This window comes from Sminthopsis crassicaudata, chromosome 3, assembly GCF_048593235.1.
Source record: "Sminthopsis crassicaudata isolate SCR6 chromosome 3, ASM4859323v1, whole genome shotgun sequence".
Lineage (NCBI taxonomy): Eukaryota > Metazoa > Chordata > Mammalia > Dasyuromorphia > Dasyuridae > Sminthopsis > Sminthopsis crassicaudata.
In genome coordinates, this window is record NC_133619.1 from 227,213,592 (window position 1) to 227,281,670 (window position 68,079).

General features: G+C 43.9%; 6 protein-coding genes across 19 annotated transcripts; 3 read left to right on the plus strand and 3 right to left on the minus strand.

The window, feature by feature from the left end:
- The first annotated feature begins 6,565 nt into the window (after positions 1–6,565).
- EMILIN1 (elastin microfibril interfacer 1) lies at positions 6,566–16,875 on the plus strand. Its single transcript, XM_074300151.1, has 8 exons — positions 6,566–6,866; positions 8,233–8,358; positions 8,893–9,107; positions 10,066–11,979; positions 14,042–14,158; positions 15,689–15,706; positions 15,895–16,032; positions 16,249–16,875. Exons 1-8 carry the CDS (start codon positions 6,700–6,702, stop codon positions 16,584–16,586), a joined length of 3,033 nt encoding a protein of 1,010 aa, XP_074156252.1. The 5' UTR covers positions 6,566–6,699; the 3' UTR covers positions 16,587–16,875.
- Positions 16,876–17,168: 293 nt separating this feature from the next.
- On the plus strand, positions 17,169–25,487 carry KHK (ketohexokinase). Of its 3 annotated transcripts, none has more exons than XM_074300157.1 (8): positions 17,177–17,592; positions 18,230–18,346; positions 20,776–20,910; positions 22,404–22,476; positions 23,103–23,249; positions 24,644–24,732; positions 24,926–25,083; positions 25,195–25,487. In XM_074300157.1, the coding sequence occupies exons 1-8, from the start codon at positions 17,501–17,503 to the stop codon at positions 25,278–25,280; spliced, it is 897 nt and encodes a 298-aa protein (XP_074156258.1). In that variant the 5' UTR covers positions 17,177–17,500; the 3' UTR covers positions 25,281–25,487. The 3 variants fall into 3 exon arrangements, with proteins under 3 accessions (XP_074156259.1, XP_074156258.1, XP_074156257.1); XM_074300156.1 differs by lacking the exon at positions 20,776–20,910 and adding an exon at positions 21,089–21,223; XM_074300158.1 differs by lacking the exon at positions 20,776–20,910 and having other exon boundaries at positions 17,169–17,592.
- Positions 25,488–26,729: 1,242 nt separating this feature from the next.
- CGREF1 (cell growth regulator with EF-hand domain 1) lies at positions 26,730–38,254 on the minus strand. 3 transcript variants are annotated; one of them, XM_074300153.1, is made up of 6 exons: positions 38,027–38,254; positions 29,681–29,762; positions 28,808–28,873; positions 28,617–28,687; positions 28,373–28,497; positions 26,730–28,184 (listed from the first exon to the last, which is right to left on the minus strand). In XM_074300153.1, exons 2-6 carry the CDS (start codon positions 29,749–29,751, stop codon positions 27,564–27,566), a joined length of 954 nt encoding a protein of 317 aa, XP_074156254.1. In that variant the 5' UTR covers positions 29,752–29,762; positions 38,027–38,254; the 3' UTR covers positions 26,730–27,563. The 3 variants fall into 3 exon arrangements, with proteins under 3 accessions (XP_074156254.1, XP_074156256.1, XP_074156253.1); XM_074300155.1 differs by lacking the exon at positions 38,027–38,254 and adding an exon at positions 36,564–36,905; XM_074300152.1 differs by lacking the exon at positions 38,027–38,254 and adding an exon at positions 31,786–31,941.
- Positions 38,255–38,373: 119 nt separating this feature from the next.
- Positions 38,374–46,024, plus strand: ABHD1 (abhydrolase domain containing 1). Of its 3 annotated transcripts, none has more exons than XR_012487957.1 (8): positions 38,374–38,534; positions 42,812–42,972; positions 43,612–43,794; positions 44,049–44,094; positions 44,306–44,418; positions 44,722–44,895; positions 45,088–45,387; positions 45,744–46,024. XR_012487957.1 is itself a non-coding variant. In XM_074300164.1 (8 exons), the coding sequence occupies exons 1-8, from the start codon at positions 38,421–38,423 to the stop codon at positions 45,411–45,413; spliced, it is 1,032 nt and encodes a 343-aa protein (XP_074156265.1). In that variant the 5' UTR covers positions 38,374–38,420. The 3 variants fall into 3 exon arrangements, 1 of the variants encoding a protein (XP_074156265.1); XR_012487958.1 differs by having other exon boundaries at positions 45,222–45,387; XM_074300164.1 differs by lacking the exon at positions 45,744–46,024 and having other exon boundaries at positions 45,088–45,136; positions 45,222–45,413.
- On the minus strand, positions 44,935–50,498 carry PREB (prolactin regulatory element binding). 5 transcript variants are annotated; one of them, XR_012487956.1, is made up of 10 exons: positions 50,204–50,498; positions 49,409–49,601; positions 48,970–49,196; positions 48,683–48,763; positions 48,446–48,570; positions 48,074–48,247; positions 47,875–47,947; positions 47,494–47,653; positions 46,988–47,306; positions 45,828–45,963 (listed from the first exon to the last, which is right to left on the minus strand). XR_012487956.1 is itself a non-coding variant. In XM_074300159.1 (9 exons), exons 1-9 carry the CDS (start codon positions 50,336–50,338, stop codon positions 45,752–45,754), a joined length of 1,380 nt encoding a protein of 459 aa, XP_074156260.1. In that variant the 5' UTR covers positions 50,339–50,498; the 3' UTR covers positions 44,935–45,751. The 5 variants fall into 5 exon arrangements, 4 of the variants coding, with proteins under 4 accessions (XP_074156260.1, XP_074156261.1, XP_074156262.1 ...); XM_074300159.1 differs by lacking the exon at positions 46,988–47,306 and having other exon boundaries at positions 44,935–45,963; XM_074300160.1 differs by having other exon boundaries at positions 44,935–47,306.
- Positions 50,499–53,483: 2,985 nt separating this feature from the next.
- Positions 53,484–56,143, minus strand: PRR30 (proline rich 30). 4 transcript variants are annotated; one of them, XM_074300166.1, is made up of 4 exons: positions 55,969–56,143; positions 55,703–55,757; positions 55,430–55,573; positions 53,484–55,237 (listed from the first exon to the last, which is right to left on the minus strand). In XM_074300166.1, the coding sequence occupies exon 4, from the start codon at positions 55,225–55,227 to the stop codon at positions 53,728–53,730; it is 1,500 nt and encodes a 499-aa protein (XP_074156267.1). In that variant the 5' UTR covers positions 55,228–55,237; positions 55,430–55,573; positions 55,703–55,757; positions 55,969–56,143; the 3' UTR covers positions 53,484–53,727. The 4 variants fall into 4 exon arrangements, with proteins under 4 accessions (XP_074156267.1, XP_074156266.1, XP_074156268.1 ...); XM_074300165.1 differs by having other exon boundaries at positions 55,430–55,487; positions 55,969–56,139; XM_074300167.1 differs by having other exon boundaries at positions 55,430–55,487; positions 55,873–56,011.
- Positions 56,144–68,079: the final 11,936 nt, after the last annotated feature.

Sequence of the window (68,079 nt, forward strand, 5' to 3'; positions counted from 1 at the left end):
CCCGACTCAAAATTACCTAGTTTTGCCTTCTCATTTTACAGGGGGAGGGAACAAGGTGGGGACAGAGGAACAAAGAAAGGCAGAAATTTGCCCAAGGTCATAAGGCTAATAAGTGATGAAGCCAGAATTCTAACTCCCATCTTCCCCCAGTTTAGTATGTTGGGACATATCAGGGGAAGAGACATGGCCCTCATCCTCAGATTTGAAAGGAGCCAAGTACCTTTGGTTCAATAGTTCCTTATTCAAGGTCACACAGGTAATAAGTAACAAAGTTAGGATCAGGTTTGAGTCTTCTGACTGTGGACTGAGCATTTTTTTCCACTTGAATGCCCATATTGCCACTTACCTAACTGTGGAACTTTGAATAAGTTGTTTGCTTCACTTTGGTGGGCCTTAGCTTCCTCATCAGTAATAACAGATAAAATACTTATTTAATAAGTATTATAAAAAGGGATTGATCTGGAAACTCTTGATCAACTGACTTTCTTATAAACTAATGTTAGGATTACAAGGTGAGAACTCACGTTTTCACCTGAGTTCTCACCTTGTAATCCTAACAGGCTAGTTGATGGAATAATAGCTAACATTTACATAGTGCTTACTATACTTGTGGCACAATGCTAAGCACTTCATAATCATGGTCTAATTTGATCCTGACAATAATCCTGGAAGCTGAGATAATCTGAAGATTGCAAGAGATTTGCAAGAGTCACTCAGCTAGAAAGAGTCTGAAGCCACATTTGAATTCATATCTTCCTTATTGTATGCCTGTCCCTTTGCCACTACACCACACAAAACATACAACAAGATGTTATGGTCTTAAATGAAATATAAAGAAATATTTAGCTTGTTATCCTTTTCATTCATCAAACTTTATGGAATTAGAAAGCAGCCATAAGAATAGCAAAGATTATTTAAAAAAAAAAAAAAAACAAAGAAAAAAGTGACATGCTAGAAAGATTGTGGGAAAATAGGCACATTAATGCACTATTGGTGGGTCTGTGGAGAAGTATGACAATTCTAGAAAACAATTTGGAATTATACCCAAAAGGTTATTAAATACTGTATACCCTTTGATCCAGCTATATAAATGCTGCTAGATCTAAGGTCAAAGATATGAAATAAAGAGGAAAAAGTTGTATATGTACAAAAATATTTATAGAAATTCTTTTTGTAGTAGCAAAAAACTGGAAACTAAGGGGTAATAACTGAACAAATTATGATTTATAAATATAATAGAATCCTGTTATGCTGTAAGAAATAAAGGACAAGATTATTTCAAAGCAATATCGAAAATTTTACATGAACTGTTGCAGAACATTGAGTAGAACCAGAAAAATTTATAGTATAACATCAATATAAAAATGAACAATTATTAAGACTTAGACTGATGAAAAAACACTAGCAGAACCAGTATAATTTCTACAATAACAATACTGTACAAATAAACAACTCTGAAAGTTTAGAACTCTGATCAACAAATGATTATCTATGATTGCAGAAATCCAGTGATGAAGCATGCTTCACAAAGACTTGATGGCTTTGGGGTCTAGAACAAAACATATACATATGTGTGCATGTAAACACATCTATACCTATATACACATATATGTGTGTGACACATAATATACATATATCATATGACCATTGAGGGAATTTGTTTTGCTTGATCATACATAGCTGTTATGAGAAATCAGTTTTTCTTTTTCCTCAAATTAGGGGGAGGGGAATGGATGCTAGGAGAAACAGATATCTGCTAATTAAAGGAATAAATTTTAATTTAAAAAAATGTTAAAGGAACTAGAGGGCAGCTAGATGTCACCTAGCAGAAGGCTTAACTATGTTCCTAAAATCTTTCAGGGACTGGCCTGAGGAGGGACATACCATTTAAATAAGAGAGATTCCTATTTGATGTGGCATTTATTTTTTGTTTTGTTTTGTTTTGTTTTTGTGGGGAGAAATAGAGGAAGGAGAAGGAAGGCAAATTATAATAATGAATACATCATAGTTAAGAGACAATAGATTATAAAGGAAAAAATCCTAAAGTTAGAATCAAAGGTTAGAAGCTTCTTCCTGAAATAAAGGGTCATCTTTTACAAACAATGGTATCCTTCGATTGTTGAAACACTGTGAGGATACCACAGAATTGAAGTTTTAACCTATATTAAATTGCTTGATGTCTAAGGGAGGGGAGGAGGAGGAAGGGAGGGAGAAAAATTTGGAACACAAAGTTTTACAGAGGTGAATGTTGAAAACTATCTTTTCATGTATTTAGAAAAATAAAAAGCTATTTTAAAAAGTACATCTAAGAAAAAAAAAAAGAATTAAAGTTAAGGATTATCTAAAAAGCAATAGAGGTGTATGATGGGTGCAAGTAGGCTTTGACATTTTACAAAGAATCCCCCAAAGTAGCACAATAGATGTTATCAAGAAAAAATGTGAACAAAAAAGATAGGCTGGTAATATGGTAAGAGAGAGGGAAAGTGATGTTCTCCCTTGTTTCCTCAAGATGTCAAGAGAAAGCATATTAGGTAGATACTCTGATGAATTATGGGGAGATATGAATAAGAGTCATGTCAGAGGAGTTTGGTATGGGGGAAAGTTGGGGGTGACCTAGATTGTTAAAGAGCCAAGTCAATGAGATCACATTGGAGGACATATGATCACAAATAAGCATTACTAAGGTACTACTTCAGTGGAGGATATACTTATTATGTCATTGTTATGATTATTATTATTTACCCTGACACTTGTACTACAAGTTGCACATGAGGAAAGGAGAGAGTTAGGAAGAATGGGAAGGAAGAATATGATCAGCACTGCACAAAGACTCTTGCTATGAAATCCCACCCAAGCCGGATTGTTACCTAGGCTCACATGGTCCCAGTAAGTCTCATTCAAACTGTATATCTTTTTTCCCCTTACCATAAACATCTGAAAAAAGGTCACCATGAAATTCTCTCTATTTTCTACTAACTGCCCTGGTCCTGAGAAATCTGTAAGTATCAATTAGTAAGGCCTGATTATCCCATAGCATGTATGGTAACTCCCATCTCCATGTCTGATGTTCTAAAAAGTCTTAGTGTAGTTTTAAGCTTTAAAAACTTCACAAATAAACTTTTAAACAAAATCATTCAAAAGTTTAAGTGTTTAAATATTCTTTGAAGTTACTTAGTTTTGTACATTTTAAATAATACAATTTTAATTTAATAAAATGGGCACCTGATTATTATGCAGTAGGTGCAACAGTTTCCAGATGATACTTTCTCAGACCAGTGGATTTGGTTTAAGGTTATTATCTCAGTTACCTGATCCATCAGCTCCAACAGAATTTTTCTTAGGAGGTCTTATCAAAACTGTTATCTCAGGTATAGATGATCTTAAACTTAAGAATCCTTTCAGGCACTGAGCAACTGCTGATGAAAATTTTAAAAAGTTTAGAAATCATCCAGAGAAAAATGTAGCAAAAAATGGTGAATTTTAATAAGAAACATCAATATTTTGAAAATGTATGTGATCAGCTTTTCAAAGACAGGTTTTTTGCTAAGTTTTTAAAAGCATTTATACTTCTAAAGTTATTAAAGCTTAAAACTGCACTAAGACTTATGTGACACTTTGCTATATCTCAGAATTTTATAGCTGGGACCTCAGCAGTCATTAAAACTAATCTGTACTCAAAAAGGAATCACCACCATAACAGATCCATCCTCTGCTTGCAAACCTCCAACAAGAGAGAATCCTCTAGTTCCCAAAACACCCTTTTCTGCTTTTGTTCAGCTATGTCAACTCTGTGTGACCTCATTTGGAGTTTTGACAAAAATATTTGAGTAGGTTGCCTATTCCTTCTCCAGCTCATTTTTACAGATGAGGAAACTGAGGCAAAAAGGATTAAATGACTTGCTCAGGATCACAAGGCTAGGGACTATGACCAGACATAACCTCAGAAAGGTGAGTCTTCCTGACTCTAGGCCTTAAACTTTACTCACTCTGTCACCTAGTTCCCTCATTTCCACTTTTATATATGTGTATATATCAACAAAACTAAAGGAAGCACATACACAAAATCAGGAGAATAATTTTAGCTAATACATTTTGGTTAAGAGTTTCTTGTTAAATTGTATAATTTCATTTGAGTTGGTTTTCTATTTGATCAAGATATAGTAAATTTGGCTGATAGTTTGCTTATTTTATGATCAATTTGTAAGCTTCTTGATGATTTTTTGTGTAAATGTTGCATTTATATTGATATTTAAGAAAAAAAATAATTTTGCTTTTGAATAAGAAAATATGAAAGAAAAACAATTTTAGTAACACCAAGTTTATTTCATTTACTTGGAAAATTTCATTCTTTCACTGGGAATCTGTAACAATTGCATGCTCTAGTAGCTCTCTGCACTCTGTGGGCCCTTCACTGTTGCAGACTCCAAGGAGTTTATACAAAAGGAAAATAACAAGGTACTACTACTATTCTATCCACAATCTCTCCCTTTTTCATATAGTTTAGGGACCCCTCCTGAGCCAACTGCCAGTGGAATCTCAGCACTCTCTTTTCCCTTCCCCCAACTGACCAACTGCCATTACGAAGGACCTTTCAATGCTACCTTCTGTCTTCCTCCCTTCTTGACTCTCAAAAGAATTTCAGGTAAGGCTACTAGATCCTTCTTTCAAACTCCTAGCCCCATTAATCCCATCCATCTGATTTGCATATTATTGCCATCAGTGATCTTGTCAACCACCCAATGCCCCACTACTTGAAATTCATTACTCTCTGCCTCTTAGGAGAGTGTCTCTTATCTTACTTTAAGGATCTCTTCCACCTTCAGTGAGCTTCTCCAACAAACCCATGCTGGTAATATCCCACAATCTAATCTATAGGGTATCCCATTACCTACAGTGAGGATATTCAAAATCCTACTATGAGAGTGTTCCACAACCTACTATGAAGATTTAGAGATATTTGGTATCACCTACTTCTAACCCATTATCTCTCACTTTACCCAGCTTGTCTCTCAAGATTCATTTCTATACTTCCAACTTCCTATTGGACAATTTTATGCAGACACTGGCCATCATCTCAAACTTGATCCAAACTCAAATCATCTTGCCATTCCAAACCACCTTCTCTGGACTACACTTCTCGCCTAGAAACACAGAATCTTAAAAACTGAAAGGGACCTTGGAAATCATTTATTTGGTTCAATCTCTCCTTCCCTTGGGGAAACTTCCAACCATCCTTGATCCTAAATGTGCATCTTCCTTACTTTGAAGAAATAAGCTAGAAACTGGCTTTGAGAGCTGACTGTTAAATTTTCAGTGGGAGCATTTATACTTAAGAAACTGTTACAAATCAAGGCTTGATTTATTTTTTGTTGATAATTTAGACATGAGAAACTGATTCGAGGAAATGTGAATGATGAAGATTAAACATAAAAATATATGGCAAATTTTTTGAGAGCTGGTGATTAAATACTTAAAGGCACATCCTTGCCTCCTCTTTAAGAATCTTTAGTTTCCTTCAAAACTTAGCTCATATGGCACCTCTTTTAAGAAATCTTTCCTGATGCCCTTAATTTTAGTTCTTTTCCCCTCTTCCTGAAATTTTATTTATATGTATATATGTACACACATATGTTTACCTAGTCATATCTATACACATGTGAGCATATATATCTACATAAGCTTATGTACATATCTGTGCATGTCTCATGTGTATACATATATACACACAAATATACATAAAATATGTATGTTTGTTTTCAAAATGAAAACACAAACTCTGTAAGGATAGCTTCTTCCTTCTTTCCGGATTCCCTCTTTTTCTTAGCCATGTCTTAGCCAAGACATAAGTTGTTGGGAATCCTTTTCCCACCTCTTACAGGTATCCTGTCCCCAACCCCCAATCACCCCTAGTCCCACAGTCAATCCCCAGAATAGCTCTTGCTCCTGCCACTGTGGCTCGGACTCCCCATCTGAGTGGCTAGCCCCAGGTTTCTCCCGCCCCAGCTCTGGCCCTGGCTCCATATGGCCCTGTCTGAGAGGCTGGCCCCCTGCCCGGCGGCAACTCCACATTTCTCTGTTTCCCCCCCCTTTTTTTTCTCCTTCCCGGCGTTAACAAGAAGCAGATGTGGAGCTGCTGGAAGGGGAGGGGGGGTGGTAGGCTGGACCTCCAGCCAGACACTGGGGGGAGGGGAGAGAGAGAGGCAGGCGGCCAGGGCCCGCCCCACACAGCCACCCTCACTCAGAGCCGCCACAGGGGCACAGCCTCATCATCCCAGAAGAGTCACTGGGCAAGTAATGGGGCAAGGAAGGTGGCAAGAAAATCCTGAAGAGTGGGGAGCCAGGAGAGGGCTGTGAGGGGGCCAGGGAGAGAGGCTTGAGGAGATAGACCCACATAGGTAAAGGAGGACTGGGGGACTAGGTGCAAAAAGAAAAGACTCCTAAAGAGAGGAGAGCGGAAAGGAGAGAGGGAGGAAGAGAGAGAGGAGTGGGGGAAGGATCAGGAGGGGGCGTGAGGCTCTGAACAACGCTTCTGGCAGGCAGGAAGCTGGGGTGGGGAAGGGGGACAGGGGTTCTCTATCCTTCTGGGTGGAGGTAGCTCTTTCCTGAGGAGCGTCAGGATCCCCCTGGGACTGAGGCAGAAGCAGCCTGCTGGGCTGGGATGTGCAGCTGAGGCCGGGCACCGAGTGGAGCCTCCCCAGCATGGCCCCCACATCACTCTGGAGCTGTTGCCTCTGCTGTCTGCTGGCTGGGGCAGCCTGGGCTGCCAGCTACCCATCCCGGGGCTACAGTCTCTACACTGGGGCCCGTTCCCTCAGTCCTGGGGGGCCACAGGCTCAAAGTGCCCACCGCCCAGCTAGTCGCCACAGGTAAGAGGCTCCATTGACCCCCAGATGGAACCACTCCGCAAGTACTTTTCCCCCCAACTTTCCTACCACCTCTACCACCTTTTCCCCAGAGGAAAGAAACTGAGACTTGAGCGGGGTGAGGGGTGGGTCAAATACTAGATATCCAGACCACCCCATGCATTCATTGACCTTCACCCAGTCTTGCCTGCCTTGCCTATAAAGTTTTGGGTTTAGAAAGAAACCTGATGTTTTTCATGACTGCAAATGTCTCTATCAAATTACTTCCTTCTCAAAAAGTGGGGAGGGGAGGGAGGAAGGGAATCTGGAACTAAAAAATCAAAAGTTTTAAACTGTTTTTACATGTAATTGGAAAAAAATATTTTTAAAAAAGGTTCACATTAGAAATAAACCTGACTAAATTGGTTAAAGCCAATCCAAAAGGGATGTTCCCCAATACTATACTAAGGGTTTCTACTCTGGGACCATATCAGGCTTGGCTGTTTCCAGGGGCCTATTCTGCTGGGGCATTATTCTCACTTGCTAGTCTCTGGTTCCCCCAGCCCACCCACAGGCTCTGGGCAACAGGGGGTATATATACTCTGAAAAGACTACTCAGGGCATGAAGTAGGACAGGAGGCCAGGATAGCCCCTGAATTCCTTTCTACTCTTTTGTTCTTTTTCAGTGACTCAATTACCCCCAACTCTTAATCTGTTACTGACCCCACTCTCCTTGCTACCCTTTGCTCTCCTCCTGACCCTGACTCCATCCTTCACAGATCAGAGGCCCTATATGGATGGGGGTCAGGAATGTGGGACTACTGAAAGCTGGAAAGTGTGTGTGTGTGTGTGTGTGTGTGTGTGTGTGTGTGTGTGTGTGTGTCTGGGGGAGGGGGCAGGAGGGGCCAGGGAGTGGGAAGGGAGTGGTGAGTAAGTACTAGTGAATGCACCCATTATCCTTATCAGTCCTGAGCTGTGACTAGCAGAAAAAAGGGAAAAGCCTTATCCTTTTCCCAGAAGGTCCTAAGGCAACATCCGGTAGGAGAGAATCACACATGTAAACAAACTCATATAGAGAAGCATAGAAAATATATATATACTCCAGCACTAATAGTTCTTATGAGGTGATTTAAACATTCAAAATTAGTTCCATTTATACGCAAACACACATGGCAACACCTATGGATATACACAAGCAAATGAATGCACCCCCAGCCCTCTCTGTGCTCCTATGTTGTGGTCATCCAGAGTCACTGACTTTTCCTCCTTGGGCCTTCCTCATTCTTGCTCTAGGAGGCAGAGGGAAAGAGGCCTGTGGATGAAGCCCTGCCTCTGCCTTTCTCCTGGGGTCCTCGTCCTCGTGCTCAGGCCCTGATGTTTATGCTTACAGGAACTGGTGTGCCTACGTGGTCACTCGGACAGTGAGCTGCGTGCTGGAAGACGGGGTGGAGACCTTTGTCAAACCCGACTACCAAGCCTGTGGTTGGGGCCAGCCCCAGTGTCCCCGAACTATCACGTGAGTTGTCTGGGCCAGGAAAATGGGGGGGAGGGAGGAAATCCAGACCAAGATGGCGAAACCAGGAGACTGGACTCAAGGCCAAAGAAGTGATAAGGGACGGAGCCTAGAGGTGGAGGTCAGAGCCATTGAGAGTCCATGGTGAGCTGGAAATAGAGGCTGGAGAGACAGAGCAGAGAACCACTCAGGGACATCTTGCTGCCCCCTTGTGCTGCTTTCTGTTTTGTGAGACCAGATCTGGGCCCAAACTAGGGCATGGGGAAAACTCAGGGAGGGCGAGTAAGGCTCCCAGGCTCCCCTCTCGCTGGTAGCCTGGAACTAGCTGGAGTCTATGCCAAACCTCCCCACAGCCTGGTGATTTTTAAGAAAATAAGAAGCAATCAACAGCAAATGTCACTGAGCCAAATTCTGTGCCGGGTACTCCTCTATACAGAAGATGTATAAAGCTGAATCAGAAAAGCAGGCACTCACATGCACAGATGACTAACTGTCCCAGACGGTGTTTCCATCTGTCCCAATTTCTCTCTCCCTTAGGTACCGCAGCTTCCTCCGCCCTCGATACAGAGTAGCCTATAAAACAGTAACGGACATGGAATGGCGCTGCTGTCAGGGTTTTGGGGGCGAGGACTGTAGTGAGGGGCCAACCCCAGCCCTGGGCACCACGACTCCCCATCCTCGGCCTCATCTAGCCCGTCCCAATCTCTCGGGGTCCAGTGCTGGCAGTTACCTGAGTGGGCTTGGAGGAGAAGGTGGGTACCAGGAATAAATAGAGAAAAGAGATGGAGAAACTCTGTCTGGATAATGTGGGGGGCCAGGTTACTTGAGGCAGGGTCATGACTCCTGAAAAAAAAAAAAGAGTAAAATAAGCCTGATGGTCAATGAGCTTCCCAAAAAACTGTGTATCCCACCCTCCAATCCCCAAAGCAAACAGCTATATGCCTTTGTGTGCACTATGTATGCTAGTTAGGGAGGGAAAGAGAATGCCCTTTAGGAGGCAATCCAGCAGATGAATGTTCTCATTGGCCTCTTGCTAAGGAATAAGCACTTAACCAGGGCCCTGACATAACTAACCCTTAAAATGAGAATGGCTCTCCTACAGAGAGTCCATGGAAAGATATGATAACTTCCTAACTTTAGTGAGCTGGAAATTCTTAAGTCCTTTTACGCATCTGACAGACTACAAGGTACAATGTAGTCTTTACAGAACTTAGGTCCCATGAAATAACATGTCTACATTTTGAATATCTCCATATGCATGATGGTCCTCTCAGCTTTATTTCCTTTTTTCTTAATACTTACGATTGAGTACCAACTTTCTGATGTACATCCTATCTAATGAACACAAATTACTAAACTTTCCATGAAATGCTTGCCTTTGTTTTTCTATTTCTGGAAGATGGGGAGAAAAAGATGTTCAGTCATGCCCAACTTTTCATTACCCTATATGGGGTTTTCTTGGTAAAGATATTGGAATGGTTTCTTATCTCCTTCTCTGATGGATTAGGCCAGGATCACACAGGTAGTGTCTTGAGACTGGATTTGAACTCCGGTCTTGCTGACTTCTTAAGCCCAAGGCTCTATTCACTAAGGCACCTAATGCTTTGATGAGTTATCTATATTCATGTGGACAAAAGCAGAACCTAAAACAATCATTGATTTTCATTTTCCAGATGGTTTAGTTACAAATGCTGCTTTACTCTTTCCTAGGTCCTGGGGACTCTGAGAAATTAAAGCAACTGGAGGAGAAAGTACAAAGCATGTCAAAGGAGCTGCAAGGGCTCCAAAGCACCCTGCAGGGCCTGAGTGGACGCCTGACTGAGGATATCCAAAAGGCTGTAGAGAAGGCATTTAATGGAAGACACCCACCTGCTGATGCGGCTGCCCAACCCGGGGTGCAAGAGACCCTCAATGAGATTCAGCACAGGCTGCAGCTTTTAGATAATCGCATCTCCACCCATGATAGGGAATTGGGTTTATCCCACAACAGAGGTGGTGCTCTGGGCCCTGACCTGGTCAACCCATCGCCAGCAGAGAAGCTTTTTCAGGAGATGGAACAGAGGCTGCAGGAATCCTGCTCCAGTTGCATGGATGGACTGGATGACTTCCGCCGGCAATACCAGGAGGACCAGGAACGCCTCCATGAGTTGGAGAAACTCCTTAGTTCCGTAGAACAACAACAAAGGGAAGCTAGGGAGGAGCTGCACCAGCGGCTGGCAGGGGGTTGGGAGCTTCCTCCCGGCTGCTGTGCTCCTGAGCTTGGCCAGAGGCTGGGGGATGTGGAGCGTCAGCTGGATGTGGTGGCCGGCTCTGTGCATGTGCTGAGTGGTCGGAGAGGGGGAGAGCTCGAGGGTGCAGCTGGGCAGGGAGGCCACCCCCCTGGCTATACCAGTCTGGCCACTCGTCTCTCATGGCTGGAAAATCAGTTCAATTCTACCTTGGGCCCAACTGAGAGGATGGAAGGTGGCCACACTGTCCTAGGAGGTGTGGGTCACTGGCTTCAGGGAGCCAAGGGACAGCTCACTAGGCTAGAACAAAGACTGACCAATTTGAGCCAGGAACTAGACTCTCGGCTCCATGTACTAGAGGAGCGGGTAGAAGGGGCAGTGCAGGCCTGTGGGCAGCTCTGCACAGTTTACCCAGGGACCCAAGATTCACAAATCAGTGCCATCCTCAGTGACTTGGAGCGGAGGATCTTGGACAATGAGGGTCAACTGAGGCTGGTAGGTTCCAGTTTACACAAGATGGGAGTGGCTGGAGAGGCTTTACAGGCAGCCCTAGATGGACTGGAAGGGGAACTGGGGAGGATGAAAGATCACCTGGGTATGCAAGGTGAAGGGCCTGGGGACTTTCTACTTCAGTTGAACCAAACAAGTGGGAGAGTGACCCAGTTGGAGGAGAGGATGCAGCAGGCTAGGGGAGGGAATTGCCTGGGTTGCAATGAACTCCAGGAAGAGTTAAACCGGTTAAGAGAAGGAGTAGAGCACTGTTCCTGCCCTTTATTGCCCCCAGGAGATCCTGGGAGCAGTGCAGGAGTGGGGGGGCCTGGGCGGGGACCACTGGATGGGTTTAGTGTTTTTGGGGGCAGTTCTGGTGCAGCCCTTCGGGCAATGCAAGGAGAACTCTCAGAGGTTATCCTCACCTTCAGTTCCCTCAATGACTCAGTGAGGGAGTTACAGACAGCAGTGGAGGGCCAGGGGGCAGACCTGGCTGACTTGGGAGTCACCAAGGATAGAATCATCTCTGAGATCAATCGACTGCAACAGGAGGCCACGGAGCATGCCACAGAGAGTGAAGAACGGCTGCGCATTCTAGAAGAAGGGCAAACCCAAGTGGGACAATGCCCAAACCTTGAGGGACGCCTGACTCGGATTGAAGGCATATGTGAGCGACTAGACACAGTGGCAGGAGGACTTCGAGGGCTTCGAGAGGGGCTTTCAAATCATGTGGCTGGACTCTGGGCTGGCTTACGAGAAACCAACAGCACTAGCCAAAACCAAGCTGCCCTGCTGGAGAAACTGCTGGGTGGTCAAGCTGGCCTGGGCCGAAGGCTAGGAGCCCTCAACAGCTCTCTGCTTCTCCTGGAAGAACAGCTGCAACAGCTCAGCCAAAATGACCTCTCTGGTAAGAACCCTTTGGGAGAGGGAAGGGGTGGAGGGGGAGAGGATGTGACTGTTTGGGAGGTCTCATTTTCCTGAGGTTCCTGGTATCTATCTCACCTCTCCTATCTTGCCAACACTTCTAGATCTGGTTGCCACCTTTCAAAAGCACTGTGCCAGGGTGTCAGCCTCTATTCTTTGTTCTTTGGTCATTCAATTTGGTCTGACCAATATTTATTGTTCCACCTTAACAAAAAATTCCCTTTCCCCAAGGCATTTACCTTCTAGTGAGAGAAAAAAAATGACCTGTACACAAATAAGCAAATACAAAAAAAAAAAAAAAAAAAAGTAATTCTCAGGGGATCAAGAAAGGTAGAAAGGAAGTGGCACCTGAACAGACTTGAAGGAAAGGTTTCTAAGAGGTGGAGTTGAGGGGAAGCTACATTCCAAAGAAGTATGTGGACAGCTTGTGCTTTTGCAGGCAAGAGAGAAAACACCATTTATAATAAACAGCAAGGAGTTCAATTTAGCTGGATCTTAAAGTGGGAAGAACAGCAACAGCAAGGTGAAAGCAGCCAAAGAGATAAGGAGTGGATTGTCAGGTTTTGAATGCCAAACAGAGGAATATGTATCTTGTTCTAGAGATAAGAACTGTCCTAGAGACATCTGGAGACAATTGAAGAAACCAATTTTGGAGATTTATCAGGTTGCTATTGAGAGAGAGGTGGTAGATTGGAACAATGTGGCTGTGTGAAGATGAGAAAAGGGGGCAGATATGAGATTGTGGTGGTAGAATTGATAAAATTTGGCAAGTGATTAAACATGGCAGATAAAAGAAAGTAGAGACAAGCATGGTCTTGAGGCTGAAAAGCTGGGTATCTGGAAGGATGATGGTACCTTCCATAGAAACACAGATTTTTGGAAAAGTAATGAACTCATGAGGAAATAAGAGTTTCACTTTGGACATGTTGAGTTTGAGACATCTACAGGACATGTAGTTGAATGTGTTCAGCAAGAAGTTGATTTGGCATTGGCGTTCAGGAAAGAGGTTGAAGGCCAGATACTTAAATTTCTAAGTCATCAACACAGAAAAGATCATTGAATCCAGGGGACCTGGTGCAATCACCAAGAGAGCAGAGACAGAAGAAAAAGGGATCTAGCACTGAATCTTCTGGTATCTATACCCCATGCAAAAGAAAAGGGATATAAATTAAGCTCCAGCAAAGAAGATTAAAAAAAAAAAAAAAAAAAGGAGTGATCAGTCAAGAGAACTAGGAAAGAATTGCATCATAAAAACTCGGGAGAGAGGATCCAAGAAAAAAAAGATGTTCAGAGTAAAATACTATAGAGAAATGGAGATAGATGACAACTGAGTAGAGCCTACCAGGGTTAGCAATTCAGAAATCAATGGCAATCTTGGAGCACTTTCATACAAGTACAGATGGAGGGACAGGGAAGATAACCAAAATCAGGGATATTGAAGAGTGAAAGAGAAAGTAATGGGATTAAGATTATTTTCTTTAGGAATTTAGCCATAAAAGGGAGACAAGATAGAGGAGAATACCACAAAAGTATGGCAAAGTTTTTTTTAAACATGAAGGAAATCTGGACATGTGTGTGGTCAGCAATTGAGCTGATAAACCAAAATTGAAGATTATAACAATAAGGATAATAAAATGGACTAAGAAGTGACTAGATGGAATGGAATCAAGGATACAAGCAGGGAGTTGGGGAATGGGGTTTGGAGGAGAAGTTAATAACCTCAAACCATGACTTGTATCTGATCTAGTGATAAAAGGAGAATAATAGTTGTAAAGATAAGCCGTCAAACAGCCAGTCCACATGCCAGTGAAAACTGGCTCATGGCATCTTTGGTCTGTGGACTAAATTGATATGTAGGTTAACTCAGGTAGAGATCCCCATCACACACTTCTCACCCATTTCCTAAAAAATTCCTCAATCTGCGTAGGCTATGCCTGTTTGGTCTTCCCCCTTGGCTGTCACTTCTCAGCTCTTGTCTCTCTAGCTCTCACTGCCTTTTGCAACTCCTCCCACTGCTGCACTTCACACTAGCTTCATTCTTACAGGGCCAGCAGGGGAGATTGGGCCACCAGGCCCTGCTGGAAGGCAGGGCCCTCCAGGTCCTGTGGGACCTCCCGGACCACCTGGCAAAGATGGTAAAGAAGGACCCATCGGACCACCAGGTGTGTGAAATTCATTCAAAACTGATTTGACCTAGATAACTCACCAAGCTAAGTTTTTCTAGTTTATTGCTATATAACAGAAAAGAGAACTCGGTGACAATTTCTGTGCATTCAAACATTTGGCTCCAAAAGACAAAATAAGAAAAATGGGTGGAAATCACAGGAAGTAGATTTGGGCTCAATAAGAGGAAAAATGTCTAATTAGAGTTTTCCCAAAGTGAAATAAGCAGCCTCAAATGATATTGGTCCTTTCTATTCTACATGAATCACATGGGTACCTCCTTTGTACACACATTTTAACAGGTGAGCTTAATAAAGATTTGTTGATGAGGGTTTTTTGGACATCAAAATGGGTTGAATGTTCCATTTGTCAGGATCCTGTTGAAGGGATTCAAGCTTCATGTATGTGCCCCAACATTCCATAAGATAGATCACAGCGCCACTGAAAGACCACTACATTGGGACTTATGACTGGGGTTCATATCTCCTCTCTGCTACTTAGCTGTGTGATACTGAACAAGTCACTTAATTGCTTTGAGCTTCACAGAGTCACCAGCTTTGGGAAGGATCGAAGCAGCCATCTAGTCCAACCTAGACACAAAAGGAATCACTACTATAATTTACCCAAAAGATGTCATCCAATCTCTGCTTGAAGATCTCTGCTGAAAAGGGAAACGTCTCTCATCATTAGAAAGTTTTTTCCTGATATCAGCTTAAGTTTGCCTTCTTGCTACTTGAAGCCATTGTTTCAGGTTTTGCCCTCTGGATTTCAACAGAACAAGCTTAATTCCTGCTCCAAATATTAATTCTTCAGACCCTTGAAGAAAGCTATCTTGTCCCCCACTAAGTTTTGCCTTCTTCCTTCACCTGATATCCCTGCCATTTTCCTCCTCTAAAACAACAGAGTTAGATTTAGTCCCTTCCAGCTGTACATCTGTGATCTCTTCAATTTGGACATTCTTTGAGCCAATTAAATAACAAGTAAATTCGTGCTGTTTTTATACAAAACTTCCCTGATAGTACTATATGAAACAAGGACCGTGGATTCTTGAAAGCTCTACCAGAGGAACAAAGCTAAACAACTGAAGTTGAGACAATTTGATTGTTTTGGTGCAGGACTAACTGTGTTTGTGGTTCAAGAATCAACCAAGAGACTCTTCATTATGTTGGGCAAATTGTCAATTACTTACACTCTTGAACACCATCTACAATGTTATCCAATCCATAGGCATTTATTAAGCACTTTGAACCATTTAAGTTAAAAACGAGACAGACACAAAAATAAAAGCGCATCCTTTTCTTCTAGGAGAGGGCATTTATGAGTCACAGGTTGCAGCCTGGGTGAGGAGAGGGAGCACCCACACTGAGAAAAGTCACAGGCCCTTGGAAATGTTAAGTGTGACTGAGCCAGGAGGAAACTTCAAGAGTTAAAAGAGGACTAGGAGTTGTGCATGAGTAGGAGTTTTGCTCCCCTGAATATGAACTTAAACTGTGCTGTCCCTAACCGGGGTATCTCTCTCTCTCCTACAGGCCTCCCGGGCGAACAGGGTATGTATGCTTTTGGGAAGCAGCTTCTCCTTGGTCGGGAACAAATCACGTGGGGGGGGGGGTTAAAAGAGAATGGGCATCCGACGGAGTAGAAGGGAGAAGAACTGAACCGGAGGAGCAGAAGAGACTTGATTTCTGGGTGTGAGATCGGTAGCTTGGCCCTGATGCCCACTTTTCCCTCCCCCCAGGTTTGGAAGGAGCGGCAGCAGTTCCTACACCTCGAGTATCTTTCTCTGCCGCGCTGAGCTCACCGCGCACGGAGCCAGGCACTGTTGCCTTTGACAAGGTCCTACTCAACGACGGAGGCTGCTATGACCCGGAGACAGGTATAAGGAGGACGGGAGGAGAGAAGGGGGAGGGGAGGGGGGAAGGGAAGAAGGAGGGGGGAAGGGGAGGAGGTGTTTGTTAATTTCAGTCGGGAACCCGAGCAAAACGCTGACCCCGCGTTCGCCCCGAAGTCCTCATCTCTTCCTCAGCGCTGTTTTCGTGCCCCATTCGTGACCCTTGGCTGACGCGCCCTTCTCTCCCTGCCCCCTGACCAGGCATATTCACGGCGCCCCAGGCCGGTCGCTATCTGCTGAGCGCCGTGCTCACCGGGCACCGTCACGAGAAGGTGGAGGCCGTGCTGTCCCGCTCCAACCAGGGCATAGCCCGCATCGACTCGGGCGGCTACGAGCCCGAGGGGCTCGAGAATAAGCCCGTGGTGGAGAGTCAGCCCAGCCCCGGCGCCCTGGGGGTCTTCAGCCTGATCCTGCCTCTGCAGGCGGGAGACACGGTCTGCATAGACCTGGTGAGGGGGCAGCTGGCGCACTCGGAGGAGCCGCTGACGCTCTTCAGCGGAGCCCTCCTTTACGAGGACCAGGACTCTGAAATTGACTAAGGACACCCCAAGCTGGCTTAACCGCGGCCCGGCCGCAGGGGGGCTGCCTCAGGGGGCGGGGGGCTCTGCTCCCGCCTGGTACCCCACCCTCTGCGCCTGCCGCAGGAACATCTCCCACACTGACTGGCCAGCACAACCTCGGGCGTCCGTGACCTTTTGGACATACCCCCGCCTCTCCAGGACCCAGGGCCTCTGTCCTTAGGCAGGGCCGAGCACCCCTCCCCTCTCTCATCCCTTCTCCACAGTACTAAACTATTCAGGAATAAAGTGTTTTTGTTTTTTTTTTTAATGAGTCTAGCCCTGACTCACGTGCAAGGCGAGGCGCGGGGTCAGTGGAGGGAGGTGCAGGGGGAAGGGCGCTGTCCGTGCTGTGGGATGCAGGGGGCCCCGGGGACAGCGGGGTTAGGCCACCGGGACGCTTGCTGTCCGGAGTCCTGATCCTTGCCGAGGTCCGGTGTCCGGAGAAAAGCTCCCCAGGGCTGTCGGTGAGGTCGGGGATGCCCGCCAGGGGGCGCGCCCGATCTAGGGGAAGGGACCGTTCTCTGTCACGTGGGTTGCGGAAGCGGGTGTTTGTTTTCTCACGTGGGGTCAGTGTCCTGCTGTGATTGGAGGCGGCCGGGAGGGCGCGGGTCAGGATTTAGCCCTAGGGACTTGTCTCTGCAGCGGGCTGCAGATTTAGCACTTGGCCCGAGGGCATTCGCCTCAAGCTTGTCTCCCCCCCCCTCCCCCCGGCGAGAGAACCGGGCCGAAGCCGCGGGCTTCCGGGAGCAGGGCTGAGGCCAGAGAGACTTGGCGGAGGTGGTGCCTCGGGAAGAAAGGGGCGGGGTGGGGGGGGAGCTCCTGGGGGCGGAGCCGGAAAAACCCCGGGATAAGAGGCTGCGCGTGCTGCTGGGGGCCGGAGCATAGCCGAGCTCATGGAAGAAAAGCAGATCCTGTGCGTGGGGCTTGTGGTGTTAGACATTATCAATGTCGTGGAGAAGTACCCCGAGGAGGATGCGGACAGCAGGTAGGGGCCCCTCCCCGGCTCTCCACAAGGGGGAAGACTTCCGTATGCGCGTGAGAATGCGAGCGGCAACACTCGGGATCTTGGGGGCGACCAGAGGCCCTGGAGGTTCCGAGGACGAGGCAGCTTTTTGCTCAGGCTGGGCGTTTTTCCCGAATTTATGAGTTTTTATAGTTCCTTCCCCGGAGTTGCGTAGGGAAATTCCCAGTCACTCAGGCTTGGGCCGGTTCCTTGGGATGAGGGGCATCAGGGGTCATTTAAAGTGACCCGAACTGGAGTGGCTGCACCGGGCGTGAGCTCGAGGACACTCCTCGGCTTTCTCACCTGTAAAATGAGCGCTGTGGACTAAGTGGCGCGGAAGGGCCCTCCAGTTCTAAATGCACCTCACGAAGCGTGTTGGAGGCCGCACATTCTCTGTTGTCTTGGAGCTAACTGGAATCTCAGAGAGCTGAGACCTGAGCGCTCTGCAGGCGTTGGCTCCCCCTTTTGTCTAATAACGCATCCATTCCGTCATCATGCATTTATTAAACGCCTGCTGCGTTGCGGGCCACGCTGAGCCCTGGAGCGGGAGACAAATGGAACTCTGTCCGCAGGGAGCAAGGATGGGACTCGGGGTTTATGCTCTGGGTTTTCCTTTTAGGTGCCTGACCCAAAGATGGCAGCGGGGTGGCAACGCCTCCAACTCCTGCACCATCCTCTCCCTTTTAGGAGCTCCCTGTGCTTTCATGGGCTCCTTGGCGCCCGGGCATGTGGCTGAGTGAGTATGGAGAAAGTTAGCATATAATAGTGAGAGAGGGGGACAGATCACTGAAGGTCTCCATGCAGGAGGGAGAATAATGGTCTTCAAGGATTGACTCTAAAGTTTGCTCTCTCAAGGATTTCATGTGCCATTTCTGGCAAATGTCTCTTTAAATGAAATTGAATTAAACAATGTCTAAGATCCATCTGTAGCTTTAAGAGGGGTGGAAAGATGGAAGAAAAAGGTATCTCTGCAGACAGTTTATAAGGTTTTTAGTTCCTGGAATATTCGAGTCTTCTGCTTATTAAGACTTTATCTCCAGAGTAGCTCTTTGCCCTTGCTTGTTCCCTTAATTATTCCCCATTGCTGGGTTTTTTGGTTTTTTCCCTCCTGTTCTGTTTCTCTGCTGCTTTTCAGATCAATCAACATGGTTCATGGTTTCTACCATTTAAAAAAATATCTTTAATAGAACATAAGCTTCCTGAAGGGAAGGACTTAGATGTTTGTCTCTGTATCACTAGTACCTAGTACTACATCTGGTATACTATTGTTGCAATGAATGAATGTATCGCTCTTGAACGAATGTGGTTACCTTAGATTAGTTACTTCTTGCATTAGAATGCACTGTCCCTTTGCTCTCCTTATGCTCCTTGGGTGTAAACATCTGTAACGAGACTGAAGGGGGAGACAAGAGCATTTCCTCTTTGCTAAACATGTTTAGAATATCCTGCTGCTAAGTATCCTGAACCATTGGGAGGGACCTGTTCAAGGTAATCCACAAAGTACATAGTAAAGCTGTAACTTCTCCATCTCCCCACTATCAGTTGACCATTATTGTAGCATGTGGTCTGTACTGTCCCTTTGTCAGGCATTACAAGTACCCAAGAGCCCTTTGATCTGAGGCTCGGAACATTTGGTGAGCCTTTATCAGAAAGGTGAGGCCCAAACTTTGCCCAATGTGGGCAGTCTGCCAGGTTACTGAGCTGTGGTGCACCAGCCCTTTGTCCCCCATGTGGGAGTGAAATGTTCATCTCAGGAGGGATCCCTGTGCTTTGGATATAATTCAACTTGAATAAGATGGCCTGAGAAATCTTAAATAATCAGTGACTAATAGAGAAGTGAATACAGGGTGTCGGATTTCCACTTGCCATATTCTGAAGTTAGTTTCTTACCAAACCTTTAGATTTGGGGCTAAGCTCATACTCAGTTGGAACTTCGGGAAATCCTAAAAAAATCATGAACAGAAAAGATCCAAAGCTCCCTGGGAGCTAGTAGAGAAGGGCCTAGAACTCTCCCTGTTTTAGGCCTTCACACTAGGAGGCCTGGTCTGGACCTCTTGGGACCACTTTGAAGCAGATGATACTGATTTCAGTTATACAGCTAATCTAATAGCTGCCTGCTTAAAGTATGTATGTAGATATCACCACGTGCTGTAGGGGAGAAGGAAGAAACAGCAACCTGTTTGCCTCCTGGAAGGAAATGGAAATGAATAGGATTTTAGAATTGCAGGACTTGAAATGAACTTTATGGGATAGAGATATAAGCAGGATTTTTGAATGAACAAGACCCTAGAAATAATTATGTAACACAAAAATATCAACCACTATGGGTGGGAGATCTTCCAGCTGAGCTTGTGTATCCCAAAATAGAGTGGCAATGTCCTGCCAGAATATCATCAGGGTGTTCATGTGGATTCAAGCTGGGGAACAAAGTACCACTTTGATCATTAATCATTAATTCTGTTGAGATTTTGGCAAAGAGCAGGACTGTACTCAGTAGGATGAGAGGCATCTGGGTGGCTCAGTGGATAGAGGGCTGGGCCTGAAATCAGGAAGACCTGAGTTCAAATGTGGCTTCATCCACTAGCTGGATGATTCTGTGCAAACCACTTACCTTCTATTTGCCTCAAGTTCCTCTTCTGTAAAATGAAGATAAACATAGCATTTAACTGTCAGATTATGAGGATCAAATATAATATTTATAAAGTGCTTAGCCCAGTGCTATGTGAATGTTACCTATTATTTTTAAATCTCTCTTGGTCTTGGTTTTTTCTTTTGTAAGATGAAGTTTGGATGAGATAATCTCCCTTTCGGCTCTAGTTTTCTTTGGCCTTGGAATTCTCTAGACCATAGGAACTAAAGGAAGAGTTAAGATTTTGTTTTATCTAAGTGTGATCTAAAGAATGCTATCCTAACTACCCTCCCCATGCTCTGCCCACCTTCCCTCTTCATATATTTTGCTGCTTCTAAATTGGCTCTTTCCTGCCTCTTAGGTGACCTGGGTGATTCCGGGTGAGGGGTTAGGTTTCCTTCCCCATGCCTTTGCCTGCTCTGCTTGCTCTCCTATCCACCTCTCCAGGGCCCCAGGTGTTCCTGTCAGCTCCCCTCCTGCCCCAGGCCCCTTGTCAAACAGCTTTCCAGTGTGGTACTCCCCCCCACACCTGGCAGCTTTGTCTTGGATGACCTTCGCCGATATTCTGTGGATCTGCGCTACACAGTCCCCCAGCGTGTGGGCTCCGTTCCCATCTCCACTGTCATCATCAGTGCAGCCACTGGCAGCCGTACCATCCTGCACGCTAACAGGTGTGTACATCTGTTCCCATCAACAAAGATATGCCTAGGGTCAGGATAGGACTCTTTAGCCAGATAGTGTCCCAGGTATTCCAGGACATGCTTCCAATCCCCAAGGAAGGCCCATGCCATTCATAGGCTCTAACCTGTGTCTCCCCCTGCATCCCATGACCTTATGCTCCACCCCAAGCTTCCTGGTGACTGACTTTAAGTATCGGGGCGTGGACGTGTCGCAAGTGGTATGGCAGAACAAGGGCGAAACACCTTGCTCCTGCTGCATCGTCAACAACTCCAATGGTTCCCGTACCATTGTCCTCTATGACACGTAAGGCTAGTCCTTGGCACAACCCACCAATCACAGGCCAACGTGGACATCTATACTGTCCTTCTTGGCTTTCTCCTCGCTTAAAATTGCCAGAAAGTGATTTTGAATCATTTCTAATTAGGGCGAAGTTGGGGGGATTGGAGGGGAGCTGAGGGGGATGTTGGTAAACCTGATGGTTTCCATTTTTCTTAGTACCATGGATGGGTGGGCACTTAATTTGTATTCTGATTCCTTCATAATTAGCTAATCGGCTCCTGCATTTGGGTAAAAAAAGATTATCTAAAGATTTGGGGTTTGGGGAGAGCAGGTGTTATATAATGGAGAACAGTACCCATCCACTTTGGGGAGATCAGCCCATTTCCCTCATTCTTAGTAGCCAGGGTACAGTCTCAAAACTATGTTACCTGCATCCTGATACCCAGCTGAGATTGGGCTATCCACAGAGAGCTCTCTTAAAAGAGACTATGCTCTGTCATTGTACTTGGAACAAACGGTTCCCAGGCAGAGAGGCATCCTTACTTCTTAGGGCCTAGTACTGGCTTCCAGTAATTGCCTCAAGATGCCCAGGATTAGAGAATGAGAGCTGTGCCATAGAGTGGACAATAGCTGCCTTACCAGTAAAGTCTCTTTTCTCCCAAACTCCATCTTCTAGGAGAGTGGATTGATTATAGGTGGAATTTTATTAGTAGCTAATGTCTAGAGCCCAAGATCCTCCAGCTATTCTCACTTCACTCCCCAACCTGAAAATAAACTTAAATCTCTTTAACTGCTGCCTAGGTAACCCATAAACAAATGGCTATCCATTTCAGGGATTCTTCAGTTCCTAGCAGGTCCTCTCTCAGAGAACTAGACATTTGTGGGGACTGCCTAAAATGCCTTCTTTATAATTGAACACTGTATTCTGAATTTAATGCCTTATTAGGGTAAATGTCAGAACATATGTAAGGATTACCCCATCTTGGCAAGAAGGTTCAAAATAGCAGATTGTTTCCAATACCTCATTCTCAATAATCTGATCTTTCAGCAATGTGCTGCTGTTTTACTTTTTTTTTTTTTTTTTTTTTGCCATGCTGCTAGCACTATGGCTAAGAATTAGGGTAGTAAGCTCAAACTTCCTAGTTTTCTCTAATTATTCCACATCTCATCTCTCTCTTCCCTCCATTCCTCACTTGCTGTTCAGAAACTTGCCAGATGTGTCAGCCAAGGACTTTGAAAAAGTCGACTTAAACCGGTACAAGTGGATCCACATTGAGGTAAGCCCTACTTCAAGTCTCTAGGGACTTAGGCTAACATTTTCCTTTTTTCCATTCTTTTCCAAGAACACAGATCCAGGGACTGTAGCCATTAATTGTCTGTCATTGCCAGTGGTGAGGGCTAAATAGTCTTGAAGGTTGGAGCCCCTCAAACCAAGAATGAATTTACTAGGAAATAGACCCCTAAAAATGTCATGTGTTGAATCTCAAATTAGTGAAACTTGAATTTGGACAGTCAGATAAGATTTGCCAGGGGAAGACTTTTGGTTCTAGACTAGAACCTATATTTTATGTTGGTAGAAGTAGAAAGCTCAGAGCTGGTCTTAATTGATGCCCATGAAGCCTAACTTCCTAGGTTGAGGCCTTTTGGATCTCCTCCTGACTTACTTGGCAGCCTTTTGAGAACTGGTAACAGTCATCTTTTGACCAGATTGAAGTTCTAGGCCTGTTACCCAGTGCTCCTACCTTTATCTCTCCCCCTCCTCCTCTCAAGGACTCCCATGTCACTGGGTTGAGACAAGCTAGTGGTTGGTGCCCCTGAGAGCTGAAGTTGGAGCCACAAGCTATGTTCCCTTGATCTCCACAGAGGGTAGACTGATCCCCCCTTCCTTCTTACCCCTGCCCAGGGCAGGAATGCATCTGAGCAAGTCAAAATGCTGCAGCGGATAGAGCAGCACAACAAGAGGCTTCCCCGAGAGCAGCAGATCAGGACATCTGTGGAGGTGGAGAAACCCAGAGAAGAGTTATATCAACTCTTTGCCTATGGGGATGTGGTAAGTGCTTTAGGAGCCCACAAGCACTAGTCTCTACCGTGGCCTGGGAGAACACCAACCCCTGTTGCTGGCTGCCAAATTCCACCCGTGACCTGGGCCCTATAGACAGGCCCTGAGAGCTAGAAATAATGGACAGGGTGCTGATTTGGAGACAGAAAGACCTGGATTGCTTAGATTCCACCCTGTAAGCTGGGTAAGTGACCCGGAGCAAATCACTTAAATCCTCAAGCCTCAATTCCTCATCTACAGAAGAAGACTGGACAAGAGAGCCTCTAAGGCTCTGTACTCTCAAGCTATAATCCTTCAATGTGTGGGAAAGGGAGGATTAAAGGAGGAAGAGCAGAACTGCTAGTATCAAATAAATCCCAGACCTGGAACCAAAGTTGACCTTTTGTTAAAAACTTCATGTTAGCATATCATGCTGCATATATGACTGCCCCTGGGGAGTATCCAGTATCTCTGCCCACTGAGTGCAAACCAGGATTCCCATGTTCCAAAGTTCCAATTTTGGTGACATTGTTCCCTGGAGGTCAGTGCGGCTTGCAGAATTGGAGGGTAGGGTGGAGAAAGAAATGGCAGCTAGCATCACAGGCCAGATTGGTAGTATTGGGAACAATTTCTAGCCATCAATTTCTGTCCCAGATCCAGGGGCTGTTTAAATTGTCAATTAATCTGGGAGCTCTAATCTGTTCTGCAAACATCCTAACAGATCTAAAATGAACTGAATTCATCTCTTTCTCCTCTAATGCTCCCCCCAGAATGTCTCAGAATCCCTCTCCTGAAGTCCTAGGACCAAATTTGACTAGGAATCAGCCTGCGTACTACTGTCAGTTGCTACTTCCATTTGCCAGTAAAATAGAAGCTTTTCTTAAAAAGCAGGAATCATTTCACTTTTTTAATCTTTGTATCTCCAATGCTTGGCACTTAGTAAACTGAGTAAATATGTATTGAATTAAATTATTCTGAGGCATATATCTTGCAGTGTCCTTTGGCTACTGCCCATGACTGGGTAGGTCAAGAAGTCCACCTAATAATAAGACTTAATGGTTGCAAAATGCTTTTCATGGTTCAGGATTGCTTTTTTAAGTGTATCATCTGATAGTCACCACAACCCTATGAAAATAGCATTGCTATCTCCATTTTACAGATAAGAAAACTGAGGTTTAAAGAAGTTTCAGAGTTAGAATTTGAGCCCAGAACTTTTGATTCCCAGTCCAATGACCTTTCTATTTTAACCTGTTAACCTCCCATTACACAGGATTGTATAAGATTGTACACACGTGGGCAAAGGGTGAGCTGGGGACAGTCCAGAAGTGCTATAGTTGAATAGACAGGGACAGGGTTAGTGGTTGGTGTTGGGTTAATCAGTTCTTCTTTGTCTCCTCTTTTATTAGGTTTTTGTCAGCAAGGACGTGGCCAAGCACATGGGGTTTCGGTCAGCTGCTGAAACCCTAAAGGGATTGTACAGCCGTGTGGGGAAAGGGTGAGCTGGGAACAGCCTGGAGCAGGGTGGGCCTCCTTGGTGATTCCTTTGGAATAATCCAGGGTCATGAGGCACAGGGAGGGTTGGGGAGGGGGGAGGTTGTGCTTGAAAATACCTACCTTGTCTGTACCTTGGGGCTTTCTGTATTTGAGTTCTCTTGGGTTTCTCCTGTGCTGAATGGAGTATTCTACAGGGCTGTGCTAGTGTGTGCGTGGGCAGAGGAGGGAGCAGATGCTTTGGGCCCTGATGGACGGCTCCTGCACTCTGATGCCTTCCCACCACCCCGAGTGGTGGACACCCTGGGGGCCGGAGACACCTTCAATGCCTCTGTCATCTTCAGCCTTTCCCAGGGTGAGTGCTGGCAGGGACTTAGGAGGGTGGATGGAAGGGCTATACTGGTAAAGCCAAGGATTTTTCTGGTGGATGCTCACAGAGACACTGAGCTGCTTGTCCTTCCTCCAGGGAAAAGTATGCAGGAAGCATTGACTTTTGGTTGCCAAATAGCAGGCAAGAAGTGTGGGATACAAGGCTACGATGGAATCGTCTGAAGGCATCACATCAGAAGGCCTCAGCTGGCTCTAAGGGACTAAGGGAGCCAGAGCTTTGCTGGGTGTTTCTGCTTGCTCTGGTGTCACAGCCATCCATATAACAGAGCAGATACAGGCAAGGCTGGAGCTCTTTAGTCCCACCACATCTCGGTTCTCAGCTGTCTCCCTCTTTAAACCAAATAAATATTCTATCAAGCTAGTATCTTACTTTCAGTGTACTGCAGAAATTAAATTTGGCTAACACTGGAGGCTCTAGAGACATTGCAAGCATTGTATGTGATATACTCAGATTCATCCTGGCAAGACTACCTTCCTCTGCCCCCACGCCAGAGCTCACCTACAGGAGAAACCCTTTGGCATATGATCTATGTTATGGACTCATGAAAGATACTAGGGCACATTCTTTTTTGCCTGACATCTGAAACTCTAGTAGAAAAAAAATTGATTTGCATTTATCTAGCACTTTAGTTCACTAAAGTGGAATATGTCCTTGTGACATAGAAGGGGCCAGGGATCCCCAAAGACAGAATTGGGGGAGCACAAGTTCCTGCTATTCTTGCCAACATGAACAAATTTCAAGGAGAGAAAGGCTCCAATGGCTGACCTGGCTGCCTTTGGAGGCTCATCAGCAGACAGGTAGGTCACTGATCCTCTTGAAAGCTGTCCTCCAAGTAGGAGGGACTGCCACAAAATCTCAAGTTCCCCAAGTGTGGGGAACATTTACATAGCACTTTTAAGTCTGCAAGGTACTTGAACTTCACAACAACTTTTCTTACCAGTAAGAAAAGTGAGGCTGATAAATTAAGTCACCTGCCACATATCTTTTGAGGTGGTATATTTGAACTTGGGTTTTCCTTGCTCCAGAACTTTATCCGCTGTTTGGCTCAGGTGACATGTCTGCATGGTGAAAAATATTTGGACCTTGGCTCCTTAATCCCTTTGAGACCCAGATGTTTGCCCCCCAAAAAATATGCATGAACATCTGTCAGGTTGCCTCAGAGCCCCTTGGAACTCAGATGACGATTTCCTGGATGGAGCTTGGCAGAGTCCAGTTCCCCTTCACTTCTCCCTGGGGAAAAAAGCTTTTTTGTGAGAAACTCCTAGCACCTTCAAATCAGTCCAGGTCATCCCTGATCTCAAGGACTCTGAGGAGCGTGGGCTGGTTTGGTCAGCTTATCTCAGACTGGCCTTGATGCAGTGGTTTCTACAATTAAGTTGTATAGACCGCTCTCCATACAGGTTTGAAGTTTAGGGAGTCCAAGCTTCTCTGTTCTCACCTATTTTCCTCACTGACCTGGCCTGCCTCAAGCCCCACCACTGGAGTCTCTTCATTCTGTTAAAAGTTTCTAAAAAGCAGCCTTTAAGTATTGGAACAAACAATGCATTGAGTTCATATTTAAACCCTTTCTCTTGCACCACTAAGTAACTGAATGATCTTGGCCAAATCACTTATGCTTACTGAGTCGCAATTTATTTCTCTGTAAAAGAAGACTTTAAAGCTTTAGCAATCTTAAGTGAGCCAATATTCTCCATTCTGCAAGTATGTTGTGAGCAAAGCACTTTATACATTGTTAAGAGCTCTAGATACTTGGAATATCATTAGAAGGACTACTTGGGAGGAGGAATACATTTAAAAGAGCATAGCAGAGTCTTGGGAGCACTGAAGCAGGACAGGTGGGGTTTCAAAAGGAGAAGATAGGTCCAGGAAGGAATGGTGGGCACTTGGAGGTAGCATAAGTGCAACTAAATGAGGAGAGGGATTGAAGGGTATTTATTGGCACCATAGAGAATTTTCCATTTCACAGGTTGGTCTGGAGCTAGCCACAGGTGTGTGCATCCCAGGATTACTTAGGGCCATTGGCCTACTCACCCTTTCCCCAAAGCCCCTCGCCCATGTACCATATTAATTCACCTGGACTAGACGTGTAGGCAAGCATCATCAGATAAACACTATTCAGTTCCTGATCATCCAGCATCAGTCCATGAGCTCTGTGACCAGACCCAGCTGCTACCTGCTTTTTTTGGGATGACAGTTGAGTTTCAGGATGGGTAGTCACTATTAGTTGTTCTCTAACTTGAATTCTGTGTTCTCCATGAGCCAGATAAAGATTGCCACTATGTGGCGCTATTTAGGACCAGGAAAGGGGTGAGTAGCAGTGGGCTGAGACAGGAGTCCTAGGGAAGCACCAGGGCCTTTGATACTCTGCCACACACACACACACACATCCTCTGACGTCCTCATGAAGGACCAAAGCTTCCAGGACTGTGACCTAATCCTAACACTCACATTTCATCATTCTCGAGCTGAATTGCATGCCTTTCAAACTCACCTGGAACCTCTCCAGGTTCCAAACGTTCTTCTAGCTCTAGGGTTCCCAATTCACCCACAATAATCTCCATCCCTTCTCCATCCTCCCCTAGAGGACCCTTGACTTCCTCTCCAGCTTCATTTTGGTATCCCACTTCCCCTCCAGGGCTTCCTATGGCCTCCTGCTCAGGGTTTGGGACCTTCTTTCCATCTTCTTCAGGGCCTGTGGCCTCCCCCAGGCTCTTGGCCTCTTGCTCAGAGTCTGTGACCTTCATGTTATTCTCTCCAGGGTCTGTGCCCTCCCCCGGGCTTCTAGCCTCTTGTGTAAGATCTGTGGCTTTCTTTCCATCTTCCCCTCCAGGGCCTGTGACTTCTTCCTGGATCATGACCTCCCTAGTTCCTTGTTCTAATAGCTTCATCGCCAACATGGCAGGACTGCCAACAAGTTCTGAGTCTTGGGGAGGTGGAACAGAGGACTCCAGTGGTTCTCTGTACCTCAGAGCACCTCCAGGAAGGGTGAGCAGCTCTGCAGGTGTAACCAGTCCATCTCTGTCCAGGTCCTGGGTTTCCAGCACTTTATCTACAACTCTGATCACCTGTAGTAACACAACCGGGTTGTCACTGCCAGGACTTGTACCTGCTGGGTCTTAAAACAGTTTGAGAGGTCCCCAAGTTCACTATCATTCCAGCTCTAGGATTCACCATGACTCACCAAAGGTCTAGACAGAGGGTATAGAAAACAGAAAGCTCTTCTCCAGTTGGAGGCTTCAATAGGAATCCATACCTGGCTTGTAGAAGATGAGGCTCGGGCTCCAGGGAACAGAGCTTCTTTGAGCATAGCCAAAAGCTCCAAGCCATCCAGCTGTCCACTCTGGTCAAAGTCGTGGAGTGCAAAAAGATATAATAGCACTGCAAAGGAAAGGCTGAGTCAGGAAGGTACTGAAGTGAAAGGACATGGGAACAATGACTCCCCACCCTGGGACCACGTCACTCAGCCATCTTGTCCATCTTTATTGGTCCAAGCTTACCCTGTTCTCGGCTCAAATGTTCCAGGTCCCCAGAGGCCTGGCCCAGTCCCTTCAGGTAGTTCTGCAACAAACTATTGGAACAACAGAAGACAAGTACTTGGAGGTGAGGCCAAAGGTTCCTGGCTCCCAGAGGCCAGCTCTGCAGGACTCTTCCCCCACCCCTTCCCCTCTCCCCATCCCAGCTTACTTACCCAAACTGCTCCTGGCCTGACAGAAAGGGGTTTGATGGCAGATCAAGTCCTGCTTCAGCCTCCACCCTGGAGAGAGAGGAAAAGACCAGTAGCTAAGGAGGCCCACCCAGGCAGTCACCTCAGGATGTTTTCCAAATCTCTTAGCCACAAGCAGCCAAAGATACTTCTCAGCATTAAGAAAATAAGTGAAAAATGATTCCCTCATCAGGGTCCCAAAAGACAGACACCCAGGGAAAAGAACATACCAGTCCTGAGGGGAGAACCTTGGTTCATTCAGAGGCCTGGAGTTTGAATCCCAGCTCTGTTGCTTCCCATCTAGGGAATCTTGAGGAGCAAGTCACTTGACCTGTTTGGGCTTCAGTTTCCCCATTGGTAAAATGGTATCCTCTAGGTACCCGTCCAACTTTAGAGTCTGTATTTTCCTCTTTTGGAGCTAACTGGAACACACTCTCTCTCTCTTCTTTCTTCCCCCTCTCCTTCTGTTTCTGTCTCTGCCTCTCTGTATCTCTCTTTTTTTCTCTCTCTCTCCCTTCTTTCCTCCCCCCCCCCCCGCCTCTCTCTCTCTCTCTCGTTTCCCCTCTTCTTCTTGTCTCTGTCTTCTGTCTCCTCTCTCTCTCTTCATCTCTGTTTCTTTGGCTGGTGGAGGTGGAATGAGGACAAAGGCTGACTAAATTTCGTTCAGGTTTATAGGTTACAGAGGAAATATTAGCCAACACAATTTTGGTGTAGACTTGTACAGAGAACTCTCAGAATGTAGAAACTACTCCCACAGATGTAGATTGGCAAGTTCATCTCCTCAGATGCTCCCCAGTTCTCTGTTCCCAGCCCCATACCTTTGCCTCCCTCAACCCACATGCTCTTTTCCCCACCTACCTGGTAGCCCCATCCTTGGGAGCAGCCTGATCCATTGGTACCAGACACAGCCACAGTAACAAGGACAACATTTTCCCTGAAACTGGAACCAAGACAGAGATCAGAGAGTCAGGAAGTGGAAGTACTATATATCCTGTACACCTATACTGCCAGTGTGATATAGTAAAAAAGGTCACTGAATTTGGAATTAGAAGACATTTGGGTTCAAATCCTACCATAAAGACATCAGCTATATGATTAGGGAGCATGTTTTTTAATTGCCTTCCTGAATTTCAGTTTCCTCATCTATAAAAGGGGAATGGTGCCATCTATAGTGCCTAACAGGATCGTTGTCATTTAAAACACTTTGTAATATTAAAGTGCCATAACAGTACCAATTGTTATTATTCTTCCTCTCAAGGACCAGTTACCATTATCTTTGGTAGAGAGCAAGATGACTTAGGAATCACAGAAAGTTAGTGCTGACAGGGACCTTAAAGATCTCCTAGTTCAATCCCCTCTTTTTACAGATGAAGAAACTGAGGCTCTGAGATGAGGAACTTGGAAGAGAGTCCCTTTGAGGTTACACTGCTAGTTAGTGGCATAATTAGAATGAAAATATATTTTCCAAAATTCTTTTCACTGCTACCAAATCTCTGGACACCTCCCTTACTTCCCTCTACCCCTTTACTTGTCTTAAGCTCCTCTGCCCTACTGCTGGGGTAGAAGAACCTAAAAACAGAGCAGAATAGAAAAAAAAAGAAAGAAATGCACAGACATATCCAGGGGGAAAAAAATAGAAAGGCTTAAATATTGTTAAGATAAAGACTTAAACAAAGACAGAGTCCCAGTCTCTGTCTTGGGAGAGAGACAAGCTTATCTGAGAGACAGAAAAAATTGAGAGGCTAAGACAGAAACTCACTACTGTAAGGAACTGTGATAGAACCAATAATCTCTACATTTCCAACAAATTCTGACTTTTTATGACTCAGAAATACCAGGGCATGAAGCCTGTCTCAGACACTCATTAGCTATGTTACCCTGCGCAAATCACTTAACCCTTATGCCTCAGTTTCTTCATCTTTAAAATGGGGATGATAATAGCACCTACCTCTCAATGTTGTAAAGATCAAATGAGATAATTGTAAGAGCACTTATAATTACACAATGCCTAGCACACAGTAAGTGCTATATAAACATTAGCTATTACTACTATTATCATTGTTATTACAGCTAGTGCATACTATATATATGTTAAGAATTGTGCTAGGTGATGGAGATAACAAAGACAAAAATGAAATAGGCCTTGTCCTTAAGGAATTTACATCATATTAAGAGGAAATTATAATATAAATATAATGTAACAAATGGAAGGATTTTCTGCCCCTGGCTGCCTCAGGAACCCAAGCTGCTATCTGACTATCCAGAGCACTCCATAACCCACCCAAACTTCTATCTAGGGAGAATATACTGCCTCTAAAATTCCCCCCCCCTTTTTTCCCCTTCTTCCCCGTTCAAAATCTAATCCCCATTAAAACTTCTATTCTCTGGAGTTAGAACTTCAACTGGCAATTAACAGGAATCTAATGAATACAGTGTGAAATGCTCTCAAAGGGATACCTGCTTAGGAGAATTTACATCTTAAGAGAGGACACTTGTTAACTCAAAGGAATAGATCTATAAAGATGGAATATCTGCAACTCTAAAGGGCCAGTAAGGAGGATATACTTTTATTGAAGGGAGTATCCTTAGAATCCATAAGACCACATGCCTCCACTTATTTGTGACCTTATTTCTGCTCTTATGAAATGCATTTAATGATAGACTTAGAATCCAGAAGACCCAAGTTCAAAGTCTGCCTTGGACACTTACTGTGTAACTTTGGACAAGTTATTTTACCTTTCTTAACTGAAATTTGCTCATGTAAAATGGGGATAATTAATTCCCAGAGTTGTTGTAAGAATCAAATAAGATCGTTTATATAAAGCATCTTTTAAACATTACAGTACTATATAAATGTCATTATCATTCACTTGGTGTCTAGCATCTTTTAAACATTACAGTACTATATAAATGTCATTATCATTCACTTGGTGTCTAGCTTTTTCCCATCACCACCCACTTACTTTCTTCATCCCCATATATGTAAATATACATCTATGCTTATATTCCTATATTTAACTATGATTGCCATATTTATCTGATAACTGAATAAACATCCTCTTAATGAATGGAATGAGGGGTAAAGTTATAGAGAGTTCTCTATCATTGGAGCTGTTCAAGCTGAAGGTAGATCTCAGTGATGTCACAGAGTGAAAACAATAGGTGAGGAAGAGACTGAGACATAGTTCTAGGCCTATACTTGGGCCCCTTTCTATGAGCATCTCTGGTCCTTTGCTAAAAGGTATATGATACTCAGACTCTTGATGGATTAATTCCTTGTTCCCTGGATGGTTGAGGTTGGGTCAAGAAATAATTGGACAAAAAGTCAGGAGGAAATCTCTCCCTTTAGTTGGCTATGAGAAGGAAGTTCTCTCTTTTTGGGACTCTGCTAGTTCTTTCCTGGACTAAATTAGGGTGTTGAGGGGGAGGCACCAAACCTGAAATGGTTACATATAGTTCAAGACATAGCAGCAAGAACAGTTATCTGCCAAAGTAACAATGAGTCCCTGGCTGTCTTCATTTGTTCTTGTGTTTCTCCATTAAGCCAGAAATCTGAAATCTTGAGAGATGAGAATTTTAGCCTTGGCAACTACCCTCCTGAGTATGCAGAAAAAAAACCCTCAAAGGACAAGAAAGTATTGGCTTTCTATCCACAATGATTATTCTCTTTTGTTTTCCCCAAATACACTTATCTTTCTTTAAGAGGGGGGGAAAAATACATATATCTTTAGATGTTCTGCTTACTGACTGCTATAAGCACTAGTTGTTACTAATGATGATTATATTTCCTGAAAACAATTTTTCTCCTCACCCCATCAGGGGATGGTAGGAAATATACCAAATGAAAAAGAAATATTTAAATATTGAAAGACTCAACTGGATCTGATCTCATTTTGAGAGTTCTCTATATCTACTCATCCTCCATGTTTTTCCAAAAGTTTCTACAAGGTATCTATCCAAATGATAGGGATCCTCCTCATTTTCTCCCAGAAGAAGAGTACTAAGTAATGAAGGGCTCTGGCTGTCCATGTGAATCCCCATGACCATCTTCATCCCTGCAATACAGTTCTTTGTTGTTGTCTATTACTCTTGTCCTTTTTAAAAAAATTAAAACTAAATTTAATTCATTTTTACTTCAAAATTATTTCTCTCCCAAAACTGATTGAAAAGGCAAGAAAAATTAAATCTATCATCAATATTATATTATAGATATGGGGAGCAGCTAGGTGGCTCAGTGGATAGAGCACCAGCCTTGAATTCAGGAGGACCCAAGTTCAAATCTGTTCTCAGATAAACTTAACACTTCCTAGCTTTGTGACCCTGGGCAAGTCACTTAACCCCAGCCTCAGAAAAAACAAAACAAAAAAACCCCAAATATTATATTATAGACATGCAAAACAAATTTCCACATTAGTCATGTCCTAAGAAAAAGAAAAGACAGAAGAAAATATGCTTCAGTTTGCACTCTTGAGTTCACCAATTCTCTTTTTGGAGATCTAGAGCTTGTTTCAGTGTCCTTTGGAATTGTGGTCTATTATTGTGTTGATCAGAGTTATTAAGTCTTTCAGAGTTGATTATCTTTATAAGAGGGCTGTTCCTGTATAAATTATTCTCTTGGTTCGGCTCATAATCCTTTTAAGTCTTTGTTTTGTTCTGTTCCCTCTGTCTGAAATGTCCTTCTCATTCTCATCTGTGCCCACTGAAATTTTCTACATGCTTCAAAGTCAGGTTCAAAATGCATTTTTGGATACTTTCCTTTATGACACTTCTCACATTCTACCTTGTACTCTAGTCATTTATGGAGATATCTTATCTTCCCTACCAGGTTTTAAATTCCTTTTCAACTGAACAGAGCCATGACTAATCTATTTTTTAATCCTCTGCAAGGTCAGTGATCAATGAAAATTTATTTCATAAACACAGAATTTCAACAATTCAGGATCTTAGAGCTGGAAGAAACCTTAGAGGTTTCTAAATCACTCAACTAGCATATATATTAAGGGTATATTATGTGCCAAGCATTATTGTGGTCACTAAGATATAAGGATAGAATGAAATAGTTATCAGCTCTCAAGGAGGTTGCATTTTATACTGGGGGAGGTATTCTACATATACCTATTAAAGTAGATGCAAAATAAACATAAGATAGTTTCAGAAAGGAAGACACTAGCAGCTAAGGTAGGGATAGGAGACAAGGTAGGCCTTATTTAGAAATTAGTGCTTGAATTGAGAGCTTTAAAGGAAACTATGGATTCTAAAGGACAACTATATGGTTCTGTGGATAGAGTACCAGGCCCCAAATTAGTAAGACATGAGTTCAGTTCCAGCCTCTAACACTAGCTGTATGACCCTGGTTAAGTCACTTACCCCTGTTTGCCTCAATTTCCTCACCTGTCAAATAATCTGGAGAAGGAAATGGCAAATTGCTCCAGTATCTAAAACCCCAAATGGGGTCATGAAGAAATGACTAAATAATAACAAAGGGTTTTTAAAATTAGGGGTCAGGAACAAGTGTATTCCAGGCATGGAAAACAGAAAAATCATTATGGTAGCTAGGTAGAGGGTGACTTGGAAAAGGAAGAGAGAATCAGGGCAAGGAGACCAATTAGAAGGCTAATGCAATAGCCCTATTGGGAAGTTATAAGGGCTTGAAACTCAGTAATCTATCTTTAGCATCACTGATAGGCATTCATCAAGTGGAACACCTCAGAATTGAGTTCCTGAACACTCCTGAATTGAGATCTGCCTTCCCATAATTTCTACTCCCTGACCGTGGGCCTGTCCTTTAGAATAGAGTTTTATTCCTGTATGTGTGATATCTCTTATTCACATAGCTGTTCACATACTTATTCTCCAGATCTTTTAAATGCTTCTCATATGACCTCATATGAGATCAGTGGATCTCAGAGCTGAGCTTGTAGTTAAGAAGAATTGAATTCATATTGTGCCTTAGACACTTTTTGTTGTTTGTTGTTAGCATTCAGTCTTTTCAGTTGTGTCAAACAAGTTAGTCAGACAAACAAGGTTATCAAGTTGCCCACACAGTTTAATAAGTATCTGAGGTGGGATTTGAACCTCAGCTCCTCCTGATTGTAGGGTGGGTACTCTATTCTCTATGTCACCTTAGACACTTACTAGCTGTATTACTTTGGCCAAATTATTAAATCTTTTCAGCCTCATTTGTAAAATGGGATTAATAATAGCACCTACTTTCCCCAGTTGATAAATGGGCAAAGGATATGAATAGGAACTTTTTCAGGTTAAGAAATTAAAGCCATCTAATAGACATTTTAAAAAATGGTCTAAAACTATCGATTAGAAAAATGCAAATTAAAACAATTCTGAGGTACTATCTCACATCTATCAAAGATTGGCTAATATGAGAAAAAAGGAAAATGATAAATGTTAGGAGGGGATGTGGGAAAATTGGAACACTAATGTATTGTTGATGGAGTTGTGAACTGATCCAACCATTCTGGAGAGCAATTTAGAACCATGCCCAAAGGACAATCAAACATTGTCCTTCTCATCCAGCAATACCACCCCTGGGTCTGTATCCCAAAGAGAGAAAAAAAAAAAAAGGGAAAAGGATCCATATGTGCAAAAATGTTTATAACAACTCTCTTTGTGGTGGCCAAGAATTGAAAATTGAGGGGATGCCCACTAGCTGGTGAATGGCTGAACATATTGTGGCAAATGAATGCAACGGAATGCTATTCTATAAAAACTGATGAGCAGGTGGATTTCAGAAAAACCTGGAAAGACTTACATGAGGTGGTGCTGAGTGAAGTAAGCAGAGAACCAGGAGAACTTTGTACACAATAATTGCAATACTGTAATGATCAACTCTGACAGATTTAGCTCTTCTCACCAATACAATAATCTAAGACAATTCCAAAAGACTCATAATGGAAAATGCTGTCCACATCCAGAGAAAGAACTATGGTGTCTGAATGCAAATTGAAGCATCTTCTTTTCTCTTTCTTTCCCATGGTTTTTCCCTTTTGCTCTGATTCTTTCCCATCTTGACTAATGTGAAAATATATTTAATATAATTGTACACATATGATCTATGTCAGATTTCTTGCTGTCTAGAAGAGGGGAAGGGGGAAAAGGGAGGAAAATGGAAATCAAAATCTTATAAAAGTAAATGTTAAAAACAAAAAAAATTTTTTTTAAAGCACTCACTTCTCAGTTGTCATGGGAACCAAATGAGATAATCTTAAGTAAAGCATTTTGCAAACCTGAAAGTACTATAAATATCAACACCATCATACTATTATTTGGTGTCCAGCTCTATCGTCCTCCCCATCATGGATCACCCTCCTCTGGATATGCTTAAGCTTATCAATGTCTCTCTTGAAATGTGGACCCCTGGAGTGGAAACACTGCTTCAGGTCTGACCAGAAAACGATGATGCTTCCCGTGTTCTAAACCTTTTTCTTCAGTTAATTCAATCTAGTTGTTTAACAACTGTGGCTGTTTCCTCAGAGGCATCACACTATTAGCTTTATGGTATGTTTATTGCCCAACTCAAACCTTCTGTAACGCAGAATAAGGGAACACACAAACCCTGACTGTCGCTGTCATTGTCATTATCAGTCACACACACACTCTCTCTCCTGGGTATCCAACCTTCTCTCCCAGATAAACGGCAAAACCCTTCCCACCTCCCCACGCCCCTGCGGGGGGCCCAGCCCCATTGCCGAGCCTAGGAACTTCTGACCAGCTCCAGACTCACCTGCTGTGTGAGCTCCTGTGCTGGCTTGAGAAGAACCCCCTTGGCTTTGTCTCGCCTGCCGCGCTGTAGCCACGGCTGATCCCCGCCCCAGGTCCGCTCCACGTGGCCGCTCCACGTCGCCAAGCGTTTCCCTCCCCTCTGCGGGCCCGGGCACGGGCACGGCCTCTGCCCGGAGCCGTGGGGCAGAGGGAAAGCAGAAGACCTCAGCAGACCTCTAGTCCCCAGGACTTGGGAAGACAGCCCCGCCCCACCACACGCCGGACTGCATCTTCCCTCCAATTTCCCCGTTTGCCCAGAGAGTGTTAGGGGAGATGCATTCGGTGTTTAATCCCGTGTGCCAGTGAGATAAGAGACAAAGGGAAGCTGGCGCGGACCGGGGTGGGGGAGGTGCCGGGGATGTGACTGCATGCCCCCTGGCTGTCACTTTTGAGCGTTTATAACCATGTGACCGCACCGTGCAGAGTATAGCAGATGGGAAGTGCCTCGGCTGTGTACCGCTGTATCGGTTGTATCTGTAGCGAGAGCTCCGTTGTTTTGGCTATGTATAATTATGACACTGCGTCTGTGTGATGGACGCAGAGGCAAAGTGTGAGAATGTTATATTGGTGTGCATACCTGCCGCTCTTTCACTACTGTGTGTCTGCATCTCCCTGTGAAACAGACAGACAGACAGACCGTGGAAGACATGCTGAGTGTGCAGCTACAGCTTCCATGTGTACCTGATAAAGGCCGACTCTGGAGGACGTTACATTGGCTTTGTAACTTCTGTGGGCAGTCCGTGCCTCTGTGTGGGAGTGATGAGTGTGTGTTTGAGAAAGGGAGGAAGAAAGAAAAAGAAGGGAGGAAAGACAGACAGGAGGAAAAAAAAAGGAGGGAAGGGAGGAAGGAGGGAAAGGAGAAGAAAGAAGGAGGGAAGAAGGAGGAAAGGAAAAAATGAAGGAAGGAATGAGAGGGGAAGGGAAGAAGGGAACTTGGGAGGGAGGGAGGGAAGGAAGGAAAAAAGGAAGATTGGAAGAAAGGAAAAAAGGAGGTAAGTGAGGGAGAAAGGAGAAATAAGGAAGAAAAGCGAAGGAAGGAGGGAAGAGAGAAAGGAGGGAAGAGGAAGGAAGGAAGGAGGTAGAAATAAAAGAAAGGAGGGAAGGAAGAAACGAAGGAAAGAGAAGCAAGGCCAGAGGGAAAGAAGGAAGAAAGGAGAGGGGAGGGTTGTGTTTTTGAGTATGTAACTTGCGTGCCACAGCTTCTATGTGTGTGAGAGGGACTGGGACAGACCAGACCTGGAACTGCGATCTCCGAGCCCCAGGTGTGGTGGTGTGTAACCGCGCGGTCACGTGATTGCGAGTTGTGGGGGAGGGAGAATCCTCCCCGATTCCGAGAGAGAGGGGGAGAAATGATGAGTGGAGAGAAAAAAAGAGAGGGAAGAGACAAGACGAGGGAGGAGGGTTTGTGCCGAACGGATAGCCGACCTCACGGTAAAGCGCATCCCGCTGCCTTTGTCCAGCTGCCCGGAGAAGCCGGGTCTAGCGTCTGTTTCCAGGGCCCTGGGGACTCCTGGGTCGGGCTCTGACACTCAACCCCTGCGTGCCCTCGGGCCTTCTGGCCCCCTCAGAGCCTAGTTTCTTTGACATTTTCGAGGTCTTTCCCCTCCCACGCATTCTGCTCTACTGTACTTGGGTCCACCAGCTAAAGCCCCTGTAGGGGAGGGGCCCAGCGAGGACCATCGGGGGCGGGGCCCCGGCCGTCCAATCGCGTGCACGGGGTGGGGCCCAGTGTTCGGTGGGGCGGGGCTTCCCTTCGAAGTTGAAGACTCGCCCTTGGAGCCCGAGCCGGCCAGCTCGAAGAGAAAGCCTCGGGCTGAAGATGCTGACCGGAGACCCGGGCCCGCAGGACGGCTCCTGGAGCGAGTTCGTCCCTTTCTTCTTGGGTCTTAGCGCCGCCTTCTACCTGGGCTACTACTGGGCATGTGTGCCCCAGGTGGGTGCGCTGCCGGGGACACCGGGCTGCTTGGGCTGGAAGCAGGGTCAGGGATATCATCGAACAACGTACAGCCTGGTTGTGGGGTACGTTGCAAAAATGTTTGGGTTTCCCTGCCTTACTTCTTCCCTAAGGATTCTGGGCGGCTCTAAAATCAGCTATCGCTAGCCTCTGTCCATCTGTCACAGGGGGTTGTAACTGACGGGACCCCTGCCCCCTTTTGTCTCCCAGTGTTTGAATCACCTGAGAGTGTTTGCAGGTTACTATCAATTTGTCCCTAACTTTGGGATAAGCACCTGACTCTCAGGCATTCTGCTTGTAAACCGGGGATGGTGGGAAGTTAAGGTCTCTGCAAAGCTTTAACCATTCAGGTATATGTCAGGGTAAAAGGGTAAGTGCCCTGACAAGGTGAAAGGAGTCACTAACTCTGAAGAACAATTCTAGAAATCAACAAAACTTCCATCACTATATTTTCTCTTCCCACACTGGCTTGGCAAATTGCCCACTAGTTCCACTGGGTGAAAGGCCCAGGCCTTCAGAAACCTATGGGGTTGGATACTTGCTTAACTCCAACATTGGCTACTATTAGGGTTACCTCACCCAGCTTAAAAATAAAATAAGGGAACCTCACCTTGTTTAAACTGCCACACCCGGCTTATAGGGGTTGACTCTGTAACTGTGCTTGACTTTTGCTCCTTTAGCCTCCTCTGACTAGGCCCTCAGAGCATCTAAATAGTGGAAAAATTAGTCAGGAGGCTGATGCTTTTATAAGTTGACATTTTAATTTGGCTGAAAAACAAGTAAAATGTATTTTTTTCAAAACATTAATCCAAATTCAATGCTGTGTTCCCTCCTTAGTTTTCATTTAACTTCTTTGTTCCAGGGAGCTAGATCTACCAGGATACTTTTAACAATCCCATAGCATTTAACACCCCACTCCCACCAGCAAAATACAAAATAATCTGAATTCCACTTCTGTCCTTTGAGAAGTTGTTCGAAGATCCTTCTTTTGAAGCAAGTTCCATTTATTCTGATCACTTACATCGACAAGAATGGTATCTCTATAAACCTTTTTTCCTGTTTATAACCAGCTGCATAGAGATTCTTGACACATTTTCTATGTCTTGAAATAATAAATCTTCAAGTTAATCACAGTTAATATGAAGGAATTTTTTTCAGTTTATGTTAGTAAATTAATGTTAGAGAGTCAGTATAGTATGATATAGAAAAAGCTCAGAATGGACTCAGAATTAGGCAGGATCTGAGTTTGAATGCCAAGTCAAAACAGCATAGCACTTTGAGCCTTGTGTGTAAAATGGGGATAATAAAAATCTGTAGTGCTTACCTATTGTGAAGATCAAATGAAATAATATATGCAAAGTGCTTAGCAATAAATATCTCATCCACACTATGCAACACCATAGGATATGTACTTGAGTTGTTGTTTTTCTGAGTAGCAGTGACAGACTTGTACTGGTCCAAACACACATTTGTGATCCACAGCATGCAGCATGGCTATGAAACACTTAGCTAAGATGTGATTCCTATACAGGAATTACAATTGCCTCCTTGCCAATTATTTGAAAGTTTCAGACAATTTTAAGCTTAAGGAGCATGGCAGATCTCAATGGCCATTAAATCAGTATGATTTCTCTACCCTTTAATCCTGCCTTTTTGATTACTGCAGTGGTCTGGAAGAGAAGAATGATTTGTGTACTATGATTTCCTAAGGCCTGCACCAGGATTTGGATGGATGTTTCTAAGTCTGAAGTATTTTGGCTTTCTTCTCTATATACATGCTCTCTGGTTGGCTCAGATCTCACCTTTCACTTGCCACTATGGGGAAAAGAAGGGACAGGGTGGGTGAAGAGCTGAGAGCTATGTTTCCTGTCACCTTGGTTGTCACCTTCATATCATTCATACTGCATCTCTTACTGAGCAGACTGACAGCGATGGACAAGTTATTCCCTTAGGCCTTATCTCCCCTTAGTAATTATCCAGATGCAAAGAGCTTAAGGAAGATGCCTTCTTCCAAGGCTCAAGAGAAAATGAATAGAGAAAGGGAGTGAAGGAATACTCAATCAACAAAGATGCATTACAGGCTTGTAACTGAAGCAAAAAAATAGAAAGGTGGGAGAGATCTGGCAGGAGGGATTTGTAAATTTAACTGAAGTACCATAATAGTTTTGGAGACTCAACTTGACAGGGGCTGATTAGATCAGCCACTTTCCCATGAAGTGGTGATGATATAACTTAAAATAATCAAATTGATCCATAACCACTCAAAATTTTGGCCTCTTCTCTTCCTTTCTTGGAGAGTCAAGGGAGTATGGATTATAAAATGTTGCATGTGTTATCAAATATAGTTGATCACTGTGTCAGTTGGTCTTGTTAAGCTGAATTTTTGGGTTTGGCTTGGTTTTACTGAAATCTTTGTTTCAAGGGAAGGTTCAACATTCAGAAAGAAATGTTGTATAAAAAAAAAGGGCATAAATAAAAATGTTTGGCTTAACTAGTCACAAAAATGAAGGTGATAATGTTTGTTGATCGGATCATGTAATGATGTTAGACAGACAACCTATAGAACATGTATGTATGTATATGTGTGTTAAAAAAAATTGCAAATGAACAGCAAGTTGAATGAACCTAAAATTAAGTAGGAAGTAAAGGGATGGATAGGCTTCAGGAAATTATTAAATTCTTTTAATGAAATCTCTTCTCCTTGAAAGCAAAGCTCATCTTTTACCAGTATTCTACAAGTTATGAAACACTACAGTCTCTAAGGAATTAAAAATGAGTATCACTTAGGGCAATGGAGAAACATGGGGGATGTGAACAACCTACAACTCATAATAAATTAATTATTACAAAGAATTAGAGCAAGAGAAATCATTAAAGAAAAGACACTAATTATGGGAAGAGAGTAAAGAATAATTGATAACTTGCATGCTCCACTGGAACACTTATTGTTAGGAGAAATGGAGGAAGGTCTCCAGTGTACTTGATCTTTTGTAGAAAACTTATGGAAGGACATGGACAAAAGTTCCACAAGACTGGAATGAAGGGTTATAATCTCTACCACTGAAAGGGATTCTATATATCCACGTGAGGAAGGATCATTTGAGTAATTGAGGGCTGTGGTAGAAAGGGATAGGACAAACAGCTAGGAAGACTCTCTGAGTATAACCCAACCCCCAAAGGAATTTTATCACACCTATTTTTCATTCTGAACAGATTGGTTCAAGATTGTCTTTGAAACAATGCTTACCCTAGATTAGTTTACCTTTAAGTGGCAGTGAGAACAGCCTAATGCAAAGAGAGTTTAGACTCTTGAGTTAGGAAGACTTGGATTCATAGCCCCAATTCAGATTTATTATGTGACTCTGGGCAAATTATAATTTCTCTCTCTCTCAGCTTTGGTTTCATTTGTAAAATGCAAATAATGAGTATCTACATGTCACAGTTGCTATAAGGATCAAATGGAAAAAAATGTAAAGGATGCTCTGCAAGCAGATGTTATACAAATGTCAATTATTATCATATCTACCTAAAACCTACAAAGCTCTTAACAGCCTTAGGCCACATAGAACTAGTCTATAAGAATAGAGCTGACCATCCGGGTTTCTATCATGTGCGGGTTTATTTCCCAGAACTAGGCCAAGCTGGGGGCTCAGTGGTGGTGAGGCAGAAGCACATCAGCTTGTATGCTTTTCTGTGAGCAAGTGTTCCACCAGTAGTTTATATGCTATCCACAAACCCTGTAATTAGCTTAGAGGTGAGTATGTTCCCTGAAATTCTGGACGAGCATTGTAGCCAGCCACTGGGTTGCTGGTGTTGATAACAATCACTTGGATGTCTATTCTACTCCAATGCAGTGTAGTGCTGGGTTATCCCTGATCTCAGCCCCTGGGGCTTATTATATTGGGATTAAGTCTGGGGTGTACACATTCCAGGAAGACTGAAGAATCTGTTTTTGGTTGGGCATGCCCTGTTACTTTACAAGTGATTTGGGTTCCTAGCAATTTTTCAGACTGAGAGTACATGGGAACTATTATTACACCAGAGAAGATCCCCCTCACTCCTACAGGTCCACCCTGGTCAAGACCACATTTACGGATCAAGGCTCAGAACAAACTAGCCCGTGGGGTTGGATAAGGAGTCATTCATCTGGTTAGTCCTCCACTAGGGAGTGGTGCTGTACCAGCTTTATTGTGGGAAGCAGTGGTAGGTGAAGACAAGAGGTGAGATGAGACAAGACTTGTGTTCTGTGATTACAGAAGCCTCGGCTAGTGGCAGGGCCCCAGTTCCGGGCCTTCCTGAAGGAGTACTGCCCTATTATTATGGAAACATTCTACCCTACGCCATGGTGTTTCGAAGGGAGGCTTCAAACTGTCCTCAGAGTCTTTGTGCAGTCCCGGCCCCCTGTCTCCTACCGGAGGTGAGAAGATGAGAGGTTAGGAGAAAAACTTAAAAAAAAAAAAAAAAAAAAAAAAGTCGTGTTTAGGTAGCTATCTGACCCAAACCCATCCTCTGTGGGCTATGCACCCTGGGTAGAACTCAAGCACAAAAGGTGCCATTATACTATAAATCCCATTAGTCGGACCTCAGGCTTGTCCTATTGCCACAATTCTACTTTCTCATTCATTGTGATTATGGACAAAACCTCTCTTTAGGCACCTAGAGGGTCTTGCAGTTCAGCGATGTCCAACTCATACAGAGACCCTTGCAACAGCATATTGACTTAGAAAACCACAAGCTAATATTGATATATATATATTTTTTAATTTTGTTAAACATTTTTCAATTACATTTTAAATATGGTTCCTGACATCTTTGGGAATTTTGCTGGAACAGACAGCCGGCAAATCTAACACCTCTGTCTAGTTATATCTTCCCCTATCCCCTAAGTCACTAAATAAACACTAAGATTGGTCATTTCTATTAATTTAGCCTTGAGATCTGAGGTAGGGAAGGGGCACAGTTATGTCACGTGAGTTTAGAGCTGGGATATTAACAGAATTCTTAGAACCAAAGTCTAGGAATCCCCAGATATACTTCTGTATACACCCTTCCACAGTGAGGTGCTCCAGACACCTGATGGGGGACAACTGCTGCTAGATTGGGCCAAAGAACCTGAGAATAGTCAATACCCTGACCCTGCCAACCGGCCCACTGTGTTACTGCTCCCAGGCATCACAGGCAGCAGCCAGGAGACCTATATCCTTCACCTAGTATACCAAGCCACTCTAGATGGCTACAGGTAAGAATGGCAATTGAGGGTGGCTGGCAGGTATCTGAATAGTCTAGGATGGAGAAATAGATCCAGGGAAAAGTGTGCAGAGGAAAGGGCAGCCTTCCCTGAAAAGATACTGGGAGGGACCTGCTATTGGGAGGAGAGAATTCTGTGGATTCTAGACTAGGGTCCATCACGACTCCAATTTCTGTGCAAGACACCTCAGAAGATAAAGGCCTTCTAGAGTGGATCTGGCTGAGGTGTGCTTGTTTGTGCTATAGGACCGTGGTGTTTAACAACCGGGGCTGCCGTGGGGAAGAGCTGCTGGTGAGTTCTATCCCCCTTTCTAGCATTAAGTTCTCATCCCTCTGATCCCATCATCCTCAGTAGTCCAATAGTCTTTGACCTTGTTCCCCTACATACCCTATACCTATCTACCATTATTCCCCTTTTCTACCTTGCCCCATTGAGTTACCTCACCTGGAGCCCTGCCCCTTTTTGTCTATTCCTATCTCCACATGACACCATTTGTCCTCAGACCCACAGGGCCTTTTGCGCTGGTAACACAGAGGACCTGGAGATAGTTGTGAATCACATAAAGCACCAGTATCCACAGTCCCCACTGCTGGCTGTAGGAATCTCACTAGGAGGGTAAGAGCCAAATGGGTTATTAGAGCTGACCTAAGAGATAGAGAGACTGCAGTCCTTCCTTAACAGGAATCTATCCCTTCTTTCACTCATACCTCCAACAGGCCTCTGGCCCTTTCTTACAGAATCATGATCTTCCTGAATAGATCCAACTCTCAGCTAATGGTGCCTTTTCCTTTGCTAAACAATACTTTATTGCTAGTTGCCTTCTTTCTCTGTCTCCTTTTTTAGTGATTACCATCTTTAAAGGACTCCTGGGTCCAAACTCCCCCTCCCTTTATGGTTCTGATTTCCAATCTCTTGCAGGGTCCTGGTGCTGAACCACCTGGCACAGACAGGTAAAGCAGCAGGGCTGGTGGCAGCATTGACCCTGTCTGCATGCTGGGACTCCTTTGAAACCACACGCTCTCTGGAGACACCACTCAATGCACTGCTCTTCAACCAGCACCTCACAGCAGCACTCTGCAGATTTGTGGGACGGTAGGGCAGTGATGGTTGGGGGGAAGGGAGGAGTTTCAGTTGAGTACAATTGTACCTTTTTTTATTGAAAAAATAAAAGCAGGCCAAGGTGGTAGCCAGTGGGGGAGAGGGGTAATTGCAAGGTTGGAATTAGGGAAAGATTACTGGAGCCTAGAACTTCAACAGTCCCCTGACACAAACATTCTACTGCAGACATAGGAAGGTGATCGAGGAGAAACTGGATGTGGACTATGTGCTTAAGGTAGAGATCCAAGCCCCAACACTGCCCCTGTCCTTTGGCAACCCTATTGGTGCTACCCCACCAAGCTGCCTTCTGTCCCCGCCAGGCCCGTACAATCCGCCAGTTTGATGAGCGTTATACCACATTAGCCTTTGGCTATAAAGACTGTGATACCTACTACCACTCAGCAAGCCCCGGAGCCAAGGTGGATGCTATCTGTGTCCCTGTGCTCTGTCTCAATGCAGCAGATGACCCATTTTCCCCTCCTCAAGGTGAGTCCCACTACCCACAGCATTGAAAAAAGAGGTAACATGGATAGGGGCGAGAATCAAGGAAAGTCCGAAAACCTGCCTTAGAACCTCCCCTCAGACCCTCTCTTCGGTGTGACCCTGGACACCTCTCTGAAGCACTTTCTTCATCTGTAAAATGGGAATAACAATAGTACCTATATCCCACCAAGTGGTTGTGAGGCTCAACATGGGAGGTTGGCAAAGTGATAAGCAATTTTTACAGTGTCCTATGTGTTTGCTATCACTCTTCCAATCCTATGGATCTGAAAGGCTGGACAGGGCTGGCCTCGAGCTACTGACTTAGCTCTCCCTTCCCTCTCCTCCTCCCCCCTCCCCAGCTTTCCCACTACAGGCTGCTACACACTTGCCACATGTTGCACTGCTGATTACTTCCCGGGGCGGCCACATCGGGTTCCTGGAGGGGCTGATCCCATGGCAGTACTGTTACATGAGCCGCCTCTTTCATCAGTATGCTGCCGCTGTCTTCCAGCATGCAGGGGAACTGCAGGCCCTCAGCGAAACCCCACCTTCCAAGGAAGGCCAAGGGCTGACAGACTCCTAGGAGAAGAGCCATAGATCTCAGCTCAGCTTCCCCTCATTTATTAAATCTTAACTTTTACTTGTCTGACTCATTGAGGTCCCTTCTCCTCCCATCATGGCTAGGGATGGTCCAAACTTACTCAGTGATAGCCAGACTGCTAGCTGTAGGCCAGATATCTGTCTTTTTGCTCTGGACACTAGAAATGCCTTCTCCCTCTTATTAACCATTTTCTGTAAATGTGTACATCTTTTGTTTGTATTAACTGTTTGATTTGGCTGGATTTCCTTCACATGGACCAGAGAGACTCTAGGTAATGGCCAATGCTATCAGAGACTGGAAACCAACCAGAATGTTTGGGGTAAGACCATGCCCTTTCTGATAAAACCCCAGAACTTTTCTGCCCTAGTATGAAGGTGATGACATGCCCTTCATAACTAAGAGGGCTGACAGAACTCAGGAGGGCTGGGTAGGCTGACCAAGGGCAGCCTTTCCAAAGACTGTTGACTCCCCTTTTCACTCTCTTATTTCTATGAGTGTGGGCTCACTCAAGGTCCTAGAGACAAACCTGGCTATTTCCCTCCCTGGCTACCCATTCTCACAAGCTCATGTTTATTTCATTTTAGGCCTTACATTTCCCATTGTGTGAATGGAAATCTAACATAATAAAAAAACCTATTGTTGAAGCATTACTGGTCTGCTGATTTTTTTGTGAAATCTCCAAGTTCCAAAAAAATTGTTAAGGACTGGGGCACTGATTTAATCTCAGTGGCAAATGGACAAGAGCTGCATGGAAGAGGAGGGATGTGTTCACGTCATCACCAAGCAGCAAAAGGGAGATAAGCCCCTCAAACAAAGTGGGGGTAGTAAAGCCACTAAGGCTTCAGTCATCTTCACATTGTTGAGGGGAAGGGGCTGTCTGGCTCCTGGCTGGCAGGAACTGTGCAGCATCCAAACTCTAGGTGAGGTGGGAACAGCTGTCACATTTTCAGTCCTCTCAGGAACAGTTTCAGCTCTGTTCTTAGAAGGAGCAATGAGTGGTACCTCAGAAATTGCTGTCTTGGGTGAAATGAGAAGAACCCTGTACCAAGAACCCAGGGTTCGGCAGCATTCGGCCTTTTAGGTGGGGAACGGGGCCACTATCACATTCCTTGTCTTCATGGGGCAACTTCAGCTCCAGTCTCAGTGGAATTAGTGGTGCCCTAGGCCTTGACTGGCTCTGGTCTTTTCAATGTCCAGGGTCCTGATCCCCCAGGAAACAAGGAAGGCTAGAGAAAGCCTGGGAAGGTATTCTGAAGCAGCAGGATGGCCAAAATGATGAGCCCAGCACACAGCAGCAGCAACAACCACACAGGGACACTCCCTAGGAGAAAGTCCAGAGTATAGGCACAGAGCACTCAAATCTAAGGCAAGAAACAAAGTACAGCCCAGCCTAGTTGGGGCAAACAGCATATGCTGGGAAAATGAAGGTGCTTCCAAGAAATGACATTAGACTTTCCCATTCCCTCCCTCTTCACTTTTGCTTTTATCACTATCTCCCCAAAACTCACGTCGAATGGGCAATAGATGTAGCTGGCATCGACTGTCCACAGCCACAGAGAACAATGCCGCTTCGTGAGACCCCAGCAGCTCTCGGCCACGTCCTTGCTCTGGCATGAAGGTCACATCTGTCACCACAATGCCATGAGCCTCTCGAAGATAGTAGAGGCGCTGGAGAGAGGAGGATAGAAGCTCAATCATGAAGGTCACAAGGACAGTTTTGGTCTTTCCCCCAGGCAAACGCATATGCTGGACCAACAAGTCTTTCCTTCCTTGTGCAGGGCTGGTCTTTGCCACAAACAAGAAACAGAATGGGTACAAACATCTGTTTCCTCAGGACTTCCCTCCTGACATTCACACTAACCCACTGACAATCCCACCATACCACTCACCTGGAGGGAAAAAGAGATGTAGATGGCAACAGAGCCAGTGACGGTGCCCAGACCTAAGAAGGTTCCTGATTCGCTGCAAAAGCATAACTTTCATCAATCCCATGACATCTGCAGAGATCTTCACCCTTTCCTCCCTCTTCCATCCTCTTTTGATTCAAGGAATAACTTCCAGCTGTTAATTTCCATTACCAGTTCATACCTGACACTGAGGCAGGAAATGACCTCGTTACCACAAGACTGGGTCCGAAGAGGCAGGAAATTATGGCCATCCCAGGCTGTGAGGTAGCAGGGCGGTGGCCGGCGCAGTCGCTTATGGGGAATCTGCACTGTGAAGAGCCGCAGCCCAGCAGGCTGGTCTGGCACCCACCCAAACCTGGGAGCCAGGGGTGGTGCTATTCAGATCCCCAAAGAGTTCCTCTTACCCTCTTCTATCCTCAAGGGTTTAGAAGTGCAATTTTCAGGACCAATGCTAATTCCCGACCCAATTCTTCCCACTTATTTTGGGGAGCTTCAGTCTTTCCCTCCCTTTATGTAGAATCCTCCATTCACCCTCCCTCTTAAGCCCTCACACCTGCAAGCTTGATAGCGGTAAGGTGTGTCTGGTAAAGGAGGCAAGTTTTCTTCCCAGCGCAATCCCGAAACCAGTTGGTCCCTCTGCCACACACAGGCCTTAAAATCCCAGCCTGCTGTCACCATCTGATAGAGAAGCAAAAAAAAAAGAGAAAGGGAATGATAATACTAATGACACACACTTACTGAACTGATTGAACTTCTAATCTTTATCACGTTTTCTTTACAGTACACTCACCTTATCACCGGGGCCCAAAGTCAGGTCTTCAATCTCCCCTTCATGAGCTTTGAACTCTAGAACTTTTTCAAGGGTGGGTACCTGCGGCCAAGATGACAAATCTATAACCCTGGACCACTGACCAGGATCACTGATTACTAAGATGGCTTTCTCTTCCCATTCACTGCTTGACTCCCACAGACTGTCTCAGGACTTACCCTTCAAATTCACCCAAGATCCATTCCAAACTCTTTTACCACTTGGGCCTCACCCCAACCCCACACTTGCCTATCCCCAGAAACCCACACCTGCCAAACACGAACAAAGCCATCAGTGCCCCCAGTGGCAAGCAAGGAATTGTCATGATTGAAGCACACAGTCTTCTGCAGTGGGTCAGGACCGAAGTCCGTCTGCACAGACCGCAAGTTCTGCACACTGAGCTCCACTCCCTCTCGCTGCGTGGATGCCCCGGTTTCTTGTGCTCCAGCTGTGGCTCCCGTCCCTTTCCTCTGTCGTGGGCCTTGCTCCGGGGAACCTGCAATCACAAACTGTGGCTCTACATTTCTCAAGTTTCACTTGGCTCTTTTTGGCAACTTCTGGACCGCACTCTGGGAGCGGGGTGGCGGTGTAGCTTTGTCCTGATTATCTCTTTCTCCTCAGAGGGCCCAGGGTGGAAGTAGGGGGGATGTGAGAAAGGGAGGGGTTCACTAGTTTCTTTCTTGGTGTAGTAGGAGAGGGGCTCCTCACCTGCGCCGTCTGGCTCTTCACTGCTCTCCTGCTCTTGAGGTCTGAACTGAAGGAGCTGACAGCTGGCGTCCTGCCCTGCAGCAAGAATATCGCCTGCAAGGGCCAGGTTCATGGTGGCCTTGGTCTCTGTGTCGTGGGAATGCAGCAAAGAGGCGCTCAAAGCTCCGCCAATCTGTTCCAGTTGTAAAAAGTGCTGTGGGAAGAGAACCACACGGCAGGGGCTCAGACTACGCCCAGGGTGGCCTGAGGGAGGGGAGATGTTCTAAGTGTCCTAGAAGTCCTGGGGATTCTTTTTCAAGCTAAGTCCCTGATAAGCCCCTCCTAGACAGGCCGTTTCCCTCAAATCAGCGCCAGGGTGAGAGGCAGAAGTCCGCAGCAGCAGCTTGAAGCTGGCCTGGCGCGTTTTCCTCGCTGCAGCCCTGCAGTCCTTGCAAAGACTGATGACAGGGAAAACCGCAGCAGGGATCGCAGTCAGGGCGGGGACCCGTCAGGTGCATGGAGGAGGAAAGGGACAGTGACAGGGAGGGGAACGACTCCGGCTGGAGCGTAAGGAGCCTACCGACGGGGGGGGGGGGGGGGGGGGGGGGGGGGGGGGGCCTGGAACCTTATGCCAGACACTACGGGAAGTACGCCGGGGCTTTTAGAACGCGGCGGACACAAAGGGGACCGGGAGGTCGGAGAGGGGCCCTGGGATGACATGGCTGGAGGAGGCCGGGATAGGGGGGAGGGGACGGAGGTCCCGGGTCGGGAAGGGGCGGACCCCGGGGCCCCCTTTTCGCCGGGCCGGGGGCTCACCACTCCATTCTTGATGCCAGTCTTGGCGGCGCCGCCCCCGCCCGCGGTGATGAGGAGGCCGGTGCTGGGTTCGACCCGCAGCGCGTACAGTGGGAACGGCGCCCGGTACAGCTCCGGCGCTCGACGCCGTCCCATCGTCCAGTCTGCGCTGCTCAAAGGTGGGTCATGCCCGGCGCCCACTCGATCGCTCGGCCCACCCTGGTCTTCTCGCGGCCTCTGCTCCGGGAGCCGTCAAGCCCGGCCCGACAGCAGCTTCCTCTTCTCGCCGCCTAGTAAACCCAGGCCACAAACGCCCGCACTGCGCAAGCGCACCTATTCCACAGTCGGTCGTGCGCAGGCGCAGGGTAGCAGTACACGTCAGCACTCTGGCCCCAGTTCGCCGAGACGTAGGTCACGTGAACAAGGACACGAAGGTTTGATGCTCCTATGTACGCTTGCGCAGGCATCTCTCGGCTAAGTACCGGAAGTCTTCCTTACAACCTGCCCTTGAAAGAATAATGATTGTTGTCTGAAGTGGATAGTTCCGGTACACATTCGGTGCGGAGCATTCGGGAATGGGAGGTGTGAATTCTCGTGAGAAGAGCGAGATTAAGTGAGCCCCACCCTGTAAGTGAAGGCGGAAGTGGGGCGGATGAAGTAGAAGTTCTGCACCGGTTATTGACATTTCCTTTATGTGTAGCTGACATTTGCGAGTTTACAGAACACTTACGTGCCTTAATCTCGTTTGTTCCTCACAGCAAACCTCAGACGAGTCAATGTCATCCCTATCTTACAATTAAGGAAACAAGCTGGGCAAAGTTAGGTGACTGTGTGCTAGTACAGCTGCCCTCCAGGAGCGCCAGGACGGCTCTCCGACGACTAAGGGGATGGTCATTACGTCCTTAACTCAGTGCGGCAGGTTCGGGAAAGTCTTCCGCCCGCTTGCAGCTGTAAACAAACATGTGATGTTTTGAGTGCTTTCTCTGCCTCGGGGAAATATACTGGGGAAGTGCACTCAGCCTTCAGCCGTGCTTAGTCACTAAGCGCAGCTCGCCTGTTCAGGTCCAAAAACCACATTTCAAGAAAAACATTAACCCGCTGTTGAGCGGCCAACGAAAGGTCAGCGGGCACAACTGAAGGACGGATGACTGGATGTGATGGCATTTTCAAGTACTAAAGGTGGTCATCAGCAGGCTATTACATATGCAGAGAAAGCCGGAAAGCCAGACAGTTGGCTAGTTGAAAGAACTTAAGTGGTTTCCTTGTTTTCAGTCTGTCTAAGCCTTTGCGGCCCCTCTGGGGGCTGTCTTGGCAAAGATACTAGAGCCAGTTCCTTCTCCAGCTCATTTTTGCAGGTGAGGAAACTGACAGAGTTAAGTGACTCGCTGGGGATCAGAGTTAATAAGTGAGGTGAAATTTGAACTCGAGTCCTCTTGACTCCCGGCCGGGCTCGGCTCTCTGTCGGTTTCACCACCTCCCAACGATTAGATCTGCATAATTAGAATGATCTGAAAGTAGCTGCTCTCCCACTAGATCTCTTCCTGCAGAGGTTTTTGTTTGTTTGTTTTTTATTTTATAATTATAACTTTTTTTTTTTGACAGTACATATGTCTGGGTAATTTTTTACATTATCCCTTGCACTCCTTTCTGTTCTGAATTTTCCCTTCCCTCTCTCCATCCCCTCCCCTAGATGGCAGACAGTCTTATACATGTTAAATATGTTATAGTATATCCTAGATACAATATATGTGTGCAAAATCAAACCGTTCTCTTGTTCATAGGGAGAATTGGATTCAGAAGGTAAAAATAACCTGGGAAAAAAAACAAAAAATGCAAACAGTTTACATTCATTTCCCAGTGTTCCTTCTCTGGGTGTAGCTGATTCTGTCCATCATTGATCAATTGGAACTGGATTAGCTCTTTATGTTGAAGATATCCACTTCCATCAGAATACATCTTCATACAGTATCGTTGCTGAAGTGTATAATGATCTCCTGGTTCTTATTTCACTCAGCATCAATTCATATAAGTCTCTCCAAGCCTCTCTGTATTCCTCCTGCTGGTCATTTCTTACAGAACAATAATATTCCATACCCTTCATATACCATAATTTACCCAACCATTCTCCAATTGATGGACATCCATTCATCTTCCAGTTTCTAGCCACTACAAAAAGAGCTGCCACAAACATTTTGGCACACACAGGTCCCTTTCCCTTTAGTATTTCTTTGGAATATAAGCCCAGTAGTAGCACTGCTGCAGAGGTCGGTGATCACTTGTCAGGGATACAGTAGAGGGAAGTTGGGTGCAAATTGTCTTTTAAGTCCCCTCCAATTCTGATGCCATCTCCATTGTGTAAATGAGAGAATTGATGTTCAGACAGTTTAAGGGATTACATACTTGATAAATTTCATAAATGAGGCTATAGGATCATAGATTTAAAACCAATAAGGGACTTCACAAGTCATCTAATTCAAAGCTTCTTACTGGATGTCATGTGGGGGATTATGAAATTATGATTTTTCATCAGGAAATGTTTGATTGGTTTTATATACTTGTTTCATACACCTAAATATCTGGGGTCACATAAAAATGTCTTAGGTGAAAAGGCGTTGTGAGTGGAAGGTTTAAGAAGCTCTGGTCTAATCCAATCTTTTCCTTTTATAGATGAAGAACCTAAGCTTCAAAGAAGTGAATTGTTTAATGCCATACATACAGATAGGAAGTGGCAGAAGCGAGATTTGAACCCATCCTCTGAGTCCAAAGCCAGAATTCATGTTAGAACCCAGGTTTCTCCCAATTGACTTGAAAGTCTAATTACTTTCTACTACACCCTGTATAACATTGTATTCTTTGGCAAGGACTGTGAATTTCTGATAGACTTATTTCTACCAGGAATAACTCACTCTTTAGATTTACAAAACATTTTCTTCACAATTATAAGAGAGAGGTAGGGGCAGTTAAAGCTGAGAGGTTTACTGAATTGCCCAGAGTCACAGATCAATACACACAGAATGTGGGAGATGTGACTAGGTTTCCTGATAGCAAATCCAATACTCCTTCCACTGTATCTTACTGCCTTACCTAATTCTCAGAGTCCCTCCCTGAGAGAGTAGTTATTCTGTATTTCCTTCCTGCGGCTCACCGTCTGTAGCTGGGACTTGTACTCTTGACTGGAGAAAATGACTAAGCTTCTGGGAATTGGGAGAGATTGTCATTATGCTTTACGAGGAAAGAGAAGGGATGTGGAGCGCTTATACTAATACTGCTCGTGCTGATACATTCACACATACACACATGGTTCTGTAGTATCCTCTTTATTGTGGACTACAGAATGAGGGCCAAGGGCTGGTGGTATTAGGGAAACTCTATAGTGCCCTTTGGCCATTTTTAGCCTGGGGATAGCAGACTCCATAAAGGACTCCCAGGATTTCTGGATGGAGAGTAGACATGGACCCCTCCCAGCCATCCCTTCAGGGTGTCTCTTGGGCTCCCAGCACTTTGGGGCCTGGGGCGGAATAGGGGGAATGGGGCCCGGGCTGTTCCTAGGCAGATGCGCCCAGGTTCTTGCTTGGAGATGAAGTGTGGCAGGGGGCCTCTGGCCGTGTGGGCGCATAGGCTGGAGGAAAAAGGCTGGGTTCTGGGGAGGCAGGACCAGGGTCTGGGACTAGCAGATGTAGAGACTCTGGGCAGGGGATGCAAGGTGGGAATTGAGGCTCTGGGGCTGGGAAGCCTTCTTCCTTGAAACAAGTAGCCTCGACCTGATACTCCAGCTCCTCCATCTCTTTCTTGGGCAAAAGTTCCAGGGCTTGAGCCTGATCCCGTTGCAGGTGCAGGCCGAAGCCGATGCCTACGCGGAGCGGCCCAGACCCCAACGCTAGCCCTTCCCTGGAGGGTAGCAGTTGCGGGAAGGCAAGGAGCCGGGGCCCAGGCCAGTGGCTGGGGGCCGGGCAGGAGGGCCCTCTTGGTTTGCGGCACACCAAACATATAGGATACTCCACGGCTGGAGCGGGCCCAGCACAACCCTGCCACAGGCGCTGTAGCAGCAGGAGCCGCAGGTCCCTGGCAATGCGGCGGCGACCAAGGAGTGCCACCAGGTCCCGGGCCAGAGCTGCAGGTCCCCCCTGCTCCCCAAGTCCAGTTCCGCATGGCACACATCTCCCCCCAATTCTGGGGTCCGATGTACTACTACGAAGCTGTCGAAGCCTTTCCCTTCTCCTTTGGTAGTCCTGCAGGCCACCAGAAGAGGGGGACAGACTTCCTTTTAAAGAAGGGGTACAGTTAGGGGGCTGTGAATGAGGACAGGGAGAGGACAATGCCCGGGATAGGCGACGTTTGGGGGGGACCTGGCAATATGTCCGGGAGTAGGTATTGGGGTGAAGCTGAGCTGGGGCAGCTGAGTTGGACCAGGGGGTGGGGCCCAAGAGGAGCTCAATACCAGGTTGTGACTGTGACAGAGAGATCTGTAGTACCAGTTGGTTGTTGTGCCTGGACACCATCTCCTTGGTTTCAGGAGGAGGTGGTTGCAAGGAAACCAAGGGGGATGGGATCACAGTAGAATAAGACTGCTGTGGCTGACTGTAGACTTGTCCGTGCAGTCGAGGGCCCGAAATGTTTTTTCCCAGGAGACTGCAGGCTTCAGGGCTAAGTAGTGTTGGAGTCACAGGGCTCTGTAGTGGAAAGGTCTTAGGGCTTTGTAGTGGTGGGGTCAGAGGGTTCTTGAATGGTGCAGTCACAGGGCTCTGTAGCGGTGAGGTCACAGGGAGGGTGGGTTGGACATGAAGCAAAATGGGAGTCGGGGATGGGAGCAGGTGCCAGGCTAGAGAGAGGGGGACTGCTCCCAATGTGTAGCACCAGGGTTCTTGGAGGGGCATGGGCTGCGCCCCCCCCAGGAGGCCAAGCTTTGGATGGTGCGCTCTCTCTCTCTTTAACTTTGGCCTTTGAAAGAGGTGTACAGAAGCTCGAGAGTCAGAGCTGTCACTTAGGATATGAGGGGTAGCAGGGACTTTCTGAATAGAGTACCGCCGACGATAAGGACAATTCATCCGTTGGGACCTGCCAAAAAGACATAGACCCAGGACCTAGTGATCTTCAAATCTGCACCTACACATCCACTTTTCTTTTTCCTCTTCACAGGACAAGTGCTATTCTCCTGACACTCCCAGTCTCATTTGTAGTTTCTCTGAGTTTTAGTTCCCTCCCTCCCACACCCAGCCCAGATATATCTGAGGACTAGCCATTGCTCACCAAGATGTCCCCAAATCCACGAGTTTGGGCCTCCTAGCTACCTTTGGGATTACAGGAGCTGTAAGGACAGACACAGACTTGGTTCAGAAACTTTGTGATCAGGTAGATGTGGGCTGAGAAGGTAGGAGTGCTTGGATAAAAAACCTGGGAACAAGAAAAGCAGGGAGACCTTATTGGAAAGGTGGGGTACAACAAATAGGATCAGCCAAAAAGAAGACATGGAGAGTGACTTAACACAAGAAATAAAAAAAGTTAACACTGATGGGGACTTACCTGGATGGGGACTCCTTGAGCTCCGATTCACAATATTGTTCAGCAGTGAGGGAATCTAAACCAGAGAAGAGCTCAGTTAATAGCTGTAGACCACCTGTCCTTAGCCTATGATCCCTTAGGTCAAGCTTAATTTAAGGTACATTCAAAACTACTGAGTTCGTGCCCTCTACCTTCTGACAGATCTTTATTTTCCTTATCCCCAGTTGTCATCTCTCCAAACCCCAACTGCTTTCCTGTTCCTAACTTTCCTGACTGACTGCCCTCACCCAGCTAAGATGGCTCAGTAGCCCAAGCAGGACAAGCAGAAACAGCAGGGGACCCAGCAGGATTGAGACATCTAAGAAAGGCAGACTTTCTCCAAGGGGCGGCAACGCCGCCCCCATAAGGAGCTGTCAGCCCCCCCCGCTGCCGGGTGGGTTGCTCTAACCTGGAATTCCACACTGATGTCACAGTCAGCCATGCTGATGTCACAGAGGTGCCTCAACTCCTCCCAGAGATCTCCCTGGTGGATAAATAACCCAAGCTGGGCCAGCCCTGTACAAATCTGTGGAGCAGGAGAATCCTCTATGTTACTGCTGCATTGTTTTCAGCATCCTTCTTCACTTATGTTCAGTACCCTCAGGCTGCCTGATCCCCTCACTCCAAACTGGACCTGATCTAGCAGCAGTCTTCCTTCTCTTGTCCTGTCCCACTACCTGGCATGTAGACTGCAGGGTTAATCAGGAAATGCCATATTTAGTGTTCCCTAATTTTAGTAAGACTATTGACAGATTTGTTTTTTATCCAAAGACAGGTCAGAGAAAAAGTCTTGGACACAGTTAGCTGACTGAAGCTAAACAATTAACAGGTAACTTTTTTTTTGGCATTATGAACCCTTTTAGCTATCTGTTAAAGCCCATAGATCCCTCAGAAGAATGACTTTAGATGCATAAAATAAAATGCATAGCATTTCAAAGGAAACCAATTATATTGAAACCCAGTTTTCAAAATATTTTTTAAAAACAAGTTCACAGATTCCATGTTAAAAAACCCTGAATGACAGTTCCTCCTCACAGTAGGCCTTCAGGGAGACCTCTTGGGGTACCTTGAGTTTGCCTGTACTCTTGTCCTGTTCAGCATCAGTCAGTGGCATTATAAATCCAAACTAACAGTCTTTTGAGGATTAAATGTCTCCTCTGTGTGGGACAGGAGCTACAAAGACAAGTTGAACACTAGCCAGTCAGTGAGCTTTTATAAAATGCCTACAATGTGTCTATTACTTTGCCAGGCATCAAATATACAAGTTCAATGCATCTGGTGGGATAGCGGATAGAGTTCTGGGCCTGGAGTCAGGAAGACTCATCTTTCTGAGTTCAAATCTAGTCTCAGATACATATTATTACTGATCAAGTCACTTAACCTGTTTGCCTCAGTTTCCAGTGAACTGGAGAAGGAAATGTTAAACCACTCCAGGATCTTTGCCAAGAAAACCCCAAATGGGGATGGAAAAAGTCAGATGTGACTGAAAACAACTGAACAAGAGGATATGAAGAAAAATGAAACAGCCCCTGTCCTTAAGGAAGCTATATTTCTTTTGGGGGAAGGAATATGTCTAAAAAAAGGTACATCTGAAACACATGCAAGGTGATGGAGATGATAGTACTTGAAGCTAGGGAGACCAAGATGATGCTTGAGCAGTCTTGAAGGGAATTAGGCAATCTAAGAAGTGGAAGTGAGGAGGGAGTATACCCTAGCTTGGGGCAGCCTGTATAGAGGAATAGATGGAAGGATGCACTCTTTGAGGAACAATAAAAAGGCTCATGTTTGACTTTGGAAGTAATAGCCAAGTACTTGAGTTTGTTAAGTACAGAATGACTTTTTCAGGCTGACATTTTAGAAATAGAACTTTGGCCCCTTTTGTAAAAGATGGATAAGATTGAACTTGAGATGGAGAGGCCATGAATTTGGACACTGAATGGAAGGAAAAGGATAAGCATTAAATGCCTACTTTGTTCCAGGCACTGGGATAAACATTTAGAATGACTGTATTTTCATTTATTTCTCACAGCAACCCTGGGAGGTAGATACTATTATTATCCCCATTTTTCAGTAGAGAAAACCAAAGTAGATATGAGTTAAATGACTTTCTCAGCAACACACAGCTAGTTCAAGGCAAGATTTGAATTCTAGTCTTCCTTATTTCAGGCCCAGCACTCTTATACACTGCCTCGCTGAAGGCCTGAAGTTGCATGGTAGCCACTTTGAGTGGAGAAAAACGGTGATAGAAATGCCAAGACTTGGCAACTAGATATGTAGCATGCATGAAAACCAGGAATCAGGGATGCCACCGAAGTTTCTAGCCTGGATAATTGCCATGTAACAGAAATGGAGAAGTTCAGAAGAGGGGGTGGGTTTAGGGGTTTGAGATGTTTCTTGAACAGCCAGGTTTTAATGACATGCATTCAGCAATTGGTAATGCAGTACTGGAACTTGGAAGAGAGAAAACTTACCTTCTAATAAAGTAATATGAGCATTATCTGTGAAGTACTGAGATAGAATAAAAAGAATGGAATCAAGACTTTAGGCAAGTAATATAACTTTTATGGACAATAGTTTCTTCATCTATAAAATTAGGGATTTGGATTAGATGGCCTCTTAAAGTTTCTTCTAACTCTAAACCTATAATCCTATGTCAATTTATATATATGATCATCTGAGGAGAAAGGAGAGGAGCACTAATGGCAAAAGAATACAATGCAGGCTTCCCTAGAGGAAAGTTGAGCTTTGAGTAAATTTAGACTCCAGCAGGGAGAAAGTCCATTTCAAACATAGAAGCCCAGAGCTGTCATGCTTTTCACATTCACATTTGAAATAAGTCTGAGAGGGATAGCTAATATACTGGTTGACAGAATTTAAAAGATCTTGACATGCTGGTCAAATTTACAAGATAAAACTTTACAAGAATAAATGTTATCATAGGGTTTGGAAACAGAGGGTGGTAGAAGACTGAATAATTCTACACCCTTAGAAAAAGGAAACAGACCTAGAATTGGGGAAGTTGCTTGAGGGGTTGGGGAAAATTGTTGGCTCTTTAATGTGGTGGAGCCAGTATTTGATTCCAGGTCATGAATCTTTTCACTTTCATCCAGCATTTTCATCTTACTAAGATTTTTAAGAAAATGGCCTGGTATAAAGGAAAAATAGGAGATTTGGGATCTAGTCCCAAGATAGCCATCAAACCACTTCATCTCTTTTATGTTTCAGTTTCCTTATCAATAAAATGAGGGAATTGGACTAGATCGCACTGATCTCCTCTAGCTTTAACATCCTGTGATTCATTGTGTCAGTATGACTCACTCTGCAGGACTGATCAGCTATAAGACTGGTTGCCCAGGTGAGTCCTTGATGAGTTCCCCAGTAAACCTAACACATTATCTGGATACAGGCCTTTTTTTTTGGAGGTGTATGACAGGCATTTCTCTTGCAACTTGGATGTACCCACTGACTCCTTGCTGGGTGAATATAGGAACTCCTGAAGACTGGGCATTTGTTACTCCTTTTCATCTTTATCATTTCCTGTGAGGTGAAGCAAAGACTATCCTGTACCAGATGACCATTTGATACTTTGAGTGTATGTGTGACAGCTGGGACTCTGTTTTCCATTCTGGAAAAACCTAGCGATGAGTTGTAATATGACTAAAGAAAAGAGATGCTTATGGAGGAGCTACCCTTTTTGTGGTCTTTAACAGCCAGAAAACAATCAACTTAGCCCCTCTTATTATTCCCTCTTTATTTCTCTCTTCTGCTTTCTTCTGGAGTGAATTGAAGGGGGGAAGGATTTCTTCTTTCAATCCCTCCCAGAGACTTTAATGGTAATTTTAGTTAGAAGTGACATCTGGTTGCCTATATAGAGAATCAGTCAATAGTCAAGTAATTTATTAAGTACCTACTATTTTTAGACACAGGCATTTGAGATAACAAGTATCTATATGAAAAAAAAAAATTCTTGCCTTAAAGGAACTTAAAAATCTAATCACACACACAAATTTGAGAAACAGAAGGGAGAAGGAGGTACATGGTGCAGGAGCAGAAAAGTCAAAGAAGTCTGAAATCAGTGCAGCTGAGTGGAAATGTCAGTCCTGTGCCCTGCTTTAAATGGAGAAGTTTTGGGTTCCACTTTTCAGTAAAAGAGACAGAGTAGTGATGAGGAGTGAGCAACAAGGCTATTATCTTTTTTTTCATCATTCTTTAAATTTTTTCACTATATTATTGTTCTATAAGAAATGATGAGCAGGCTGATTTCAGAAAAGCCTGGAGAGACTTACATGAAATGATGTTAAGTGAAGTGAGTAGGACCAAGATAAAACAGCGACAACAAGATTATATGATAGTCAACTGTGATGGACTTGGCTCTTTTCAACATTGAGGTAGTTTAGGGCAATTCCAATAGTCTTGTGATGGAAGGAGCCATCCACATCCAGAAATAGGTCTGTGGGGACTTAACATGAATCACAACATAGTATTTTCATCTTTTTTTCCCTTGTGGTTTTCCCCCTTTTATATTAATTTTTCCCTCCTAAGATGATTCATAAGGAAATATGTAAAAAGTACATGTATAACAAAAAAATTTTTACATTGGGGAAAATAAAAATAATATTTTGTTTATTATATAAATTTATTTTTATATATAGAAAAATAAATTTATTATATTATAAATAAATAAATTAATTGTGCATAGATAACCTATATCAGATTGTTTGCCATCTTAGGAAGAAAGGAGTTAAGGGAAGGAGAGAGGAAAAAATGGAACTCAAAATGTTATTCTAAAAATGAATGTTTAAAACTATCTTTACATGTAATTGGAAAAAATAAAATAACTACTTAAGAAAGAGAATCATTTATTTATAATAGCATATTATTTTTCAAAATACATGCAAAGATAATTGGAACAAAGGATAAGTAAGCAGAGTTTTACAGCCCTTTGGGCATAGTTCCAAATTGCTTTCCAGAGTGATTGGATCATTTCATAACTCTACCAACAATGCATCAGTGTCCCAGTTTTCCCACATACCCTACAACATTTATCATTATCTTTTCATATCATCTAAGCCAATCTGAGAGGTGAGGTGGTATCTCAGAGTTGTTTTAATTTGCATTTCATTAATCAGTAGTGATTTAGAGCATTTTTTTTCATATAACTGTAGATAGTTTTAAATTCTTCATCTGATAAATGGTCAAAGGATATGAACAGGCAATTTTCAGACGAAGAAATTAAAACTATTTCTAATCACATGAGAAGGTGCTCTAAATTGTTACTGATCAATGAAATGCAAATTAAGACAACTCTGAGATACCACTACACACCTGTCAGATTGGCTAAGATGACAGGAAAAGAAAAGGACAAATATTGGAGGGGATGTGGGGAAACTGGGACACTGATACATTGTTGGTGGAGTGGAGTGGAAATGATCCAACCATTCTGGAGAAAAATTTGGAACTATATTCAAAAAGTTATCAAACTGTGCATACCCTTTGATTCAGAAGTGTTACTACTGGGCTTATATCCCAGAGAGATCCTAAAGGAAGGACAGGGACCCACATGTGCAAAAATGTTTGTGGCAGCCCTTTTTGTAGTGGCCAAAAACTGGAAACTGAATGGATGCCCATCAGTTGGAGAATGGCGGAATAAGTTATGATATATGAATGTTATGGAATATTATTGCTCTATAAAAAAAAAAAAACAATCAGCAGGACAATTTCAGAGAATCTTGGAAAGACTTGCATGAACTAATGCTAAATGAAATGAGCAGAACCAGGAGACGATTGTACATGGCAACAGCAATATTATAAAATGATCAATTCTAATGGATGTGGCTCTTCTCAACAATTGAGATGACTGAGGCCAATTACAGTGGTCTTCTGATGAAGAGAGCCATCTGCACACAGAGAGAGAACTGTGGGAACTGAGTGTGGACCACAGCATAGCATTCTCACTCTGTTGTTTGCTTGCATTTTGTTTTCTTACTCATTTTTTTCCTTTTTGATCTGATTTTACTTGTGTAGCAAGATAATTGTATAAATATATTTACATGTTTGGATTTAACATATATTTTCACTTGTATAATATATATTGGACTACTTGCCATCTACAGAAAGAGATAGGGGAAAGGAGAGGAAAATTTGGAACACAAGGTTTTGCAGGGATCAGTGTTGAAAAATTACCCATTCATATGTTTTGAAAGTAAAAAGCTTTAATAAAAAAAATAAACTCATGCCCTCAGACTTCTTTTTAATACAAGTCATTTAGAAGTCACAATTCATTAGATTCTTAAATAAAGAATCTTTCAAGTCAGAATTAAGTTAGGAACTAGTGTTCAGGTAGTGGTTGCAAGGCACAGTTTGCTTCATCAAACAGAATGATATTCACAACTTTCAATATATCTTTGAAGAATCATTCCTCCCCCCTCCCCCCCCAGGCTGGGGTTAAGTGACTTGCCCAGGGTCACACAGCTAGGAAGTGTTAAGTGTCTGAGATCACTTTTGAACTCAGGTCCTCCTGAATTCAAGGCTGGTGCTCTATCCACTGCGCCACCTAGCTGCCCCCTGAAGAATCATTTACAAAATTTTAATAGTATTTTGTTTTTCTAAATACATGCAAAGATAGTTTTCAACATTCACCTATTCAAAACTTTTTTGTTCCAGAGTTTTCTCCCTCTCTCCCCCCTTACCTCTCCCAAGATAGCAAGCAATCAAATATAGATTAAATATGTATTTTTTCAAACACATTTCCATATTCATTATGCTGAGCAAAAAAAAAAAAAAAAAAAAAATCAGATCAAGAGGGGGAAAAAATGAGAAAAGGAAAAAAAAAAACAACCAACAATAAAAAGATAAATATACTATATGTTTTGATCCACATTCAGTCTTCTAATTCTCACTCTGGATGTGTGGATAGCATTTTCCATTACAAGTCTATTTTGGAATTGCCTTGAATCACCTCACTGTTGAAAAGAACCAAGTCTATCACAGATGATCATTACATAATCTTGTTGTGCAATGTTTGGAGAATCGTTTTTCAAAAATTTTCAAACCCTTTTTGACCACTGCCTTCAAAGATTTGTCTTTCTAACTAGTCAAATATAGACAAATATATTTCCATCAACTGATATAATCAGAAACTTTTTCCTTTTAGTTGTAGCACACTTTATTTAGGGTCACTTGCTCTATCTGGTCCCAACCCTAATTATTTCAGGGAAAAGTCCTTGAATTAATCTGGGAGGAGAGATAGGAGACATGGCGGGAAGGGGAGGGGGAAGAAGGGGGATAATTAGTAAAGAGTGATAAATCTTTTTCTTCAATATTAGTTCAAAGGCTTCATTCTAGAATAAATTTAAAATACTTTCTTCATATTTCTAAAAGAGAGAAATTGGTAATGTATTGGTGGGGAGAGTGAAACATCCATTCCCATATAAAAATTTTCCTGAAGTAAATTATAGTAAGTAAAATGAAAGAAAAATTTGGGCTCAATTCCCAAGATCAATTTTTTTTTTCCTGTGTGAGTCCTAAAACCTCCCAAGGCCCTGAGCTATATAACAAATTAAAGTGTTAGGCACTAAATGGCTTGACTACAAAGACAAAAACAAAATGGTCTCTGCCTCTAGGAGTTTACAACATTCCTCCAAAGAAATAAGACATGTACATTAGCAAGTAATAATTAAATATAATAAATATAAAAATAAAAACAAAAAATATAAATAACAAAATAATTTCAAGCAGAAGAGAATGCTAATAACCTGCAAGATTAGAAAAAGTCTTTTAAGAAACTGTTCTGCTGGGTGCTATAGCAGATAGAAAGTTGGGTTTGCCAAAGGCCCCAGCTTTTGGGATAAGAATTCACTATTTGACAAAAACTGCTGGGAAAACTGGAAACTAGTATGGCAGAAAGTAGGCATAGAACTACATCTAACACTGTATATCAAGATAAGGTTGAAACATAATGATATTATAAATAAATTAGAAGTATATAGGATAGTTTACCTCTCAGACTTGTGGAGGAGGAAGGAATTTGTGACCAAAGAACTAGAGATCATTATTGATCACAAAATAGATCATTTGGTTAAGTTAGAAAGTTTTTTTGTACAAACAAAACTAATGCAGGCAAGATTAGAAGGGAAATAATAAACTGGGAAAACATTTCTATATCCAAAGGTTCTGATAAAGATCTCATTTATAAAATATCTAAAATAGAGAATTGACTCAAATTTATAATAATTCAAACCATTCTCTGATAAATGGTAAAAGGATATGAACAGACAATTTTCACATGAAGAAATTGAAACTATTTTTAGCCACATGAAAAGATGCTCCAAATCACTATTGATCAGAGAAATGCAAATTAAAACAACTCTGAGATACCACTACATACCTGTCAGATTGGCTAAGATGACAGGAAAAGATAATGATGAATATTGGAGGTGATGTGGAAAAACTGGGACACTGATATGTTGTTGTTGGAACTATGAAGGGATCCAACCATCTGGAGAGCGATTTGGAACTATGCTCAAAAAGTTATCAAACTCTGCAAACCCTTTGATCCGGCAGTGTTACTACTGGGCTTATATCCCGAAGAGATCTTAAAGGAGGGAAGGATACCCACATATACAAAAATGTTTGTGGCAGCCTTCTTTGTAGTGGCTAGAAACAACTGAATGAAAACTGAGTGGATGTCCATCAATTGGAGAATGATTGAATAAATTGTGGTATATGAATGTTATGGAATATTATTGTTCTATAAGAAATTACCAGCAGGATGATTTCAGAAAGGTCTGGAGAGACTTACATGAACTGATGATGAGTAAAATGAGCAGTACCAGATCATCATTACACGCGGCAACAAGATGACTATATGATGATCAAATCTGATAGGCATGGCTCTCTTCAACAATGAGAGTTTTCAAACCAGTTCCACTGATCAGTGATGAAGAGGAATAGTGGGAGCTGAGTATGGAACACAACATAGCATTCTCACTTTATTTGCTTGCATTTTGTTTTCTTAGTTTTTCTTTTTCTTCCTTCTTGATCTGATTTTTCTAGTGCTGTAACAAGATAACTATAAATATGTATATAGTGGATCTAACATGTATTTCAACATATTTAACATGTATTGGACTACCTGCCAGCTAGGGGAGGGGGTAGTGAGGAAGGAATAATTTGGAACAAAAGGTTTTGCAAGGGTCAATGCTGGAAAAATTACCCATATATATGCTTTGTAAATAAAAAGCTTTAATTAAAAAAAATGTTGGGTTTGGAATCAGGAAGATGATCTAAGTTTTATTTGTCCTTAGACACTCCTGGGCAAGTCACTGTACCCTTTTTGCCTTAGTTTCCTCATCTGTAAAATGAGCAGGAGAAGGAAATGAAAAACCACTCTAATATGTTTGCCAAGAAAATTCCAAATGGGGTCATGAAGAGTCAGACATGACTGAAGCTTTGAAAGAAGCTAAGGGACTAAAGATAGCTGCCCCAAGAAGAGGCAGACCACCCAGCTCTTCCATACTTTCATCAGTAAAAAACATGTTCACATCAGACTGAATAATAATGAAGAAATCTATTGAGGAATTATAGTAAGTGACTTCTATCCCAGAACTGCATCCAAAAAAACCCCAGCCTATGGTCAATAAGAAAGGAGCCTTTCAGCAAAGTCACTGCCAGGGTGGGCCAAATCAGCCAATGAGGCTTTGATTCTAGAAGCAAGAAGGTCAGAAAAAATCTCCAGGTCAGTAAGTCCTGAAATGGTCTAAAAGCTTCAGGGTGATGGTCTTAGAAGTGTAGGATGGGGATTATAGAAGTGACCATAACAGCCATGTGCCTGGAGGCTCAGAGATCCCTAGCATTGAACCCCAAGATATCATAGAAGACATTTTTAGAAATCCAGTGCTCTGAACTTAGATGATCCAAGAGAGCCCAACTCCAGGAATTGGTCAGCACATGAAGCCAGAAGACCTGAGATGTGGTCAAACAAGGCCATCATTCCTTCCATCCAAAAGTTAGAATCTAATCCTGGAACAAAGTCTCAGTTTCAGGAACTAAAAATCTCAAGAGATGAGTAAATTAAACAACTAGTATTTTTAAATTATTGTAGATCTAGAGATTCCCAAAGAGGAGAGAATAAGTACTCAAAAAAGGAGAAAGTATTTTCCACAGGGACTCCATCAATACCTAGAAGAAATGAAATATTAAAAAGGAAATAAAAGCTCTGAAGGAAAATATTAGAAGAGAACTAAATAGCTTAAAATTCAGCTTCTTAAACTGTGGTTCTCAACCTCATATAGGATCTTGTATAACTGAATGCTGGGATCACAAAATTATGGTTTATTATCAGCAAATGTTTAATTTATACCTATATGCCCAGGGTGCTATAAAATGTTCTTGGTCAAAAAGGCATCTAAAGGAGAAAAAGTTTAAGAAACCCTGCTCAGAAGATAAAGTAGTAAACCTCACCAGAGTAACAAAATCCCTGAAATGATATGACAAATCATTTATCCCATGAGATAGCAATATTAGAACAAAATCAAAATATTGAAACAATAGAAAATGTAGTGTTTAGCCACCAAAACCCCCAACTGATCTATAAGAAAGGTCAAAGAGGAATAATTTTAAAAATCATTGGACCCGGCAGAGGGTCGAAACATGCTAGCACCATGCTTTGCATCACAGACTCTCTGTCTACCACTTCTGGTGTACTTCTCTCTTTATCTAACACTTTTTACTAACTAGACTTTAACCTTACTTCCAATCCCTACAATAAATCTCTTATCAATCTAAAAAAATCATTGGACCCCCTGAAAACTATGACCCCCCCCAAAAAGCCTAGATCTTATATTGTAAGAAATTAAGTGAAAAATTGTCCAGATCTGATAGAACCAAAGAGTACAATGAAGATAAAAATAGTCCACTGATCGTCTCCTGGGGAAAAAAACCTAAAAGTATAAAGTCTCAGAGATTTCACAATCAAGATCCAGAACTTCCACGTCAAGGAAACCATATTCTTAACAATTAGAAAGAAGCAATTCAAGAACCAAGGGATCACAGTCAAGTTCACATATCTTGGTAGCTTCTGCTAAAAATACTGGAATACTCAAATGCACACATACATATACAATCTCAAACCTTTCCTCCAAAGGGAAAACAAACCTTTAATAGAATAAGAAACTTTCAAGCACTTCTGATTAAAAACCTTATGACCTTATGAAATTATGGTGGATTAATTTGTGAGAGATACAAATGCTATGGGGAAAATTAAAAATAAATATAAAAAGTGCACAGGAACTAGAAAAAGTTCTAGAAAAGAAAATAGTACAAAATTTAAAACTGAAAGAATATACCTCTGAAAAGCAAATCATCAAAAACAAAATTCAACTAATCATTCAGAATCATAAAAAACACTAAGATAAGCATCCACATTTGTTCTTTCTGTATATCACCAAGGAGAACCTCAGATTATCTCAGATGAATCCTCATATATGACACTATTACAGGATGTGGATGACAACTTGGTGAGTGCCTGCTTGTGAAATTTAGGACCTACATTAGTTGTTTAATCACCCAAATGGGATGGTGTAGTTAAAACTTACAAGAAAGTAGGGGGTCACTTCAGTAACTATCCATGAAGGTGCAATATTTAATTTCTCCACCAGGTGGTAATCTTCCCAAAGCTGGATCAGTCAAGTGGTCTCTTTAAGAGTAGTACTGACACCTGTAGAAAAGTCTGCCTAAAAGGCTGCAGTTCCCTCATTGAACATCAGAGAGCACTAAGCCCCAGTTCTCAGACTGTTCTTGACTTCTACTGGGTTCTGAATTTTAGTCTAAGAATCGATGTAAAATATTGCTCAGAATTATTGAAAAATTACAAAACCAAAAAGGCTGATTCAACCTCCATGCTGAATCTGATAGGACTTTCCATTTTCTCACCTTGAATCCACACAATTATTAGGCTCAGGCAAACAATGTTCTGTGGCTGCTTAATTTATTAATACATAGAAGAAAATAGAAAAGAAAGAAATCAGGTACTTTTGCCTGGAGTATCTGAGAATCCATTTCCTGTTCTCTCCAAACTTTTCCTGACCACAAACTACAAACTCCTTTTTCCCTCATGTCATGGGAAAAAACAAAAAGGAAGGATTGTGTATATAGTTCTTTTATCCAAGATGGACCTCTGGTTTGTTTGTTTGTTTTTTTAGTTAATTTCTTAAAATTATTTTTTCCAACCATATGTAAAGTTAGTTTGCAATATTCTTTTTTTTTTCTTCTTTTTTTGCTGAAGCAATTGGGTTAAATGACTTGCCCAGGGTCACACAGCTCAGAGGTGTTAAGTGTCTGAGGAGGGATTTGAACTCTGG

Bases quoted from the DNA above. Each gene is read 5' to 3' on its own strand.
- EMILIN1 (XM_074300151.1), top strand. From the start codon at position 6,700: ATGGCCCCCACATCACTCTGGAGCTGTTGCCTCTGCTGTCTGCTGGCT. The intron at 6,867-8,232 runs GTAAGAGGCTCC...TTATGCTTACAG, and splicing joins CGCCCAGCTAGTCGCCACAG to GAACTGGTGTGCCTACGTGG. The intron at 9,108-10,065 runs GTGGGTACCAGG...ACTCTTTCCTAG, and splicing joins GAGTGGGCTTGGAGGAGAAG to GTCCTGGGGACTCTGAGAAA.
- KHK (XM_074300157.1), top strand. From the start codon at position 17,501: ATGGAAGAAAAGCAGATCCTGTGCGTGGGGCTTGTGGTGTTAGACATT. The intron at 23,250-24,643 runs GTAAGTGCTTTA...CTCTTTTATTAG, and splicing joins TCTTTGCCTATGGGGATGTG to GTTTTTGTCAGCAAGGACGT. The intron at 25,084-25,194 runs GTGAGTGCTGGC...TCCTTCCTCCAG, and splicing joins CATCTTCAGCCTTTCCCAGG to GGAAAAGTATGCAGGAAGCA.
- CGREF1 (XM_074300152.1), bottom strand. From the start codon at position 31,816: ATGTATATTTACATATATGGGGATGAAGAAA. The intron at 29,763-31,785 runs GTAAGTGGGTGG...TCTTGGTTCCAG, and splicing joins CATATATGGGGATGAAGAAA to TTTCAGGGAAAATGTTGTCC. The intron at 28,688-28,807 runs GTAAGTAAGCTG...TTGTTCCAATAG, and splicing joins TCAGGCCAGGAGCAGTTTGG to TTTGTTGCAGAACTACCTGA.
- ABHD1 (XM_074300164.1), top strand. From the start codon at position 38,421: ATGCTGACCGGAGACCCGGGCCCGCAGGACGGCTCCTGGAGCGAGTTC. The intron at 43,795-44,048 runs GTAAGAATGGCA...TTTGTGCTATAG, and splicing joins GCCACTCTAGATGGCTACAG to GACCGTGGTGTTTAACAACC. The intron at 44,896-45,087 runs GTAGGGCAGTGA...ATTCTACTGCAG, and splicing joins CTCTGCAGATTTGTGGGACG to ACATAGGAAGGTGATCGAGG.
- PREB (XM_074300159.1), bottom strand. From the start codon at position 50,338: ATGGGACGGCGTCGAGCGCCGGAGCTGTACCGGGCGCCGTTCCCACTG. The intron at 47,948-48,073 runs GTATGAACTGGT...ATGCTTTTGCAG, and splicing joins ATTTCCTGCCTCAGTGTCAG to CGAATCAGGAACCTTCTTAG. The intron at 45,964-47,493 runs GTGAGTTTTGGG...CTCTTCTCCTAG, and splicing joins ACATCTATTGCCCATTCGAC to GAGTCTGTCAGCCCTTGGCC.
- PRR30 (XM_074300165.1), bottom strand. From the start codon at position 56,085: ATGGGGGCGGCGTTGCCGCCCCTTGGAGAAAGTCTGCCTTTCTTAGAT. The intron at 55,758-55,968 runs GTGAGGGCAGTC...TCTCTGGTTTAG, and splicing joins TACTGAGCCATCTTAGCTGG to ATTCCCTCACTGCTGAACAA. The intron at 55,238-55,429 runs GTGAGCAATGGC...TCTTTTTGGCAG, and splicing joins GTGGATTTGGGGACATCTTG to GTCCCAACGGATGAATTGTC.